Below are 72,089 nucleotides of genomic sequence, written 5' to 3'. Positions count from 1 at the left end.
AATAAAAGTGAACCAAACTCAACAAAATTGATAGCAACTACTCCTACATGTGCCTAGAGCATATATCATGCATTAGAACTACTTGGAACCATATAAATTTGACATGCAAGCTCAAGAACATGGTCACCTAGGCAGCACAAATTTGCAATGAATAAAGCACTAGAACAAAAACTAATTGGACCAATGGAGGAGTCACATACCAAGGAACAATCTCCCCAAGCAGTTTTGCAGAGGTGCTTTGAGCAAGGAGATCGAAAATCACAGCAAAATGAGCTAGAACTCGTGCTTGAGCTGGATGGTGATTTTTTTGGGAGGAAGAAGAAGTGTGTGGGTGCAGGAATAAGTGGAGGGGAGCCACCATGGGCCCACAAGGCAGGGGGTAGGGCGCGCCCTCCACCCTCGTTGCCAGGTGCTTGCCCCTCCTGCTGTGTTCTCAGTGCCAGATATTCTCAAATATTCCAGAAAAAATCATATTTCATTTTTAGGGCATTTGGAGAACTTTTATTTTTGGGGTATTTTTATATTGCACAGATAAATCAGAAGACAGACAGGAAAATACTATTTTTTCTTTATTTCAACTAAATAACAGAAAGTAGAGAGAGGGTACAAAAGGTTGTGCCTTCTAGTTTCATCCATCTCATGCTCATCAAAAGGAATCCACTAACAAGGTTGATCAGGTCTTGTTAACAAACTCATTCCGACTAACATGGAACCGAAGAAATTTCGAATAACACTATGTTACCTCAACGGGGATATGCACATCCCCAATAATAAGAATATCATATTTCTTCTTGACAGTAGGAAGAGGAAATTCAAAACCTCCAAAAATAATCGATGGAATTTTTCCAATAGAATTGATACTATGGACTTGAGGTTGTTTCCTCGGAAAGTGTACCGTATGCTCATTACCATTAACATGAAAAGTGACATTGCCTTTGTTGCAATCAATAACAGCCCCTGCAGTATTCAAAAAAGGTCTTCCAAGAATAATAGACATACTACCGTCCTTGGGAATATCAAGAATAACAAAGTCCGTTAAAATAGTAATGTTTGCAACCACAACAGGCACATCCTCACAAATACCGACAGGTATAGCAGTTGATTTATCAGCCATTTGCAAAGATATTTCAGTAGGTGTCAACTTATTCAAATCAAGTCTACGATATAAAGAGAGAGGCATAACACTAACACCGGCTCCAAGATCACATAAAGCAGTTTTAACATAGTTTCTTTTAATGGAGCATGGTATAGTTGGTACCCCTGGATCTCCTAGTTTCTTTGGTATTCCACCCTTAAAAGTATAATTAGCAAGCATGGTGGAAATTTCAGCTTCCGGTATCTTTCTTTTATTAGTAACAATATCTTTCATGTACTTAGCATAAGGATTCATTTTGAGCATATCAGTTAATCGCATACGCAAAAAGATAGGTCTAATCATTTCAGCAAAGTGCTGAAAATCCTCATCATCCTTTTTCTTGGATGGTTTGGGAGGAAAAGGCATGGGTTTCTGAACCCATGGCTCCCTTTATTTACCATGTTTCCTAGCAACAAAGTCTCTCTTATCATAACATTGATTCTTTGATTGTGGGTTATCAAGATCAACAGGAGGTTCAATTTCTACAACATTATCATTGCTAGGTTGAGCATCATCATGAACATCATCATTAACATTTTCACTAGGTTCATGTTCATTACCAGATTGTGTTTCAGCATCAGAAATAGAAATATCATTTGGATTCTCAGGTGGTTCAGCAATAGGTTCACTAGAAGCATGCAAAGTCCTATCATTTTTCTTTTTCTTCTTTTTAGAAGGACTAGGTGCATCTATATTATTCTCTGAGAATCTTGCTCAATTCTCTTAGGATGGCCTTCAGGATACAAAGGTTCCTGAGTCATTTTACCAGTTCTAGTAGCCACTCTAACAGCATAATCATTATTCTTACTATTCAATTCATTGAGCAAATCATTTTGAGCTTTAAGTACTTGTTCTACTTGAGTGGTAACCATAGAAGCATGTTTAGTAATGAGTTTAAGTTCACCTTTAACTCTAGACATATAATCACCCAAGTGTTCAATCATATAAGCATTTTGTTTTAATTGTCTACCAAAATAAGCATTGAAATCTTCTTGCTTAACCATAAAGTTATCAAACTCATCCAAGCATTGGCTAGCAATTTTAGTAGGAGGGATTTCAGCTTTATCATATCTATAGAGAGAATTTACCTTTACTACCTGTGTCGGGTTATCAAGACCATGAGTTTCTTCAATAGGTGAGGATTAAGATCATATGTTTCTTCAACAGGCGGTAAATTAAGACCATGTATTTCTTCAATAGGAGGTAAATTCTTAACATCTTCAGCTTTAATACCCTTTTCTTTCATAGATTTCTTTGCCTCTTGCATATCTTCAGGACTGAGAAATAGAACACCTCTCTTCTTCGGAGTTGGTTTAGGAATAGGCTCAGGAATTGGCTCAGGAAGTGTCCAATTATTTTCATTTGTCAACATATTATTCAATAGAATTTCAGCTTCATCCGGTGTTCTTTCCCTGAAAACAGAACCAGCACAACTATCCAGGTAATCTCTGGAAGCATCGGTTAGTCCATTATAAAAGATATCAAGTATTTCATTTTTCTTAAGAGGATGATCAGGCAAAGCATTAAGTAATGGAGAAGCCTCCCCCAAGCTTGTGGGAGACTCTCTTCTTCAATTTGCACAAAATTATATATTTCCCTTAAAGCAGCTTGTTTCTTATGAGCAGGGAAATATTTAGCAGAGAAGTAATAAATCATATCCTGGGGACTACGCACACAACCAGGATCAAGAGAATTAAACCATATCTTAGCATCACCCTTCAATGAGAACGGAAATATTTTAGGGATATAAATGTAGCGAGATTTCTCATCATTAGTGAACAGGGTGGCTATATCATTTAATTTAGTAAGATGTGCCACAACAGTTTCAGATTCATAGCCATGAAAAGGATCAGATTCAACCAAAGTAATTATATCAGGATCAACAGAGAATTCATAATCCTTATCAGTAACACAGATAGGTGAAGTAGCAAAAGCAGGGTCAGGTTTCATTCTAGCATTAAGAGATTGCTGCTTCTATTTAGCTAATAACCTCTTGAGCTCGTATCTATCTTTGCAAGCTAAAATAGCTAAGTCAGCTTCTTTTCAAAACATAACCCTCAGGAACAACAGGCGATTCATATTTATTAGGGGGAGAGTCTTCATCATCACTTTCATCAATATTATCAGTTTCAATAATTTCATTCTCTCTAACCCTAGCAAGTTGTTCATCAAGAAATTCACCAAGTGGCACAGTAGTATCAAGCATAGAAGTAGTTTCATCATAAGTATCATGCATAGCAGAAGTGGCATCAACAATAACATGCGACATATCAGAATGAATAGCAGAAGCAGGTTTAGGTGTCGCAAGCTTACTCAAAACAGAAGGCGAATCAAGTGCAGAGCTAGATGGCAATTCCTTACCTCCCCTCGTAGTTGAGGGATAAATTGTTGTCTTAGCGTCTTTCAAGTTCTTCATAGTGACCAGCAGATATAAATCCCAAGTGACTCAAAGAATAGAGCTATGCTCCCCGGCAACGGCGCCAGAAAATAGTCTTGATAACCCACAAGTATAGGGGATCGCAACAGTTTTCGAGGGTAGAGTATTCAACCCAAATTTATTGATTCGACACAAGGGGAGCCAAAGAATATTCTCAAGTATTAGCAGCTGAGTTGTCAATTCAACCACACCTGGATAACTTAGTATCTGCAGCAAAGTATTTAGTAGCAAAGTAATATGATAGTAGTGGTAACGGTAACAAAGGTAACAGTAGCAAAAGTAATATTTTTGGTGTTTTGTAGTGATTGTAACAGTAGCAACGGAAAAGTAAATAAGCGAAGAACAATATGTGAAAAGCTCGTAGGCATTGGATCGGTGATGGAGAATTATGCCGGATGCGGTTCATCATGTAACAGTCATAACATAGGGTGACACAGAACTAGCTCCAATTCATCAATGTAATGTAGGCATGTATTCCGAATATAGTCATACGTGCTTATGGAAAAGAACTTGCATGACATCTTTTGTCCTACCCTCCCGTGGCAGCGGGGTCCTAATGGAAACTAAGGGATATTAAGGCCTCCTTTTAATAGAGTACCGGAACAAAGCATTAACACATAGTGAATACATGAACTCCTCAAACTATGGTCATCACCGGGAGTGGTCCCGATTATTGTCACTTCGGGGTTGCCGGATCATAACACATAGTAGGTGACTATAGACTTGCAAGATAGGATCAAGAACTCACATATATTCATGAAAACATAATAGGTTCAGATCTGAAATCATGGCACTCGGGCCCTAGTGACAAGCATTAAGCATAGCAAAGTCATAGCAACATCAATCTCAGAACATAGTGGATACTAGGGATCAAACCCTAACAAAACTAACTCGATTACATGATAGATCTCATCCAACCCATCACCGTCCAGCAAGCCTACGATGGAATTACTCACGCACGGCGGTGAGCATCATGAAATTGGTGATGGAGGATGGTTGATGATGACGACGGCGACGGATTCCCCTCTCCGGAGCCCCGAACGGACTCCAGATCAGCCCTCCCGAGAGGTTTTAGGGCTTGGCGGCGGCTCCGTATCGTAAAACGCGATGAATCCTTCTCTCTGGGTTTTTTCTCCTCGAAAGTGAATATATGGAGTTGGAGTTGAGGTCGGTGGAGCGTCAAGGGGCCCACGAGGTAGGGGGCAGGCGCGCCCCCCACCCTCGTGGACAAGGTGTGGGCCCCCTGACGTGGATTTTTCTTCCAGTATTTTTCTTATTTTCCAAATAGATGTTTCGTGGAGTTTCAGGTCATTCCGAGAACTTTTGTTTCTGCACATAAATAACACCATGGAAAGTCTGCTGAAAACTGCGTCAGTCCGGGTTAGTTCCATTCAAATCATGCAAGTTAGAGTCCAAAACAAGGGCAAAAGTGTTTGGAAAAGTAGATACGACGGAGACGTATCAAAACTCATGCAATATGATATAAACCCATCTTGTTATCCTCGATGGCAACAATACAATATGTGCCTTGCTGCCCCTACTATCACTGGGAAAGGACACCGCACGATTGAACCCGAAGCTAAGCACTTCTCCCATTGCAAGAAAGATCAATCTAGTAGGCCAAACCAAACTGATATTTCGAAGAGACTTGCAAAGATAACCAATCATACATAAAATAATTTAGAGAAGATTCAAATATTGTTCATAGATAAACTTGATCATAAACCCACAATTCATCGGTCTCAACAAACACACCGCAAAAGAAGATTACATCGAATAGATCTCCACGAGAGAGGGGGAGAACATTGTATTGAGATCCAAAAAGAGAGAATAAGCCATCTAGCTAATAACTATGGACCCGAAGGTCTGAGGTAAACTACTCACACATCATCGGAGAGGCTATGGTGTTGATGAAGAAGCCCTCCGTGATCGATGCCCCTTCCGGCGGAGCTCCGGAACAGGCCCCAAGATGGGATCTCACGGGTACAGAAGGTTGCGGCGGTGGAATTAGGTTTTTGGCTCCGTCTCTGGTAGTTTGGGGGTACGTAGGTATATATAGGAGGAAGGAGTACGTCGGTGGAGCAACAGGGGGCCCACGAGGGTGGAGGGCGCGCCTGGGGGGTAGGCGCGCCCCCCTACCTCGTGCCCTCCTGGTTGATGTCTTGACGTAGGGTCCAAGTCCTCTGGATCACGTTCGTTCTGAAAATCACGTTCCCGAAGGTTTCATTCCGTTTGGACTCCGTTTGATATTCTTTTTCTGCGAAACTCTGAAATAGGCAAAAACAGCAATTCTGGGCTGGGCCTCCGGTTAATAGGTTAGTCCCAAAAACAATATAAAAGTGTATAATAAAGCCCAATAATGTCCAAAACAGAATATAATATAGCATGGAACAATCAAAAATTATAGATACATTGGAGACGTATCAGGCGGCCGCACTCTCGGCGCAGGCGGCGGCGCTTGGGGGGACGCGGCCATCGTACGGGCCTTCACGAAGCGTTTCCACGGCGTCATCTTTGCAAGAAGGGGGTGCGGGAATGGGGATCGGGATTCGTGGATTCGGGGGTTGCCGGCACTAGAGTAGACGAGCCGGCGAAGCTTAAGGAGGGAGACTTAAATAGACCCAGATATTTTTATCGCAAACGGTTCCTAGAAAACAACTGTGTGTGATGTTGTAGATATTTTTTATTAGCTGTGAAAGACAAATTTGGAATAAAGTGCCAACGGGTGGTGTTTTAAATGAATGAGAAATTTTGTAGTACTAATACAACTGTCATGTCAAATTTTGGAAAATTTCAGGGATCATTTGACCTTCTAAGACATTTAAGTGATTTTCTAGCCATTTAATGACCGTAATTGAAATTTGAACTACATGTACAAGCAACAGCTAACCATAAAGGTTTGAAAACTCATATTTTGTGTACTTGTGTGTGATTTAATTCCATGTGTAGTAAATTGGAAGGAATTTTCAAACATATTGGTCTAACGGCTATGACACAATTAAGCATGGAGTGACATGGCATTTTAATTTGAAAAATTTTAAAAAAATCAAAAACACATGAAACCTTGGTTGATTTAATGTCATGCCACCAAGATGATGTGGTAAAAAAATTGGCATGTTTGACCAAAGTTTGGAAACACACCCCTCACAAACCGGAGCGACTCACTAGAAGGCTCATGGTTCCGAGAGGGAACAATGCATGTTTGATGACGAACGGGAGATAGCTTCCTCTTACGGCCTTCAAAAAAATTCTACGTCTAACGTGCACTACTACAACTGTAATGTGAAATTTTTGAAAATTCTAGGGCTCATTTGACCTTTTAAAGACATTTAAGTAATTGTCTATCCATTTAATGACCGTAATTCAAATTTGAACTACATCTACATGCAACGCGTAATCGAAACGGTTGAAAAATCATATTTGTGTACTTGTGTGCGAGTTAATTCCATGTGCAGTAAACTAGAAGGAATTTTCAAACATATTTGTATCACGACATGGACACATATGCATGAATACGTATGCATGGAGTGGCATGGCATTTTAATTCCAAAAAAATTCAGAAACACATGAAACCTTGGTTGATGTAATGTCATGCCACCAAGATGATGTGGTAAAGAAATTGGCATGTTTGACGAAAGTTTGGACACACACCCCTCACAAACCGGAGCAACTCGCTAGAAGGTTCGTGGTTCCGAGAGGGAACAATGCATGTTTGATGACGAACGGGAGATAGCTTCCTCTTACGGCTTCAAATTGTTTCTACGTCTAACGTGCACTACTACAACTGTAATGTGAAATTTTGGAAAATTCTAGGGGTCATTTGACCTTTTAAAGACATTTCAGTGATTTTCTAACCATTTAATGACCGTAATTCAAATTTGAACTACATCTACATGCAACGCCTAACCAAAATGTTTTGAAAAATCATATATGTGTACTTGTGTGCGAGTTAATTCCATGTGCAATAAATTAGAAGGAATTTTCAAACATATTGGTCTCAGGACATGGACACATGCATACGTATGCATGGAGTGACATGGCATTTTAATTCAAAAAATAGAAAAATGACGAGAAACACATGAAACCTTGGTTGATGTAATGTCATGCCACCAAGATGATGTGGTAAAGAAATTGGCATGTGTGACGAATGTTTGGACATGCACCCCTCACAAACCGGAGCAACTCGCTAGAAGGTTCGTGGTTCCGAGAGGGAACAATGCATGTTTGATGACGAACTGGAGATAGCTTCCTCTTACGGCCTTCAAATTTTTTCCTACGTTTAATGTGCACTAATACAACTGTCATGTGAAAATCTGGTAAATTTAAGGGGTCATTTGACCTTTTAAAGACATTTAAGTGATTTTCTAACCATTTAATGACCGTAATTAAAAATTGAACTACATCTACATGCAACGCCTAACCAAAACGGTTTGAAAAATCATATTTTTGCGTACTTGTGTGCGAGTTAATTCCATGTGCACTAAATTCGAAGGAATTTTCAAACATATTGGTGTCAAGGCATGGGCACATGAATGGAGTGCATGCCATGGCATTTTAATTCCAAAAATTAAAAAAATGATCAGAAAAACATGAAACCTTGCTTGATTTAATGCCATGCCACCAAGATGATGTGGTAAAGAAATTGGCATGTTTGACGAAAGTTTGGACACACATCCCTCACAACCGGAGCAACTCGCTAGAAGGTTCGTGGTTCCGAGAGGGAACAATGCATGTTTGATGACGAACGGGAGATAGCTTCCTCTTACGGCCTTGAAATTTTTTCAACGTCTAACATGCACTACTACAACTGTAATGTGAAATTTTGGAAAATTCTAGGGGTCATTTGACCTTTCAAAGACATTTAAGTGATTTTCTAACCATTTAATGACCGTAATTCAAATTTCAACTACATCTACATGCAACGCCTAACCAAAATGGTTTGAAAAATCATATTTTTGTGTACTTGTGTGCGAGCTAAAAAATCATCAGACGATGTAAATATCTGGTGTTCAAAAAAGAAAATGTAAAGATCGGGCAAGACAACCGCCCCCCACACGATTGGCACTCTATCTCGTGGCTCGAGGTTTGGTAGGTGATTGGCGGGGATCATTAATCAGACACGGTTCTGTATTGGAAACCGTCAGCTATTATGTTCACACACGGATTTGTTGTGGGAATTGTGTGTAATTCAAACTACAGTACTCGTAAATTCCGGCGACCGGCGTGTGTACTGTCCCCGTCGATCTAGATTCCGGCCGCCAATAAATACTACCTTGCTCACCTCATCCCGCCTGCATTCTCATCTACATCCTCCCCTCGCTCGCCCTCTCTCTCTCTCTCTCTCTCTCTCAAATCTCTGCCATGGCGCCGCTGGTCTGCCCACGTGCCGACGAGGAGTCGCCGCCACCGAGGATGCTCACTCGATTAGCAGCGACGAGGACCCATATGCGCCGCCTGACGAGGTTGCGCCAGACCCCCCCAACCTTGAATTGGTTTTGGGGCCAGTACAATCTTTTTCTGTGGAAGTCGTTGCCGCCGGCTGAGAAAGCCAGACAAGTGGCGTTCAAGAAGGAGATGGCGGAGGAGGAAGCCAGGTACCAGGCGGCCTGTGAAGCCCGTGATGCCGCCTGGAAAAAGGAGGCGGCGGAGCTTTGGGAGCGGGCGTGTCGTCGTGCCGAGGAGGTGTACGAAGACGGGTACTTCGCGAGGAAGGTCATAGGCGCTGGGCGCCTCGTCGCTGCATGGCACGCTCCACTCCTCCTCACCTTATCTCTCATCTTTCATTTTTTCGATGACATACTCGAGATACCAGTTTTCCGATAAAATTCTCGAAATATCATTAGTTTTTACACATGGGATTACTCCTGCATGGGTAAATCACAACATGTGTTTTGTAAAAAATGCATATTGATGTTCCGTGCAATGCATGAGCATCTTGCTTGTAATTATATAACGCAAATCACGAGTAGGAAGTGACATTTTTTACACAACCACGTTAACATGGTCACGTAAATCACTAGCTAAAGTAAATACCATTATACTTATATCCCGATGCAAAAGGTTGAGTACATGTCCGAAGAGTAGAGTCGCACACACGCACTCTGTCTCTCAGAATCTCACACACACACACCAGTTACGTGACGCTCACTTAAGCAGACACGTATGTTACAATTTGTGCACCCGCGGGTACACGTGATGCTGCGCATTTATTTAAGCCAGACGGCGAGCCCAAACAGTAGCTACATTCATTCCCCTCCCGCCGCCTCTTGTCTGGTCGCCGTCTCCCGGTAGCCATGGCCCGACCGAAGGTAACAACATACGCCATACTCCCGCCGGAGCGGCTGTTTAATCTGGAAATTTTAGTGGTCATGCATGCATCTTTTTCTGCTAGCACTCCTATATAAGGGTTGACCGGTCGCTTCCCGCAGACATGCGCGGGCGGTGGAAGAGGAAGGAGAAGGGAAGCGGGCTGTGGAGTAACGTTTTTACCACAATTTCTTGGAAAACTGAGTGCAATAGTTGAGTAGTTTTGCAAACTACCAGTACTACACATGAAACGGTTCAAAACCTATACTCCCTTGCTAGCGCGCGCTTCCCGCGTGAAACGGTCAGCGTCGCCCTGGAGCATCAGTGCCGCATTAATGCCCGGCCAGAGCGGAGGCGACCTCTCACTGGCGTCGGCTTTGAAGCGGCGCGACGGCCGAGAGAGTGCCGCTTCCCGGTGCACCGACTGCTCCGCGTCGAGGCTGGCCATCGACCGGGGTGATGCCCCCCTTCCGTTCCGCACTCTAATCTGGTGCATGACATGTATTACGTCGACCCGGATGCTGCTGGCTGTCCCACATGTCGGCGAAGTAGTACGTAGTAGTAAGAAGAAGCAAAGAATCATGCGGTATACTAGAGATTCCAACAAGTGACTAGACTACACCGCGTGCAGTATCTCAAATCTCCCTTCCGGTTTATAGGGCTCAAATCTCAAATCTCATCAACCAAGGCATTTTGCGACTGGAGGAATGTATCTCATACTTTACAAAACTACCCTAATTAAACTCATGCATTAATTACATAGTTTTCTCGTTTTCCTCTCCGCCTTGGTCGCGGTGCACAATATTGACCACTCCTATATGACTAGCTGCTCTATCTACATGCAGGACATCAAAGCATCCGGGCCCGTGTGCCATCCACCAAATCACAGCGGGGTGCTACAGTTGAAACTCACTGGTCACCCCGGTGTGGCCGTCATGACCCGTCATATCACAAAACCCACACCTTTACCAGCATTGGTAAAGTGGCCTCGAAGTTGGACTGGACGAAGCAACCATCATTTCACTAGAACGCTCGTTGAAGCCCTTTCTCCCTTTCTTGAAGAAAACCTCACTCCAGGCTACTCACTTCTGCCATTTTTCTTCTGTACCGACGAAGGAAAGGTGGGCGAATCAGTGATGCTGCTATATTTTCATTCCAAGAATCTTCTTTTTGCGAAGCACTGACCGATTCTCACAGCCTATTCTTTTTCCGTTTTCATTGCGATTGTGGTTTCCTTTCGATTGCTTTTTTTTTGTCAGTTCATTGATGGATCCTGGAGCACTAGGCAAAGAGTTGCCGGCGGACAACCCACTGGAGACAGCGATCTCCAGGAAGCGAGCACCGACCAACGAGTTGACCATGTTGGCGGGCCAACCCATGGAGACGAAGAACTCCAAGAAACAAGCACTGGCCAAAGAGTTGACGACGTTGGCGGACGAACTCCTCAAAGAAAGTTGGAAGAACAGCAAGGGCCCCACCGTGCCTACCCCAGAAACTCTGATGGCCACCTTTGCACGGCTCAAGGCCGAGTTTGAGGAGATAGTCGCCGTTGAGAAGCAGTATTCCCCTGGCAAGGTGATGGCCCCCATCGAGGACGAGGAGATGGCCCCCGGAGGGATGGGATCCCCCGGTGAGCTGCACAAGGTAAAAAAATGAAAGTTGTGGTTTTTGATTATTTGCAATGTGCTTGCTAATATGTTAGGGTTGTGCAGGTGCCGGTGGACGTCCTTGATGATTCCGATGTCGCGGCCCGTCCTGTGGACAACGCCCCAGAGATCGTTTTCGATGTCGCGGTCCGTCCTGTTGGCATCGCCCCGGAGATCGATTCCGATGCTGCTGTCCATCATGTGGACATCGCCCCAGAGATCGATTCCGATGTCGCGGTCAGTCCTGTGGACATCGCCCCAGAGATCGATTCCCATGCCGCTGTCCGTGCTGCGGTCATTGCCCGAGAGATCGATGACAAGAAATAGTTGGTCGCGCTAATCCTTCAGGGTAGTTTGCATTGCCCTGTGTTTAATTACCAGAACGATGCGTGTTATCAAACCATCTTAGGGCTAGTGCACTGTCTTGTGTGAGCGGTACTTGCTAGTACTTTTGTTTGATAGTGAATCATGTGAACCCTCTCTGAGTTATGGAAACAGATGTATCCTCACCAGCTTTTGATGTAATATATGGCATGCTTAGATGTAAGTTTGAACTGTTTATCATATCAGCAGGGCTTATTTGATGATTCTTGGTGTTAGTAGGCTAGCTACTGTGCGAGCTATAGTACTTGCAAAACACTCACCGAAGAGAAATGTTGGGGCTGATGAGCTCGTGGTACGCTTATACTGATCCATCGTCGATCGGCCAATAGCCCAAGCTCCTAAAATTGTAGGCTTAGCGATCGATCAGACAATAGTCGACACGGATACATTCAGGCCTCATTTGGTTCATAGGTTAGGAAAATCGTAGCAAAAGTACAGAGACGTACAACACAAAATCATAGCAGTACAGAGACGTCCCTCCGTTTCAAAATAGATGAGTCAACTTTGTACTACTAACTTTGAAACGGAGGGAGTACAGATCCTAGGCGGGCTAGTTTGGCCTAGTGGGTTTTAGTGATATGACGTGGTACAGTGTCGTCCAGTCTTCGCGTGTGGTAGCAGTACTGCGGGTAGAGTAAGTTTTCTTGAAGAAGCGGAATTCAACGAAGTCATGATGGTTCCTTCGTCCGACTAACTTACAGTGGGAAAGGTTGAGCCTGCGCTACGACCGGGGTGGACCAGGATAATTTTGTGCATGGCAGGTAGACCAGGATGGTCGACGTCCCACATGTTACGATGGAGGAGTGTGAAACACGGCAGCCCAGTGAACTTGGCATGTGCACCACTCCCTCCTTCCTCATGTAATACTACCATAGTGTTGACTATAAGGTTACAACTTTTTCTCACTTTCTCTCTATCTATTTCCTCTCAAATGTTTTTTACCTTTATTTTTTAGACACAATTGTTTTTATGCCTCTTTTTTTAGAATTAGCTTTTTTATACCTAGGAGAACGTGTAGAGACGAGCTCCTGCATATCCCACTCCTTGACTTTGTCAATGCCTCTCTCTCCTCCACATAAGCGGGCTTGTCGAGAAGACAAGAGATGATCTCTTAGCACAATATGTTTCACCATGTTTTTAGGAATAACTAGTTATTGAAGATAAGGCTAAGTGATGATCCATTGTACACATGTTTTTTTGTCATCTCTAAATTACATGCAAGACTTATGATAAGACTATCTTATCAACCATTGTACATGCCCTTTATAGCCCAGAATTTTACTGGTAGTACTTGCTATGAATGCGGGCAGCTGGCCTCTGAGGGGGGAGCGCGCGGGGGAGGTGGTGGGGTGGGGGAGGGGTTCTGGTGGGCCAGGGCGGTAAGAAGCGGGCTTGGAAGCGGTGCGGACTCCCGCATGGCCCACCACATATTTCTTGGAGTCCGTGCACGGCGGGCGGGCGATCTCTTCTCCCTCCCCCATCTCTCTCCTCTCAGCCGACGCCCGCCGAGCGATTAGATTTCGGCTATCGACGGTTTATTCAATTGCAGTCCCACATGTCAGTGAAAATGCAAGACAACGCGTGTCCCCTCTGGTGAGCGGCGTGCGAGCCGGACTGTCGGGGGTGCGACGTGAACGCGACGCGTACGAGTTGTAAGTGTGCCGCCTTTTCCTTTTGAACTTGCAAAGCGTAACATTTTCGTGCGATCGATTGATAGAAATCCAGAACAAAATGACGAGGGCGGTGCTTTCCCGCGCGTTAGGCGGGCTAGTTTGAGTGATATGACGTGCTACAGTGCCGTCCACTTGCTCCATTTTTATGTAAGCAAGAGTCTACACTCTTACGTGGGAGGAGTGCGAAACACGGCTGATCTGATTTTGATCGAGGGATAACTGTTCCCTGCGAAATAATGGAGCACTGTTAGCGATTATAGCATGATAGTTAGGGCATCTCCAGCGCTGGCCCTCAAATTTACACCGGCATCTGTCCGAGGACACTGGTGGATGCCATCCAATGCTGCCCGCATACCTTTCGACAACTATATGAACTAACCGGACGAAATTCGTGCAAACAAAGCAAATTTCAAATTGACCGGATGAAATTCATTACATTTCGAGAACTTTTCCTATAAACTGGACGAAATTCATTACATATTTCGCACAAACCGTACTAAAACCTACTGTAAACCTAATCTAAACGATCGCCGGGCCCCGACCACCATGTCCGGCCCTGAACCCGAGAAAGCCGGCCATTGCCTTTGCCTCCTCCTTATCCGCCTCGATAACCTCCTCCTCCGGAGCACAAGGTTATGTAGATTTCCGCCTCCACGTCGCCGTCAAGCGGCTAATCGGCCGCCGATTTTTATCCCACCAAGCTTGGCGTCGACTGAGTGGAGGAGCGGTGGCCTTCCTGGGACCAGAGCGGTGGCGACCTACCGTGTACTACTCTTCCTCGCTGCCGGCTGCGCCCGCGCACGCGCGCCGGCTTCGTGGTCGTGGCGGCGGAGGGCGGCCGGGGGGAGCCGGCGATCTCCTTCGTCTGCTCCTGCGAGAGTACGTCCAAGAGAGCTTTGGAGCGCGCCCGGAGCGGAGCCACCGATGTCCTTCGTCTGCTCCTGCGACAGTACGTCCAAGAGAGCTTTGGAGTGCCCGGAGGCCATGGTTGGAGTGGTGCCAACAGAAGGAAGGGACCGGAGGAGAATGAGTGTGGGTCTTTGGCTATGGCTGGGAGCTGGGGCTCAAGTTAATATAGCGGGCGAATGGCAATGAGCCGCGGCAGACGGATGGACGGCTGGCACCGGAGTAGGTTCGTCGGTAGCCGTGGTGTAACGCGGAGCAATCGCTTGCACCGGGATGCCGCGCGGGTGGCGCTCTCTCGGCCGTCGCGCTGCTGCAATGCCGGCGCCAGTGAGAGGTCGCGTCGGGCGTGAATGCGGACGCTGCTTCAGTGACTTAACCGCAGGTGCTTTGTCTCACTGACATGTGGGCCCAACGGGCATCAGGCCCGCATGTCAGTGACACACCAACTGCACCTGCAGTTAAGGCCGGTGAATGCGGCATTGACGTTCTGGAGAGACGGTGATCGTTTCAGGCGGGAAGCGCGCGCTAGCGATGGAAGGGGTTTCGGTAGGCCAGGGCGGTCAGACGCTGGCGTGGTGGTAAAATGTGAACTCATGGATGACGAGCCTTTGAAGCGTATGCGGCACGTATTGACAACCAGGCGTCCATGCAACCGCTCTTGTCGCCAGCTAGCATTCGACGACCACCATTAGACACCACACAACCATACATAACTTACGAATAATGGACGAATCGATCAGACACACACTCGTGTGCAGTGGCACTATGATCGGTTGCTCACGATAGTACATACTCCGCACCATAGTACCCTCTCTAGCTAGGCTGTTTTATAGATTGTCGTTGTGATGGACGATATACATGAGCAAGGCGCCGAGTCACGAGTATGACCGTTGGTGTTGATCCAGGTGAATACATGCTCGGTGTTCGCGGAGGCCTCCAGCAAACGTCTAAACAGTAATGTCACATACGCATAATTTTGGTTTTTATTTCTTTCTCCACTGACAGGTAGGCCCGCATAGATAGATAGATAAAGAACACGAGCTGATGAGGCGCATGCGGACTGTTTGACTGGTCAACCAGACAAATACGGAGCTATACGCTGAGCCAGTGACCGTATAATCACCATATCTCGTATACAATGATCAAAGTGAGCTATCAAGACAAGTTCAATGACCGCCAATGCATTTTACTCGGTAATAAATGACCAGGATTGAAGGGGAATCCAAATTTCCTTCGTCTTCTGTCCTTGAGCTCTTGACAAACCAATGCACTTTACGGTTGTCCGGCCACTCCACCCCAGAGCTGTCACCAAGCGTCGTTCATGCCACCGCGCCGCACACTAACCGGTAAGGAAGCGATGGCATCCCGCCGCGCCGAGTTCCTCGCCGCCCACGACCGCACACAGAATGGTAGGCAAGCGGTGGCATCCCGCCGTGCCGAGTTCATCGCCGCTCGCGACCTCACACCTATGTGGGCGGAATTTGAAGCTGCCAAGGCCGAATGGGCGGTAGAGCAAGAGGCGGCCAAAGCCGCACAGAGGGAGCGGAAAAGTCAGAAAGCACTCAAGAAAAGAGAGGCCCGCCGCCGCAAGAAAGAAGAGGACGCACGCGCTGCTGCGGAGAGGTCGGCGGAGATCCAAGCACGGTGGGGTGTCGCCGACAAAGCCGGGAAGGAGAACGACGGCGTCTGGCCAGCATGTGAGAAGTAGTAGTACTAGTAGTTAGTGTGTGTGTCTGTGTCGCCCGTACGTTTGTTTAATTAATTACGAGCATGTAACAGTACTACTAGTTACTACTGTAGTTTTTAGAGCAAATTACCAGTACATTAGCCTAGACTCAATGGAAAAATTCCTATCCTATGCATCAAATGGCATATCTTTCTCTATAGGAATTGAGATGCATGTCATCTCACTTCCTATGATTTTCATATTCCTATAAAATTCCTATCCTATGAACCAAAGGAGGCCTCTGCTGGAGTAACTACTGTAGCTAGCAGTACTGCTGGTACAGTAGTTTTCTTCAAGAAGCGGAATTCAAAGTCATGATGGTTCCTTCGTCCGAGCAACTTCACAGTGGGTAAGGTTGGGCCTGTGATTTGACGGCTCATTAGTAATTACTGCGGCGCGACGACCGGGGTGAGTCTCCCTTGGAGTTCTGCGGGCATGGCAAGTGGACCAGGATGGTCGACGTCCCACATGTCGGCGAGCGGAAGTATTCTTTCCGATATCGAGGAGCAAGGAAACCGCGTGGTATAGTATCACTGGTGATTTATATTTATTTTTTATTTCTAATGAATGCTAGCGTTTCAACTCTTACGACGAAGGAGTGCCAAACACACGGCACGTGCTGGATGTCGCACACGTCAGCGAAAGGAGTGGGACATGAACAGCGTGGTAGAGCGTCTCCACTTCTGGGTCGGAGACCACACGTAGTAGTACTACTGTACTAGTGGTATGAACGATACAAAGTGCGACCCGGAGAGAAAGACACGTCTAGTTGGAAGGTCTCGGGGCATACACGTAAACAAATATAAAACCTAATATGTGCCTCCAATTAATATAGTAGTAGTAGAGTACTTAGTCACGTACTCCATAACATCACCGGGCATTGCACGTACAACATTTAGTGGTAGTAAGAGACAAATGCCTATATGCCACGCATGTTCATACTATTTGTGCCTTTCTACTTCACTTACTGCGCTACGTTACACAGGTTCGCACGTCCACTCCTGGGTACATGTCCGTCTCGTAGTTCCAGTCCCACGTGTTCTTCATATAGATGGAACGATCCTTGCATGACACGTGCACCTTGATGCTAGATGTGTCGCGTGTTGGCAAAAGGATGAACAAAGCTCACGTAAAAAAATAGAGTGGAAGAACATAGATTCCCGACGACCGAGAAGGAGCAAGGAACCTCGGGGTGGAGCGTCTGCACTCATAATATTTTATATTATTCAGCGATATAAAATCAACCAATCATCTCCACAGTGGACTGGAAGAGTACGAAACACGGCAGCCCAGTGTAGTTACATCATACTAGTACATGGCTAACCCACGCTATCACCATATTTCTTGGCTTCCGTGCGACACCTATCTCTAGTAATCCAGCAGCCCGTATCGCTTCTCCCTCCTCGTCTCTCTCAAAGGCCCTGTTTGGATACTCTAACTCAGTTAAAGGTTAGAGTTAGATTCTAATCCTGAACTAACCCTGAAGTAACTCTAGCGAAAGAGGTGTTTGGATGACAGGGTTAGATGGAGCGCGGATACGGCGAGGTGCCTTCATGGGCGGTGCGAGAGGGAGGGAGGGAGGGAGAGGACGAGAAGCTTCGAGGAAGTGGGGAGGGATCTGCTGCGGGGAGAGCGAGAGAAAAATGTGTTTTTTAGTGTCCCGAGAAGAACTAACCCAAATAAGCACCTCTTGGGTGGGTTAGATTTTTTTGGGTTAGTTGAGTTCAAACTAACCCAAACTAACTCTAACACGTGGATCCAAACAGTAACCCAAACTAACCCTCCTGTTTGGATATTTTTGGGTTAGTTGAGTTCAAACTAACCCAAACTAACCCTCCTGTTTGGATATTTTTGGGTTAGTTGAGTTCAAATCGCACAGCCCGACCTTTCCAGCAGTAAGTAAGTTGAATCCGCTACTCCCTCACCCTCCTCGCCTCTCTGTCAAACCGCCTACGCGAAAACTGCCGCGCGTACTGCCCGGGAAAAGCCCCGCCCTCAACTTTTAACTACGCGAAAATAGTTCGAGCTTGTTCGTTCTATATAAATACTAGTACTGTATGTTTATTCACCCGTGGGGTTGTTCAATGAATGGAGGGCCGGGGAGCACAAGTGAACAATACTACTACTAGTAGTAGTAAGTAGGAGTCGTACAGGTAGTCACCTTAAATAGAGAGTTTCTTTTCTTTAATGCCACGTACACAAATTGAAACGCTTGTTGTGGAGAGAAAAAGATAATCACTCCACTATATATGTACGCAGGGGCCTGAGCGCTTGCTTTACTAGGGTTGCTCTCTTCATTCTCTCATCCTCTCCAGATATAAACAAGACAGCGGTAGCGACATTTTCTCTCTGCTCACCGCTGGTCACAGATCCGGCCGGATCCCTTCGGCTGGTGTGTGTAGAGGACTAGGTGCATCGTTCACGCGGTCATCGCCGGCGAGGGAGGAAACCCACAGCTGCCGGACGGGCCCGATCCTCTGCCCGTGCCGTTCTCTCCGACACAGCGCCGGCTCGGGAGGTCCTCCGACCCTTCTTCCTCCCTGCCGTATTGTCCGCAGATCCGACCTGCCGCCGCCGACATCCCGACGACCCTCAGGTATAAGTTCTTCGAAAGCGGCCTTGCTCTACTGCCCCAGCTCCCCACGTGTCTGCATGTGCATCTTTTTCTACTCCCATCAGCTCTTCCAAAGCCACCTAAATTTTTAGTATTATTAGAGGTAAAGCTACTTCATGCATTCGAATCTAGGGCTTTGTTCAAACAACGAAGAAAGGGGGGAAAGTTGTAGCATGAATCTAGGACTTGATTCAAAGAGGAAATAATATGGTGAAAGTAGTAGAGACCGGATACCCAACCGGTCTCTTGGTTGAAAAGGGAAATAATGGGAAAACGCAGTACAAACTGGATAAGGAACAGATCTATTATTGGTTGAAAAAAGGATAGAAAGTGGCGGCTGGTGGACAAGTCAACAGAGTATGTCCAGGATTAGATTTGTTGCCCTCACATAGTAAAAGGTCTCCAGGATTAGAATTGCTGCCCTCACATAGTAAAAGGTCTCAGGATTAGATTTGCTGCCCTCACATAGTAAAAGGTCTCCAGGATTAGATTTGCTGCCCTCACATAGTAAAAGGTCTCCAGGATTAGATTTGCTGCCCTCACATAGTACAAGGTCTCCAGGATTAGGTTTGCTGCCCTCACATAGTAAAAGGTCTCCAGGATTAGATTTGCTGCCCTCACATAGCATGAACAAACTCTGCATCACCACTTTATGCCTCCTTGTAGGTACATTGTGCTGATGCGTCCACTGTCGCATGTCCTTATACCAACCTTTTGCTGTTGTTAATGTAAGGGCGCATGTAAAATGAAGCGATCACACTGTTACCTTAGGGACATGTCTAACCAGTGTTATTGTTAATCTAATGCCTCCAGTGATAAGATGCAATTAAACTGTGTTACAAATGGCACTCCTGCTGTTTTCCCCAGTATGATAAGTAAGTTGCTCCTTTACGCTGCTCAGTGTCCTGGTGTCCCCACGGTCCCATGCCCTTAAACCAACTCTTTAGCTGCTGTTGATTTACTGTATCTGGTAAACAAGCAATGCCACCATTAAAGTAATCCCATATTTGAGGAATCTCATTGTTGATCGTAATGCTTCTGGTAACATGAAGCATTGCTGACGTTTTAAAATTTCTACTGTCCTTGCGTGATTGCCATGAACATAATTAAGATGCTTCTTTTCATTTCGTATATGTTTCGTATATTCTTATTGACCAGCAACTGTTTACTTTCTATCTTTTTGTGCAGATAGGGATATCCATTTCACCTTGTTGCTATTGTGACCTTTTGGTGAACTGCACAAAACACTTTTTTTGGAATGAGTGTCTTGTGCAGTTCAACTAAAATGTCACGTGGGCAACATCTCTCAATTTTGGTGGAACTGCACAAAATGGTGATTGGAGTTTCCAAAATCTCCGTCAAGTTCTGCTGGTAATCTCGTGCAACATTTTATTAGCCTTTGCAAGATGAGCCGTCACTGTCACCACAATGGCACTTTATTTTAGTGGAACTGCACAAAAGGATAAGAAAATTATAGTTGCACCTTACATGAGCCGGACAGCCAACCTTAATGTTCCTCAATTTTAGTGCAACTACTAAAGAAGAACCTGCCAGCTCACGAGAGCAAGTACTTCTTGCTAGCTGAATGATGCAATCTTTGCTTCATTTCAGGTGAACTGCAGAAAAAGGCGCATGAATTGAATCATGGAACTCCAGGCAGGCCTCATCCTAGTGGAGCTGCAGGTTGAGTAAAGGAGGCCACTATTAAAGTGAAATCATGCTCTCCTGGTTTGTGGTGTGCAAACAGGAATACTCAACTACAGATGTTGTGACGGTCAAGAGCATTCGCCAAGTTCTTCGATTGTATGACATGGCTAGCCAAGATGGATTTAATCCCGATATTCACTTTATCAAAAGGCTCTAATGGGTTGGTTCTGAATCTTGCAAGCTGGGAATCAATGAGATGTGTAGGCATCTTTGTTGTACTTATTATTTGAATCTTATTTGTTGGTTCTGAATCTTGCAAGCTGGGAATCAATGAGATGTGTAGGCATCTTTGTTGTACTTATTATTTGGATCTTATTTGTTGGTTCTGAATCTTGCAAGCTGGGAATCAATGAGATGTGTAGGCATCTTTGTTGTACTTATTATTTGGATCTTATTTGTTGGTTCTGAATCTTGCAAGCTGGGAAACACGGCATGATGATGCAGAGGACAACAACCATAACAAACAGTTCAAACTTGGTAGTATTATCTTTGTGAAAGTGCGACAAATGTGCTGATCGTGTGCGTCCTGAGAATAATAATTCTAATTGTTGTGCATGTTGATCCTGTGGCACTGATAGAACGAGCCAATGCATTGCTTGTTTTAAGTATAAATTTCTATTAAAGCTAATTAAATTTAAGTAAAGTGACCACTAACTCCTGTTATTACAGGACCAATACAGACCCGCTCGTGAACCGACGTGTGGCCGGAGTAGGTTTCTTAATGGAGGCGTTTGAATGCGCCGAGGGTGCATCTTCTGCCGGGCGTGCAGCGGACGAGGGAGGGGTAGTAACTGTTGTCGCCTGTACACACTCAGTTTACTGTTGAATCCAGTTCCCCAAGAGCTGAAAAACGAACTGCTGCCGCCGCCTACACACTCGTTCACTTGAAGAGACTCCAATGGCGATCCGAGGGGTGAGCCTGCTGGATATGGACTTCAGCAAGGAGTTCCCCTTTGAGTTCGCCGTTCAGTCCTATGGCTGCACCAAGTTGAATGTGATGTACACCAACGATCCGGACTCGGTGAAGCTCTGCCTCGCCGAGTTCAAGCAGTACCTACAGGACGAGAAAGCACAAGGTTGCAGGACTAGACCTTGTGCCCATCCATTCGTCTCCTGACAGGACGAGGTTCTCATCTACCACTTCTGTAGGGCCATCAGAGGTTCTGGAGCATTCGCCCGTTTCATCGGCAGCGCCGACTGCACCTTCGCTACGGTGGAGAGAAGGAAGAACGCGACGATTCGGCCATCTGGTGCAACAAGCTTGTCGACATCCAGAAGCAATACAAGATCATCAGCAACGGGCAGGAGAAGGACTCCGTGGTTGACCTCGCCGAGACCATCATCGACCCCTGATACGCCAACATGAAAGAAGACAACGATACCAAGGACCTGAACACGTGGGAGGTACCTCTGAATCTAGCCTACATAACCTACGCGGCCAAGGACGCATACGCATGCTACGACATGTACAGGCAGATCTTGGACATGAGGGCGTGTCTGCTTCCCGTAACCGACGAGTACACGGACAGCCGCAGCGTCATGATCAAGCGTGCCAGGAAGGTCTAGATGTTGTACTTTATCTGTTTATAAGCACCTTTATCATCTGAGTGTTTCATGCATTAGCCTAAGTGTCGTAATTATCTGTTTTGTCCGAAATTTTCTTTTAAGAACCCATTAACCTGTTTGCTTTTTTAGTGGCTATTTGCTTATGTATGTAACTAGTTCACTTGTCCGTTAAAAAAACTAGTTCACTCGGCTGCCGTGCTTTGAATCTCCTTCCTCCCAACATATTCCCCTCCTCAGGTGGACCCAGCAGGTCTCGTACACAGACATATGGGACCAACCACCTATCCATTTGTATTTCTTTATTTTGTTCAATCTTTCGTCCTCTTCCTATACAGCTCAGTTCTATTTTTCGTTTTCATTAATCCTATATCTGAATTTTCTCCCACTTTCTTTTTCGATGTAAACTGAGTTTTCTCCCAGTACTTTTCCCTAGAACCAACTCAACTGTCCCACGTCTAGCCTAAAAAATAATAATACCCCACGTACTATTAACTCATCAAATTTAAATGATATTTTATTTCGTAAGTTGAAAGTTCTTACAAAATAATAATAATAATTGTTTATATATAACTTGGCAAGTTAACTCCTAGTGATTGCGTACATAAGCTTGCAAAGATTTTACTGACCAATGCAGTAATAGACGTGCAATCATGTGTTTATGTTTTTATAACATTTCTCCGTCTAGCCCAACATGATATTTTCACCCAGCCCAGCAAGTCCGCGGATTTCGAGAAAAATGCAAATGGGCTTTAAATTCTACCATACATATAAACGGGCTGCATAGATGCTACATCATTGTTTCACCCAGCCCACCAAATGGACTAAAAAACAAATGGACTGGCTGACATGTGGGCCAGTAGGTCGAAGCCTAAGAAGGCGTTGGATTACATCCAATGGCCGGCATTCTTCTTCAATCTCTCGTCTTCTTCCCCCAGCGCTGCCGGGACCGCCTGCTCCAGCCTCCGGCGTCCAGCGGCGTTGTTTTGCGCTCCTCAGTGAAACGCTACCCCGCCGACGGCCAGGCCATCCCTCCACTCCGCACCTCCTGTTATTCTCTGCCGAGTGTAGGCCCACCCCGCACCCGAACCAGTCAAGTTTCCCACTCCTCTCCGTCTACGACTCCACTGCCGCGTCTTCCCCATCTCCGGGTCGTTCCCGTCTGGGGCCTCGCCGTCGTCCACCGCCTCGGTGCGCTCGGCGCGGCGTGGTCAACATATGAGAGTCATCGGAAGAGGACTGTACGTGGAGAGCCTGACGGCTGGGACCCACGAGGTCCATGGTCGCACGCAAGGAAAGTTCCTCCTCATTACGCACTGTACGTGGACTGTACGTGGGAAGGGCTTCTGTATTTCGCGAAAAAAACGTTCCCCCCGCTGACAGGTCGGACCCACCAGCTATATCTTCGCACGCAAGGAAGTGCCTCCTTATTACGCACAAAAAATGAATACCCCCTGCTAGCTGGGACCCACCATAGTGGGTGGCTGACTTGTGGGCCTACTAAGTTGACGGGGACGGAGGGCTTTGTCAACTTAGTCAATATGAATGATTCTAGCTCCAGTGACCGTACGATGTCCATCCAACGGCCATAGTGCTTCTTCAACCTCTGGTCTTCTTGCTCCAGCCGCCCAAAGCAGCGCCGGTCGTGCCGCGTGCTCCTGCCACCCGTGGCCGGCTGTGATGCCGCGGAGGCCTCACCGCCCCTACTACTCCCACCGCTGGCCAGGGCATCCCTCTACTCACCCACACCCCCTGTTATTCTGCGGCGACGGCAGCCTCACGCTGCAGCCGAACCAGTGAACCCTCGTACTCCTCTCCGCGTGGGCATCCACTGCCGCGTCTTCCCCGGCTCCGCGTCGTCCCCTTCCTAGGCCTCGCCATCGTCCACCGCCTTGGTGCTCTCAGCGCAGCATGGTCAATGTGGTCAACGACCGACTTCCATCGGAAGAGTACTGTACGTGGAGAGGCTGACAGCTGGGTCCACGCCGCAGCTGGGTCCATGGCCACAGCCCAGTTTTTTTGTGATTTGCCAAGTAAGTCACTCTGTCAGGCCTGTTGGGCTGCAAATCTTTCAAGACAAGGAGAGCTTCATTCGGCTGGCCGAGAAAATGGCCTATCAGTAATGAGAAATGGGTTGTACATTTTTAAAACACATCAAACCAGCATTTAGTTTCAAATTTCTTTTTTTCACTTCGAGATTTTAAATTGCATTGATTTTTGGAACAATTGTATCCTTTGCCCCTATTGGGTCACGCTGACTGATTGCCCCTATTAATAATTGCGGTTTTGCCCAGCTCACTTCACTTGCCTTGTTTTTTGCCCTTCTGGGGCGGTTCTGACCAATCACGGTTCGCCACGTGGCGACTGCTCACTGGTCGGAACCGCCCCAGAAGGGCAAAAAACACAAGGCAAGTGAAGTGAGCTGGGCAAAACCGCAATTATTGAAAAAATAGGGGCAAATCAGTCGAGTGTGACCCAACTAGGGGCACGAATGCAAATATCCCTTGATTTTTATGCGTGGACAATTTGTTGGATTTTATATTGATATACATTTATTTTTAAAATCAGTTTGAATGTGACTCGAAATTTCAGGATTAAAAACAGTTCGAACCGCACCAAAATATGCAAAATTTCGTATAATTTTTTAACTGTGGCCACAATATGGGTTGTAATGCTAACAAAAAGAATACGGGCTCCAAAAAAACCTTAAGAATTAGCAAATGGGCTATAAATTATTAGAAATAATGGCAGATGGGTTGTATGTTGTTTTCCACATATTTGAGGCTTTCCTAAAAAAAAGGTTGACGCACAAGCAGTGACTGTTGGATTTCCATCCAACGGCCGTCGTGCTTCTTCAATCTCTGCTCTTCCTTCTCCAGCCGCTCAAACAAGCGCCGGCAGGAGTGCCTGCTCCCTCCTCCCCGCGGCCAGCTGTGCTGCCGCGCAGGCCTCACCGCCCCACCGTACTCCCATCGCTGGCCTAGCCATCCCTCTACTCACCCACACCTGCTGTTATTTTCCGGCGACGGCAGACGAACTAGTAAACCTACAGTCGTACTCCCCTCCGCGTGGGAAACAACTGCCGAGTCTTCCCTGCCTTCGCGTCGTTCCCTTCCTAGGCCTCGCCGTCGTCCACCGCCCTGGTGCTCTCGGCACGGCCTGGTCAACGTGGTCAACGACCGACATGCATCTGAAGTGGACTGTACGTGGAGAGGCTGGCAGCTGGGTCCATGGCTGCACGCAAGGAAATGCCTCCTTATTACGCGCAAAATAATGATTCCTCCACCTGACATGTGGGACCCACCGAAAGGGCCTCTGTATTTCGCCAAAAAAACGTTACCGCCGCTGACAGCTTGGACCCACCAGCTATATCTTCGCACGCAAGGAAGTGCCTCCTTATTACGCACAAAATAATGAATACTCCCCCTGCTAGCTGGGACCCAGTATAGTGGCAGGCTGACTTGTGGGCCTACTAAGTTGATGGGGACGGAGGGCTTTGTCAACTTAGTCAATATGCACGATTCTAGCTCCAGTGACCGTACGATGTCCATCCAACGGCCGTAGTGCTTCTTCAACCTCTGGTCTTCTTGCTCCAGCCGCCCAAACCAGCGTCGGTCGTGCCTCGTGCTCCTGCCTCCCGTGGTCGGCTGCGATGCGGCGGAGGCCTCACCGCCCCCTACTACTCCCACCGCTGGCCATGCCATCCCTCTACTCACCCACAGCCCCTGTTATTATGCGGCGACGGCAGCCTCACACCGCAGCGAACCAGTGAACCCTCATACTCCTCTACACGTGGGCATCCACTGTCGCGTCTTCCCCGACTCCGCGTCGTCCCCTTCCTAGGCCTCGCCATCATCCACCGCCCTGGTGCTCTCGGCACGGCGTGGTCAACGTGGTCAAGGAACGGCTTCCATCAGACATGGACTGTACGTGGAGAGGCTGACAGCTGGGTCCATGGCCGCAGCAAGGAAGTGCCTCCTTATTACGTGCAAAATAATTATTCCTCCACCTGACAGCGGGGACCCACCAGACGGGCCACCGTATTTCACAAAAAAAACGTTTCCCCCTGACTGTTGGGACCCACTAGCTACATCTTCGCATGCAAGGAAGTGCGTCCGGGCAAAAAAACGATTCGCCCCCTGACTGCTGGGACCCACCAGCTACATCTTCGCAGGCAAGGAAGTGCCTGACAGTCGGGACCCACCTGGTCGAAGCGTACGTAGCGTTGTCATTCTGGTCGCGAACGTGTATGTACATACTGGTCGTTGTAGAGGCGCGCACGAGCATGTACACGTACGTACAGCGGCCAGGCGTGCCAGAAAGAAAATACGGCCAGCGTACGTACATAACGGGCAGGGTCTCGAACGGCCCTACTGCGCCATACGTATGGCCAGGACTCAGTACTGGCGGGTCGGAACAGAGAAAAACTGCTCATCGTCATGTTCATTGGGAGCCAACCGGCTGGGTCGCGAACGGAATGCTCGCTCGTGGTTCATCGGGGGTGTTAGACGGAACAAGCCGATGGAAACGAGGCCTGTGCGCTACGCAAGAACGGAAGGAAAACGCCTGTGTTCGGAACGAACCACGGTTCGAAACGGGATCCTGTTTCCTCGGGAGGACTGGCGTACTGCAAAAACGGAGAACAGACCTCCTTACGGGTCCGAACGGGGTCCTGTGATCGGAGGGTGTGGCGTTACCGCAAAAACGGACGGAAACGGACTTGTGTTTGGACGAGCTACGGTCGAAACAGGGGTCCTTTTCATCGAGAGGGGTGTGGCGTACCGCAAAACGGACTCCACGGGATAAACTGTCATCTCCACCGTCGACCCCCTTCCACCTCCACGGGCCACTGTTCATCCACCGTCAACCTCCTCCAGCATCCACCTGCGACTGTTCATTCACGGGCTCCTGTTCATCCAGCCTCCACCGCGCGCTACTCCACCGGCTACTGTTCAACCAGCCCTCTCCACGGGCTCTTGTTCAACCACCCCTCCATGGGCTACTGTTCATCCTGACCTCCACCGTCTACTGTTCATCCTGCCCTCCATGGGGTGGTCCTGTTCATCCTGCCCTCCACGGGGTCCTGTTCATCCAGCCCCAACCGACTCGAACGATCGAGGTCCTGTTCATCCACCCCCACCGGGAACTGTTCATCCAAACCCCCCAGCAACGCTCACTGTTCATCCAGAGGCAACGCCACCGGGTCCTGTTCATCCACCCCCACCGGGAACTGTTCATCCAAACCCCCCCCAGCAATGCTCACTGTTCATCCAGAGGCAGCATCGATCGGCTTCAGTTAGAAGCAGTAGCAAAGGAATTACTCAATCGGGTTCAGTTAACAGCCATCGATCGATCGCTCGGGTTCAGTAACGCGCAGCCTGTAGTGCAATCGCTTGGGTTCAGTTAGAGCCCAACGCCTCGCTCGGGTTCAGTTAGAACCCAATGCCTCGCACACACGCACGTACGTACGAGAGAAACGCGCATCGCTCGGGCCCCGACCACCCACCGTAACCGGGGACTCCCCGATATTTTCCGCGCCCTCGCTTCTACCATGGTTTTTTCCGTCATGGACGGCCCAAAGAATGTCATGCAGCTGTGTCTCCGGCCCGCCCAGGATGAAAAGCACATTTTCTGTCATGATTTTTTTGTCATAGAAGTAGGACCCCACGGCATCTATGATGATACCGGGTTTTGTCACAATTATCGTCATAGAAGTGTCATAAGTATGACAGAAAATATTTTCGTTCGGCCCAAAATGTCACGTATGTGTCTTTTTTTTTGTAGTGTCGATTTTCCTTTGGTGATGAAGAAGGAGGTGGTGGTGATTAAGTAGAAGGTTTGTCTTTATTCCTTAGCTTACGCTTGAGGATGGAATTTTCCTCTTTCAATTCACCGATCTCCTGCTCGAGCTCCAATATCTTTTTGCATAATTCTTGCTTGTTTTCCTGCAAGAGACGAAAGGGGATAAACTGGATCTTAGGTTTCTTGCTTTGTTGGGGAGGCTTGTCTTCTTGAATTCCACGTGCATGTCCCTGGGTTTGAGGTAATGGAACTTCCTCCTCGTCTGAGCTCGTCTCCTCCTCCCCTTTAGGATCATAGTCTTCTTCTTCCTCTGAAGTCCAGCTATATTGCTCCACATCCCCATGAACTTTGGGGTTTGCGATATAATAAACAACATAGCTTTCACCCTCCGAATCTTGGGATGACATAACTTCAGATCTGTTGGAAAACAACAAGAAAAGCAAACAGAAGATTTCTCCGCGATACGGTGGTCAATAGGTTCGAGGGGTATATAAAGATTTTTTATCTTGGGAAACTAGCAAACGGAAGAAAAATGGAGTCCGGAAGGTACCCGAGGTGGGCACAACTGTCTTGTGCCCACTAGGGCTGCCTTCCTGGTAGTTTCTTATTTTCCTAATTTTTATTATATTCCAAAACTGACAGAAAATATTTTTGCGGATTTTTCGGAGTCCATTTACTTACCGTATCACATACCTCCTCTTTTTTCACGATTCTGGAGTGTTCTGGAAGGTTTCCTTTATGTGTTCTTGCGGTGTCATAGTTTGGATAATATTGCTTTCAACATTAATGGGCGTACCTGAGATATAATGTTTTATTCTTTGCCCATTGACAACCTTCGGGTTAGTACCCTCGGAATTATTTATTTTGATAGCTCCAGATCGATAGACCTCCTCGATAACATCCTGCCCATTTGAAGAGGAGTTTTCCTGCAAAGAATCTGAAACAAGAGTTGTACAAAAGAACATATTCTCCAACTTTGAACTCACGCTTTTGGATTCTTTTATCATGCCATCTTTTAACTTTTTCTTTAAATAAATTGGCATTTTCATAAGCTTGGGTTCTCCATTCATCTAGTGACCTAATATCAAATAACCTCTTTTCACCGGCAAGTTTGAAATCATAGTTGAGTTCTTTAATTGCCCGATATGCTTTATGTTCTAACTCAAGAGGCAAATGACAAGCCTTTCCATAAACCATTTTATAAGGAGACATGCCCATAGGATTTTTATATGTTGTTCTATAAGCCCAAAGTGCATCATCTAATTTCTTAGACCAATTCTTTCGGGACCTATTTGACAGTCTTTTGTAATATTAACTTTCTCTATTGCTAAGTTCAACTTGACCCCTAGAATGAGGATGATATGGTGATGCAATTCTATGGTTAACATAATACTTAGCAAGCATTTTACGGAAAACACCATGAATAAAGTATGAACCACCATCATTCACTAAATATCTAGGGACTCCAAACCTTGGGAAAATAACTTCCTTAAGCATTTTAATAGAGGTGTTGTGATCAGCACTAATAGTTGGAATAGCTTCTGCCCACTTAGTAACATAATCAACAGCAACCAAAATATGTGTATACCCATTAGAGGAAGGAAAAGGTCCCATATAATCAAAACCCCAAACATCAAATGGTTCAATAGAAAGAGAATAATTCATAGGCATTTCCTGACGCTTACCAATATTACCAATTCTTTTACATTCATCACAAGATGAAACAAAGTTACGGGCATCCTTGAAGAGAGTAGGCCAATAAAAACCAGATTGCAATACCTTGTGAGCAGTTCTGTCTCCCGCATGATGCCCTCCATAAGCTTCAGAGTGACATTTCCGTAGGATTTGTCCCTATTCATGCTCAGATACACAACGTCTAATAATACCATCTACTCCTTCTTTATAAAGACTAGACCATGATGGCGCGCGTTGCCGCGCCCATATATTACCCATATAATAAGGGTTGAAAGAGTACAAATTCATAATAACTCTAAATAATTTTGTTTTCTGTAAATATAAAATGGAAAAATAAGAAAATATGAAAATTAAATACAAACTAAGATCATCTTTTGTCTTTGAAGCACAATAACGAACTAAGCTTTTTGGATTAACAAAACATTGCACCGGTACTTGTTCTTCAAAGAATAATACTTAACTCAAGTCAGCTAATTGTCGAGGAAAATAAATTAACACAAATTACTTTAGCAAACTCACGATTAAAGGGCGCTACATGATATGTAATGTTCAGATCGCTGAATAATATTTTTGCAGCTTCGTATGGTCGTTTAAGGTTACATGTATCCTGATATTTAAAATATATGATCCAAATCCACAAATTTAATTCTTCATGAGAATTACCTTACACCAGCAAGCGTTCTACCTCCATGTCATCGGAGTTAATAGCAAGAAAGGTCTAGCAGTAAGCCATGTCTCAGGTCATGACCTTACACAATCTGAGCATCCTGGACATAATCTAGTTTCACATTTGAAGCAGCTATACAAGAAACCTTTAACATCTCGCATGATTGCTCTAGCATAATTCTAGAAATGATTTCATCAAAACAGGCATATATATTGAGCTCAGCAAACACAGGTGAGGGCACCCTCCACCCAATCCTTTTAAGTTTTTGTTGTATATGCAGAACCTTGGGAAAATTTAGACACCAAGGCGTTTATGGTCATCACTGTCCATCTCGGGAATGAACTAAAACGTACATCAAACTTACACCTAGGCATTTATACATACACGCAGTAGGGAGAAATTCCTACTATTTCCATGAAAACAAATTGGCTGAAACCTCTGCATATTTTTTATTCTATTATACATGGCATCAGGTATCTGATTACCTCCAGAACATGCTGTAAAATAGTGATTGAAGATGCATACTTGCTACCACTTACATTATTTTAAGAACATGCTTGGCTTTTTTTATCTTTGCTTTGCCGAGCCAATTTATCTTATCTCCTTCAGTTTCCTAAAAACAATATGGCACACTAATCATGTCCCAGTAAGTGGTCAGAGATGAAACATCATGCATAGTCCCTCCATTCCCTTATACAAGGCCACAAACTCAAAATACAGGTACCAAAGCAAAATTTAATGACTGCTTTGCAAGTCAACTTTTCTTCTCATTAACCGGGATTATTAATATGCCGACATGCATGCAAGGGAGAAATGAGAAGGAAGTAGCATAATGTCATTATGACTACATGCATGCAAGTTTAAACAAGTTGCTACTACGAGAAAACATCATTAAATGTTGCCTCGATTACTGTTAGTGGCCTTGTATAGATGCAAAATGTATTTTTCATAGTGTCCTTGTATAAGGGAACGGAGGGAGTATTAAGAAAGGGCATTACCCTATGAAGAGCACAAAGTGCTTACAGTGTTGAGCTTCACAACCATTTGAAAACGCTAAGTGCTATATGTGTGCCCACACACACCGCACAGACTTCCTTTTAACATCACCTTGATGACGACGCGAAAGTTTAGAGGGAAGGGAGCGCCTATTGCCACAACAATACATGATCAGACCAAAATCTCGGACCAAATCAGTGTTCCTTTTTCAAGTACTCTTCATTCAACAAAAAATATTTACCAAGCTTTTGAGAGAATATTGGTTCATGCCCAAGCTGGGTATGGATCCAATGGGAATGTATCCGGTGCACCAAGGCAATTGGTGCTACCGGTGCACCGGACCCCATTGGACATCCAAAAATGTTCAAAAAATCCAAAAATAATTTTGTGTATCGACACAACATCAATGTATGTTGTCACAAAAATTCAAATCAAAATTCAAAACAATGATCAAGATACAAAAATGACAAATTTGACGTCAATGTGCTAATGGGCCAAAACTGAAGCCCAACTTGTGTCATGTACTATTCCATGTCAAATTTGTTATTTTTGTATCTCGAACAATGTTTCGAATATTGATTTAAAATTTTGTGACAATGTACATTGATGTCGTGTCAATGCACTAATTTTTTCCGGATTTTCCAAACATTTTTTAATGGGCAACGGACGACCGGTGCACCGATAGCACAAATTGCCCCGGTGCACCAGATAGATCCCCTGGATCCAATCCATGAGTACTTGACTTTATTGTGGCATGTATGCCTCATATATGCTTGTATGTATTTACCTGATTCAATACTTATTCAAATTCAATATGCAATGCTAAAATTCACCGTGCATGCCATATAATGAAAGGGATACATTCAGTTAGAGGATTTGGAAGAATGTCAATTCGTTGTCCAAAAATATAAACAGAAGAAGTTGCTCCATATGCCATCGTTATACGAAGCTATGCCTCCCTCGGATTCCAGAACTGCCCCCTTGACAGAATAATCCATCAAGATACAAAAAATCCCAAACAGAATAAAGATTAAGAACCCAATGGTAGTGATGGATTAAGACAATACCGTCTAACTGTAGACACCTTGTGCAGTAGGATGAGCACACATAGTAACATGGCACGGATAATAACCTGACAGTTAGCCATTAGAGCGGCAAGGAACAACCCAGCCCATCGGAAACGACCTCGAATCTGTCAACTCTGAGCACCTTCAATTCAGTTGGGATTAAAGAAAACATCATCAATAAAAGAAAATCTAAAATTTGATGGAGGAAGAATTGGGGGAAGAGAGAACAGAGAAGATGATATTCGCAAAAGAAGAAGAAGAAAGAAACAGAGAAGATGAGGTATCAACCTGCCGAAGTAAGGAGGAGGTGGGGAGGAACAAGAGGATTGTCGAGACTATATGGATGCCAGTGGGGTATTGTAAGAGCAGGGATCAAATGGTAACTGACCTGGGCACATCGATTGCCATTAAGTTAGTAGAAACGGACGCCGACAAGTGGGTAAATCAATTGCATTAAGGTCCGCATCAATGATGATTTCTATCGCCGATGACTGAATCGCCAGGCGACGTTTCGCTGTCCCGTCACTACTCCACGGCATCGCATCGGAAGAACCAGACATGGCCTCTCCCGCCCGGCCAGGCATAGGTCGCTCGCCTCGTAAAGATCAGTTCGCCCGCCCACGAGATCGACGACTACGAACAACCTTTTTTTCCCCTTGCGAAGAGCCGTTGCCGAACACACAGGACGGGAGGCTGTGTTTTGATTTTTTCTATTTTTCTGAGGAACCTGTGTTCTGATTTTATTTTGAGGCGCACCTGTGTTCTGATATATTTTATGTTTCATCGACCGCCTGGTCGGCCCGCGCGAAACCGTTCGCCAACATGCGAGCGACGTGCGGCACCTAAGGCCCAGCAGGCCCAAATAATGGCAGACCGTCCATTTTGTTACGGGAGCAGCGGCCCAGCCCGTATGGTGATCTGTGGTTATCAGCAAACACTCACGAGTTTTTGCAAATCGATCCAACGGCCTAAAATTCCAAAACTCGTAGATCTGATGGCCAGAAGCCTTGATGGCTTGAGAGGGCTCGGAGGATGCACAGTTTTAATGTTTCTAAATGTGGGTCATCCCAAAAGTAATGTCTTAAATCATAAAAGAATTTTTTTTCTTTTGTTGGTATGTGAAGCTAGGTGGTATAAATTTAGTGATAACGTAACTTGCATAGTCAGCATACCAAGGAGTGTTATGAGAAACATTTATTGCAGCTAATTACTCATCAGGAAAGCTATCATTAATAGGTTATGGGTCATCAAGAATATTTTCTAGCCTAGACAAGTTATCAGCCACGGGGTTCTCAGCTCCCTTTCTATCAGTGATATGTAAGTCAAATTCTTGTAGCAAAAGAACCCACCTAATGAGTCTAGGTTTAGCATCTTTCTTTTCCATAAGATATTTTATAGTAGCATGATCGGTGTGAACAATTACTTTAGAATCAACAATGTAAGATCTGAATTTATCACAAGCAAACACCACTGCAAAGAATTCTTTTTCAGTAGTAGCATAATTGCGTTGGGCACTGTCTAGAGTTTTACTAGCATAATGAATGACATTTAATTTCTTATCAACTCTTTGTCCTAGAACAGCACCAACAGCATAATCACTAGCATCACACATAATTTCAAAAGGCAAGTTCCAATCAGGTGGTTGAACAACAGGTGCAGAAATTAAGGCTTTCTTAAGTGTTTCAAAGGCTTCCACACAATCATCATCAAAAACAAATGGAACATCCTTTTGTAAAAGATTTGTAAGAGGCCTAGAAATTTTAGAGAAGTCTTTAATAAACCTCCTATAGAAACCAGCATGACCAAGGAAACAACGAATACATTTGATATCTTTAGGACATGGCATTTTCTCAATTGCATCAACTTTAGCTTTATCCACCTCAATACCTCGTTCAGAAATTTGATGTCCCAATACAATACCTTCATTGACCATAAAGTGGCACTTCTCCCAATTTAAGACAAGATTAGTTTGCTCGCATCTCTGCAAAACTCGGTCAAGATTGCTTAAACAATCATCAAAAGAAGTTCCGTAAACGGAAAAATCATCCATGAAAACCTCAACAATCTTTTCACATAAATCAGAGAATATAGCAGTCATACATCTTTGAAAGGTAGCAGGTGCATTGCATAAACCAAAAGGCATACGTCTATAAGCATAAGTTCCAAAAGGGCAAGTAAAGGTGGTTTTCTCTTGATCTGATTGTGAGACAGGTATTTGAGAAAAACCAGAATATCCATCAAGGAAACAAAAGTGTGTGTGCTTTGACAATCTTTCTAGCACTTGATCAATAAAAGGCAGAGGGTAATGATCTTTTCTAGTAGCTTTATGCCAGTGACAATTCTTTGCGGAATGAGTTCATTCTTATCATTAGGAACAATAGTAATACCTCCCTTCTTAGGGACATAATGAACAAGACTTACCCATCTACTATCAGCTATAGGATAAATTATACATGCTTCCAAAAGCTTTACTATTTCAGTTCTTACCACTTCTTTCATTTTGGGATTTAAACGTCATTGGTGATCAACAACGGGTTTAGCATCAGGTTCCATATTAATTTTGTGCTAACAGAGAGTGGGACTAATGCCCTTTAGATCATCAAGAGTATATCCAATAGTAGCTCGGTGCTTCTTCAGAACCTTCAATAGTCTTTCTTCTTCATGTTCTGAAAGGTTAGCACTAATAATAACAAGATATATCTTTTTCTCATCAAGATAAGCATATCAAAGTGTCTGGCAATTGTTTTAATTCAAACACAGGACCACCTTTAGGTGGAGGAGGACCTCCTAGAGTTTCAATAGGCAAACTGTGTTTAAGCAGATGACATTGTTCAAAGAAAAATTTATCTATTTCATTTCTATCATGCATATGCATATCAATTTCATGGTCTAGAAAATATTGTTCTAGTGGATCAGTAGGAGTCACGGCAATAGAAGCAAGACCAATTATTTCATCCTTACTAGGCAATTCTTTCTTATTATGCTTTCTACTAAACTTAGAAAAATTAAACTCATGAGACTCATCACCAAAACTTACACCGATGGTTTGTTTCTTACAATCTATTTGGGCATTAACGGTGTTCATGAAAGGTCTACCAAAGATAATGGGACAAAAGTCATCTTGTGGGGAACCAAGAACTAGAAAATCAGTAGGATATTTTATTTTCCCACGCAAGACTTTAACATCTCTAACAATCCCAAGTGGTGTGATGGTGTCTCTATTGGCAAGTTTAATAGTAACATCTATGTCTTCTATTTCAGCGGGTGCTATATCATTCATAATTTCTTGATATAAGGTAAAAGGAATAGCACTCACGCTAGCACCTAAATCACATAAGCCATGATAACAGTGATCTCCTATTTTGACTGAGACAACAGGCATGCCAACAACAGGTCTATGTTTATCTTTTTTATCGGGTTTGGCAATTCTAGCAGCTTCATCACAGAAGTAAATAACATGCCCATCTATATTTTCTTCCAAGAGATATTTAACCAAAGCAACACTAGGTTCTACCTTGATTTGTTCAGCCGACTTAGGTGTTCTAATATAACTTTTATTGACCACAGTTGAAACTTTAGCATGTTCCTTTATCCTAACAGGGAAAGGTGTTTTTTCAATGTAAGCAGTAGGAACAACTGGATCAACATTATAGAGAATAGTTTCATCTTTAGCTATTTTAATTTCTTCTTTAATAGGTGGATGGTATTTAAACAACTTCTCCTTAGGGAGATCAACATGAGTAGCAAAAGATTCACAAAAGGAAGCTACTATCTCAGAGTCAAGTCCATATTTAGTGCTAAACTTTTGAAAAGCATCGATATTCATAAAAGATTTAACACAACTCATACTTAAGCTTAATACCCGACTCTTTACCTTCGTCGAGTTTCCAATCTCCAGAGTTGCATTTAATTCTTTCTAAAAGATCCCACCTGAATTCAATAGTCTTCTTCATAAAGGAACCAGTACAAGAAGTATCAAGCATGGATTGATCATCACGAGAAAGCCGAGCATAAAAATTCTGAATGATAATTTCTCTTGAGAGCTCATGATTGGGGCATGAATATAACATTGACTTAAGCCTCCCCCAAGCTAGAGCGATACTTTCTCCTTCATGAGGCCAAAAATTATATATGTAATTCCGATCACGATGAACTAGATTCATAGGATAATTTTTTTGTGAAACTCCAATTTCAATCGATTCCAATTCCAAGATCCAATATCATCGCATAGCCTATACCATGCCAATGTTTTTCCCTTCAAAGATAAAGGGAAAACCTTCTTCTTAGCTTCATCTCCGGGTAAACCTGCAAGCTTAAATAATCCAGAAATTTCATCCACATGTATCAAGTGCATACCATGATGTTCGGTTCCATCTCCTGCATAAGGATTAGCTAGCAGTTGTTCTGTCATACCGAAGGAATTTCATAACCGGTATTTTTAGTAGGTGCGGTAGGTTGAGGGGTAACTAATTGTGGTTCCAGTCGAGGTGAAGATACCCCGAACAAACCCCTCAAAGGATTGTTCTCCATAGTAACAAGTGACAATAAATTTCAGCACGTAGTAATAATTTTTCCTTACCAATTTCCACTAACCAAGAGCGCTTAACTCCTCGACAACGGCGCCAAAAAAGAGCCTTGATGACCCACAAGTATATGGGATCAATCTTAGTCCTTTCAATAAGTAAGAGTGTCGAACCCAATGAGGAGCAGAACGAAATGACAAGTAGTTTTCAGCAAGGTATTCTCTGCAAGCACTGAAATTATAAGTAACGAGTAGTTTGATAGCAAGATAATTTGTAACGAGCAAGTAACGGTAATGGTAATGAAAGTGCAGCAAGGTAGCCCAATCCTTTTAAGGCAAAGGACATGCCAAAACGGTCTCTTATGATAAGCAAAGCATTCTTGAGGGTACACGGGAATTTCATCTAGTCACTTTCATCATGTTGGTTTGATTTGTGTTCGCTACTTTGATGATTTGATATGTGGGTGGACCGGTTCTTAGGTGTTGTTCTTACTTGAGCAAACCTCCTACTTATATTACCCCCCTCGCAAGCATCCGCAACTACGAGAAAAGTATTAAGAATAAATCTAACCATGCATTAAACTTTTGGATCCAAATCAGCCCCTTACGGAATAGCGCATAAACTAGGTGACAATGTCTTGGACTAGGGGGTACTGACCACATCGTCTCCCGACTAGGTGGATCGGGCCGAGGACCCCCGTGGCGGTTCACTCATGGGCCACTTCGGACAACCTGTGCCGCATACAAGGAGTATTCCACAAGACTTGGCGATCAAGACAAGGACTCCTCTCCACCAACGTATTCGGCTAGGACTCTTGTTATCCTATGCCTCCGGTATGTTATATAAGCCGAGCCTAGGCTAGTCGATAGAGGATTATAACATTACTCATCATAACCTTAGGTCTTAGACCACAACATATGATCTCGAGGTCGATCAACTCTTGTAACCCTATATTCATCAAGATCAATCAAGCAGGAAGTAGGGTATTACCTCGATAGAGAGGGCCCGAACCTGGGTAAACATCGTGTCTCCTGTCTCCTGTTACCCATCGATCCATGACACACAGCTTGGGACCCCCTACCGGAGATCTGCCGGTTTTTACACCGACAATGGTGCTTTCATTGAGAGTTCCGCTGTGTGGTCGGCAAAAGGATCAATGGCTCGCCTGCAGGTCAACTGCGACGTCGACGTCTTCGTCGCCGCCTCGACTGGTCACCTTGTCTTGACCAAGGAATGTGCCCTGCCTCCGATCGTCATGTTCGGACGAGGCCTTAATCAAACATCAACTCCGATCTCTACCATGATCATGGAGGAATCATCCTTGGAACTCGGGGGCTCAACGTCAACATTGCCCTTGAGCGACCTTGCTGTTTTTCAGGACAGCAAACTTGTATCCACTGCCACCACCTCCTCGAGCATCGCTTTGACGATTCCTTCGGTGGAATTGTGCGGAAATAAGTCTACAACAACCATGCAAAATTTCGCCGAGTTCCGATGGAGGAATCTCCGGCAATCCACGATATACCGGAGCCCTGTCAGATCTAGACGGGAATCCGGACGAGTTTAGGGCGTGGTCTCCAGATCCCGGCTCGAAGGTCCTTTGGAAGATCCAACCGTTCATCTGCTGCGGAATTCCCATATCTACCACTCCTCCAAATTTCAGCTCGATCCGACGGTTCAAACTCTGGGAAGCTTCCGATGAGTGGACCAATTTTCTGATCTGTTTTCTGCGCGAATACGGATCCGACCCGAATTCATGTTTCTTTATGAACGTGATTTTGTACAACCTTTTTAAAGGAATTTTCTTCTAGGGTATTGTGCGTTGTTCTTAACACGTGCCCATAAAATTTTAAGCCTTCTTTGAGGTACTCTTCACCATCACGCAGGTGTCAAACCAGTCCTGTAACATTGCTCCACGGCTGCCGACCTGCTAGACACGTCGTCGCTTTGTGGAGCCGAGCTCATCTTCTTTGGATCATCATCTCAGCGAGCCGAAAAAGAGTTTGACATCGCAAAGGATAAATCATCACCAACAACGCCGCCCCACGGATTACACGGAACGGGCACACTGGCATCGCTGTTCGTCACTTCATCAATCCGGCTTTGACCGCGTCACAAGTTATGAGCAGCGTCGGCATGACTGCACTGTTGCGTCTTCAAGCCGATGTCCATCACGCCGAACTGCTTCAACACCTCGGCTGACATGGCAGCTGCAACGTCCCCTTACCGACCCGCTCCGTCATCTCGGCTAGACGGGGGACTTTGTTATTTCTTCGTCAACCTACTCCGGTGACCTCGGCGTCACCAGCCGACCTGCTTCGACTCATCGGCTGACATGGAGGCTTCGACACCTCTGCTGGACCGGCGTCACCAGTCGACCAACTTCGTCACGTTAGCTGGACCGGGGGCTTTGCCTCGGCGAGCCCACCTTTGCCGGCATTGCCACGCCGTCGCTTTATCACCCATCAGGCAATGGGTGTGCGGATCGAGTCCCAATTTTGGGAGTAACCTTTCTTCGGACTGCTACAACAAATAAACCAGGTACTATTAATCCTAGCAATTTTTGCTCGTTTGGGTTTATTTTTTCCAAGTAATTATTACTCTGGTTTGTTCCATCATCTGTACACAGGTCTATCAAATGGTGGCCGCATTAACGACGGTCGCGTGGTTGTTCGGTCAGTTTCCGTACATAGTTCGGCGAACGCCGCATCCGGAACTCAGACCGACCTATGAATTCGGGCTTTGCCACGCCTTTACCTCATCACGCCGACGCCCTGCATCAACATTACTTCGCCGCCAGGCCACATCTCTTTAAATAAATTATTTTTGGGAAAAGCAATTATGCAAGGATTTTATATATATTTATATTATTCTTTTTGGACCGCACTACTTTATGTGTGTAGGTGATCGACTTCGACTGCGTCACGCGGTCACTTCGGCAAGCCAACGTCGTCGTCTCAATTGGCATAAATCGTCTCGCATGATCACCTTGTTGCTCGAGTTGCCATACCGACGTGTTCGGTTGCCTCGGGACTTTGGCATCGCTCATAGAGCTCTACCACATCGAGTGTTCGGCGCACAGGCCATATTTCTTTTATTATTCGCTTTGCATAAATTATTAATTATGCAACAATTTATTATTATCCTATTATCTCCGTCTTGCACTATTTTCTGTGCACAGGTAAATAATACGGGTCGGGCAGCGCTGTCACCTCGGCGTACCGACGTGCCATGTCACCTCGGCTGGACCGGGGGCTTCGTCATCACTTTATTAACCCACGCCGGGGACTTCGGCATCACACTGTAGGCTTGCATTGGCCGTGCTATGTCGCCACTTCGGAGTGCCAAGCTCTTCGCTCCGCCACCTTGGGACCGGCTTGGGGGCTGGGACATTGTCCCGCCGCAAGCTCGGGCCACGCGTCAACACCGAGCACATTAACCAGCTAAATCGCTTTCATGCTCAAAAACTTTCAGTTTTAAATTTTGTTCGGTTCGACCAAGCATTATACTTTTTTGGCAAAAGTTGTATGTGAAAAACTTCCTTGTCAAAACTTTGTTTGTGACTCTTTTCTGACGCCGTTGCCGAGGAGCAATAGCGTGGGGTTGATATTCTCGTGTGTGCTTATTTGCTTTCTTCACTTAAGTAGATTTTGTTTTTCCTTTTTGTTTCTGTTTAGTTGTGGGTGAAACATACAAAAAATTAAAAGAATGATAATACAAAAAAAAATATTACTTGCCTCTCATGCCTAAAAAGTTTTTCAAAAAGAGAAGTGATTGGAAAGTTATGCATTGAAGAAGTGAGGGTCGACCTTGAGCACTTGTGTTCATGCTCACGGAAACAATGTAGAATTTTTCATGGAAGTTTCTCTGTAAATAATTATCCCCTTTTGTATATCCATTGCATTATAAAAATAATGTGCCAAGCTTTGTTTTTAGGATGATTAGATTGCTTGTTTACTATGTGCAGAACAAAAACAGAAACTTTGGCTGTAGCGCGTGATTTTACATTTTTTACTAGAAAGTCAAATGGGTCTGAAACTTTTTGCACATTACTTCTGTACAAATTTTTCAAATTGTCAAATTTAGTTCATAATGCTTTAATGCTATGGTTGGGTTTTACCTTAATGATCTTTAGTAGTTGCGGATGCTTGCTAGAGTTCCAATCATAAGTGCATATGATCCAAGTAGAGAAAGTATGTTAGCTTATGCCTCTCCCTCATATGAAATTGCAATGACGACTATCGGTCTTGTTAACAATTGCCTAGGACAATTCCGCACACCGATCCATCATTATCCCACACTCGCTATTTATAATATTTAGTAATATATTCTAACTTTATGATAACAGCACCTACTTTTATATTTTAGCTCTCCGATACCATGCAAAGTTATCCTCTTCATACCCACAACGTAGTTTTATTTTTCGTTTCTAGTTGGAAGCAAACGTTCGGCGTACGTAGAGTCGTCAGTGGCAGATAGGGCTTGAGAGAATATTGATCTTACCTTTAGCTCCTTGTGGGTTCGACACTCCATACTTATCACTTCCACCTTTGGAAATTGCTACGATGATTCCCTTCATTTGGGGTTATCAGTGACATACAAATTCAAATACCCCGTCTACTTGGGGGCTTCCTTTATGAAGTTTTTCATTTTGCATATGATTATACTTGTATGGCTTCGTTCCTTGTTCGTGTATTACGCCACAATATGCACCATGTTGACTTAAGTGTTCCGCAAGCTGGGTTGCCTTGCTCCTGTGTTTACCCCTACGTTCCCGATTGTTCGGCTAGGGAGTAAAGGGAGCACCTCTGTGATTGTCACGATCAGGTCATCCGAGCTCGGACCTCAGACTGGGTGAAGACGAAAGCTAGCGCTCTTATTGTTTTCAATCATGGTTGGCACACAACGGAACTCATGAGTACAAAAAATCTATTGCACAAGTCTCATAGTAACAATGAGCAACCGAAGAAAGGTATCGGTGGGGGTACTATTTTCTTCGAAGATGCTTCTTACACTTCGTCAGTAATATAGCATAAGTTCCCTGAGCGCGCTTTGTCTGTTACAGCCTTATGGCCTGATTGCCTGGTTATCGGAAACACCGTCGATATTCTCGACAGGTGGAGTACATAACACTTTTCGGCCCTTGACCGAAGAGGGAGAAGCCGACGGTCGGTTAAGACGCGTTTAAAGTTTGGGTGAACACAGATATGATATAAGTACTTCGGTACATACAATCATAAAATTCTTTTACCCAAGTCACTTGGGGGCTCTTAAAATTATGTGAGCTATTTTATAATAAGTGTTCTTCTTCTTAGTCGTTGCAAAGTCTTTTTCTATCACTCCTTTTTTCGACGTGAGTGTGTGGTCAATAGCCGGGGAGCCTAATTTCTCTCTCAAAGCCGCTAGAGTTTAGTTTGCTAAACTGGCCTAACGAGAAGTACTCCGCCTTCGGGATAGGAGGTTGAAGCCGTGGGCTGACCCGCTTTAAGTCCTGTAATAGGATGTGTCATGTTAAAGCACGATAGAAGCACATTTTTTTTCTCTAAGACCAATTTTCGGATTGGCACCGAACACTTGATCTAGTTCGAACGTCAAGTTTTTACTGAAGTTTTTGGTTTTCCAAGCCTATGGCACTTTTAAACTATTTGTGTGTTTCCAGCATAAGTCTCGCAGTGCAGCGCCGGACACCTTTAGAGGTTCGGCAAAAACATTCTCGGATATTGCTATATATGCATCGGTTTCGAATTGTGTCTTTGGTCAATAGTTGGGTTGCCCGACTCCTGTGCTTGCCTCCTACGTTCCGCTTTGTTCGGCTAGGTGTGCAAAGGGAGAACCACTGCGGTTGTGCTTCCAGCTCGCATGGTTAAGCACCTTAGTGGAGAAAGCCGAAAACTGACTGTCATAATAAGCGTAAACTGGTCAGCAATCCGATGACTATGTTAAATGGCGGGCCGTTCATAACATTGGCCGAAGTGTTTACGGCTTGACCTCGGCTGTCGCCGAACACTAACCGGGGGCTCGTAGCTAGCTTCCCCAGTTTAAAGCTCCTATGACTAAGTGACAGTTATAAAGCCCGCATATCTGATTGCCTCGTTTCCGCTAACACAACCGCCTTCGGGCACCGAGACGTCGGCTAAGGATTGTTTTGTTACTGCGAAAACACCCTGCATAGCATCTACAAGTGGGCGGAAGCCGGCGATGGGCCACTTTCAACTGATAAACGGTCGCAACGGAGTCAAAATAAACATATCATCGGCATTTCTATTTAATATACGAGGGCCTCCTTCCGCAATCATCATTATAAAGCCATACATATGCATCAATTTGACTTAAGATTTTGGCCAAGCTGGGTTGCCTAGCTCCTGTGCTTACCCCTACGTTCCCGATTGTTCGGCTAGGTGGTAAAGGGAGCACCTCTGTGATTGTTACTACCGGGTCATCCGGGTTAGTACCTCAGACTGGGTGAAGCCGAAAGCTAGCAATCTTAAAGGATCACATTGGTCGGCAACGACGGAAGTGAAAATTTTGGTTCATTAATACCATAGAGTTCGGGAACTTTCCCCGAACTAAATCCTCAATATGGTGAAGTGTCACTCTCGCAACCCATGATCTAATAACTACTCCGTGATGCATTCTCTTAGGCCCAAATATGGTGAAGTGTCATGTAGTCGACGTTCACATGACACCACTAAGGGAATCACAACATACATACCATAAAAATATCGAACACATATCAAGTTCACATGATTACTTGCAACAAGATTTCCCCCGTGACCTCAAGAACAAAAGTAACTACTCAGAAATGATAATCATGCTCAAGATCAGAGGGGTATTAAATAGCATAATGGATCTGAACATATAATCTTCCACCGAATCAACCATATAGTAGTCAACTACAAGATGTAATCAACACTACTAGTCACCCACAAGCACCAATCTATAGTTTTGATACAAAGATTGAACACAAGAGATGAACTAGGGTTTGAGAGGAGATGGTGTTGTTGAAGATGTTGATGGAGATTGCCCTCCCCAAGATGGGAGAGTTGTTGGTGATGATCATGGCGATGATTTCCCCCTCTGGGAGGGAAGTTCCCCCAGCGGAATTGCTCCGCCGGAGGGTAAAAGTGCTCCTGCCCAAGTTCCGCCTCGAGACGGCGGTGCTTCCTCCCGAAAGTCATCTCCTTATTTTTTTTATAGGTCAAAATGACTTATATACCAAAAGAGAGGCACCAGAGGTGGGCCGAGGAGGGCACAACCCACCTGGGCACGCCTGGGCTCCCAGGCGCGCCCATGTGGGTTGTGCCCACCTGGTGGGCCCCATCTGGTACTTATTTGCTCCAATAATTCATATATATTCCATTAAAAATCCCCATGAAGTTTCAACTCATTTGGAGTTGTGCAGAATAGGTGGCCTGACATAGCTTTTTCAGGTCCAGAATTCCAGCTGCCGGTATTCTCCCTCCTTGTGTGAACCTTGCATATTATGAGAGAAAAGGCATTAGAATTACTCCAAAAAACATTATTATGCATATAAACAATATAAATAACTGTAGGAAAACATGATGCAAAATGGACGTATCAGACTATCATTTGAAGCACAAGAGCAGGGAGTTCATCATCAACACACCGTCTATTACCTTCTGGAGAGTGGTGTCTCCTAGATCGGTTAGGTGTTGCTTGGGAGCCTCCGTCGTGATGTGGAGTTGAACCAAGAAGTTTGTAAGGGCAAGGAGATCGCCTACTTCGTGAAGATCTACCTGAGTGAGGAAAGTCCTTCGTGGGCGATGGCCATGGTGGGATAGGCAAGGTTGCTTCTTCGTTGACCCTTCGTGGGTGGAGCCCTGGACTCGCGCAACCGTTACCCTTCATGGGTTGAAGTCTCCATCAACGTGGACATACGATAGCACCACCTATCGGAACCACGCCAAAAATCTCCGTGTCTCCATTATGTTTGCCTTCTCCAAACCCTTCCCTTTACCTTCATATGCAATGTTTTAATTTCCGCTACTATACTCTTAGAATTGCATGTGTGGGTTGATTGCTTGACTTGTGCTGATTGCTAAAATCTGCCTACAACTAAAATTGGGAAAATGATAGATTTTTATTTGGTCAAGTAGTCTAATCACCCCCCTCTAGACATAATTTCAATCCTATAGGGTCACCGCGGCAGAGGAGGTCAGCGTCGGGGTTGAGGGGGTCGGCGTCAGGGTCAGGTTGAGGAGGCCGATCGGCGTCGGTGTCGGGGTTAAGGGCGGGTCAGCGTCGGGGTTGGCGGTGGCGATCGGTGGTGCGGTGACGGGAGGTGAGGGCGCAAAGGAGCGAGAGGGATCGGCGATGGCGTGCACTGGGGAGAGAGAGGGATCGAGAGTGAGAGAGGAGTGGGGAATGGCCGGAGAGGCTCGAAGGGGACTTAACTATAGCCAACTTAGCTATAGCGATGGTTAGGAATACACGCTATAGCGTGCTATATCTAAGTTAGTTATAGTGCGTTTTAGGCAAACACGCGCTACTACAACATTTATTTTCAATTCTTTCGTTTTATTTTTTTAGTTGTGTAGCCAGGTTAGTTGTAGCCTTGTCTAGATAAAAAGCACTACTCCTATCTTTTTTTTTCTTTTCCTTTTCCTTTTCGTTTTCTCTTTCTTTTTCATTTTTCTTTTTCACTTTTCTTTTTCATTTTTCTTTCTCCTTTTTCTTTTTCTTTTCATTTTTCTTTTTAAATTTCCTTTTTCTCTTCTTTTGCATTTTTCTTTTTTCCTTTTCCTTTTCCTTTTTTCCTTTCCTTGTTCTATGTTGTAGCAGGGGTTAGGGTTAGGGTTGTTTATGGAGTAATAGCACCCCTCGTATGATCGAGCACCTCCGGATGACACCTCGGAGTCTACGGGAATGTCTCCTCCCACTATGAGCACCTCCGGATAATAATTAGTGCCTAATATATATCACATCATTTGACCTATAACGGTGTTAAGTACGTATAAAAAATAGATACGCACAATTTATGATAGTTTGCTAATGTGGGCGACGACGCTTCAGACTATTCTTCTTCTGTCCTCTTTTGTTCATTGTCAGATAATTGAGCCCCTCGTCGTGACTTTTCCTTTTCCAGGGAGTACGATCTTCCTTAGGTAATGTAGTCTTCCTTCTTCTTTTGACGTATGGTCATCGTCGTCATCATCTTCCCTCATCGGGCCACCGTACTAGTCGTACTCTTCCTCGTTGGCGACTCCATCCATTCAGACGATGCTCCTTTTGCCTCTCCTCACGACAACACGGCTAGGATTGCTCGGGTCGGTTATGAAGAAGCATTGTGTCATGTGCTTAGCATGTACCCATGGCTCATTTTGGGCTGTGGCGTTCATGGTAGCGCCATTGGCGTCGGGTATACAAATGGTAGTGAAATGTCGGTTTTCTCTAAGTACGTTCTTAGTCCATCTGACATGGAACATCGTCGCGCTACGCACTCCAGAGTAGTCAAGCTCCCAGATCTCTTCGACCCTTCCGTAGTATCTTTCAGTTACATCGCTGGTCATGGCTTCCATCGTCACCCCTGAGTTATGGTTGTCACTGTTTATATCTTTGGCCTCCATGTAGAACGTGTATTCGTTGATATTGTATGCCTGATAAGTCACGAGGTTGACCGACGGGCCATGTGCTAAGGCGTATATGAACATCCATCCAGACAACCCTCTTCCGGGGGATTAGCCAGAACTCGCTCTTTGAACCAACGCAAGAAAGTGGAGTTGTGCTCTCCTGTGTAGCCCACAATCACGGTAGTTCTTTGCGATGGTCTCTGTGTGCGGTGTCATGAAATATTCTAGCACACCTAGGTGTTGTAGCACTACTAAGTTTGCTATGTCAAAGCCGTTGTGTCGACCCGAGCGGTCCACATTCAATTCCCTTTAGACTTTGATGTGACCTTCTCCTTTGAGCCTTCCACAATGCTTGTTGACGGGCAAACCAACAAAAGGGTCTCTGACACCTAGATAATTCTCACAGAAGGAGATGTACTCTTGGGTCAGATAGCCCTGGGCGATGCTTCCATCCGGACGGGACATGTTATGAACAAATCCTTTGATGAACCCATTCATCCTCTCGAACGACATCATGCTCTGTAGGAATGTCGGCCGTAGGTTGATGATATCATCCACAATGTGGACACACATATGCACCATGACGTCAAAGAATGCGGGCGGGAAGTACATCTCTAGCTCATTTAGTATGATAATGATCTCTCCCTGTAGCCTTTGGAGTTGCTTCACACTAATCGACTTTCGAGATATAGCGTCGAAAAAGTGGCATAGGTGAGTAAGCGTATCACGGTCATGTGTGTCCATAATCCCTCTAAGTGCAACTAGGAGTAACCGCGCCATCATCATGTGACAGTCGTAAGACTTCATCCCACTGAACCTTTTTTCTTAGTGTCCAAATATCTGCTTATTTTCCCATAGTATCCGGAACTAACTTTGATTCTGGCAAAGCACTTGAACAATTGATCAACCTCCTTCGGATCTAAGGTGCAGTAAGAAGGGGGGCAATACTGTTCTTCCTTCTTGATTACTTTTTGCCCCTATCTTTCGTCTCCGTCTCCTCCGATGACTTTTTACCAGGCATTTGCAGATCTTTCCTGATACCCAAAAATTCCAAGTCTTTTCTTGCCTTCGGCCCATCCTTGGTCTTCTCCGGCATGTTCATCAATGTTCCAATCAAACTCTCGAGGATATTCTTCGTGATATGCATTTGATCAAGCCTATGAGGCATGTCGAGTAAGGGTCAGTAATCCAAGTCCCAAAAAATAGACCTTGTTTTCCATACCTTCAGCAGCGGCTCCGGCGCCTTTTTCTTCGTCTTTCCCGACAAGGGGCACTCTTCCTAGTTCTTCAACAACTCATTGATTTTGATGCCGCTCCGCTTATGTGGAGGTCCTTGATGCTCAGCCTTACCATTGAATATATCTCCATGCTTTCTCCATGGATCATCCTTCTCGAGCCATCTTCGATGCCCCATGTACACGGTTTTCGAAGACTCGCCATCTTTCGGTAGCTGCTTAGAAGTTGTATCATCCATGCACCTGGTGCATCCACGGTATTCGTGGCACACCTGGCCAGAGACATATTTGTAACTGAGATAGTCATGCACCGTCGTGATCAGCGCGACTCTCATGTCGAAATACTCTCCTGTGCTGGCGTCCCATGTCTTGGCCGACGTTGTCCATAACGTGTGTAGCTCCTCTTTCAGTAACCCGAGATACAGATTAATATCATTTCCGGGTTGTCTCGGCCCTTGAATAAGCATAGTCATGTGTATGTATTTTTCCTTCATGCACTTCCAGGGGGGAGGTTGTACATCCATACAAACACGGGCCATCTGCTATGATTGGTGTTCTAGTTGCCAAACGGATTCATGCCACGGTACTAGCTCCAAGCATGATGTTCCTTGCATCATCTGTGAAATATTTACATTTAGTGTTTTATGCTCTCCACTGGCTAGCATTTGCGAGGTGTCTCAGCTTCGGATCATCTCCATCGTCCGGCTTCACCCTCTCTGCGTGCCAACGCATGAGCTTTGCTTCCTTAGGATCTACAAAATACTGCTGCAGACGGGGAGTGATCGGAAGCAGCTCTGTCGCTAGTCGTCTTCTTGCGAAGCATGTCTCGAACATACGGGTCCCACATGGCTGAGGGATGAAGACTGCGGCGTGTCCACGTCTTCTCTGTCATGTCCAGCCACTTCTCCGCCTGGTCCGACCTCTTCTCCGCCATGTCCGGCCTCTTCGCATTGCCATTTCCGAGGCCCTCTTCTTCGGGCCCATTATCGGTCATCTCTTCGTCTTGCCCCCATGTCGTTATTGCCCGCCCCGTCGACGTCCTCATCATCATCTTCACTTATCCATCGAGTATGGCCATCCATGAAACCATGCATGAGCAGGTGCGCCTGGAATCGGCCACCCTTAAAGGGGTCGAGCCAGACTCCTCCTTTGCATCTTCGACATGGACATAAAACCTCCTTCCATTTTTTTCATACATGTCGTCCACCGTGGATTGCCAGTATCTTTCCACCATCCTTCCATTGACCTTCATAATCGTCTGCGCGGATGATACGTCTCCAACGTATCTATAATTTTTGATTGTTCCATGCTATATTATATTCTATTTTGGACATTAATGGGCTTTATTATACACTTTTATATTATTTTTGGGACTAACCTATTAACCGGAGGCCCAACCCAGATTTGCTTTTTTTTTTGCCTATTTCAGAGTTTCGTAGAAAAAGAATATCAAACAGAGTCCAAACGGAATGAAACCTTCGGGAACGTGATTTTCGGAACGAACGTGATCCAAAGGACTTGGACCCTACGTCAAGACATCAACCAGGAAGGCACGAGGTAGGGGGCGCACCTACCCCCCCAGGCGCGCCCTCCACCCTCGTGAGCCTCCTACTGGATTGATACCTTGGTTCTAAAAAACTGAAGGAAATACTTACGCTGCTTGACTGCATCACCCTTTCCTCTTCAAGGGGAAACCAACGCAGTGCTCAAAAGGTAGCAGCGGAGCAAAAGAATTATAATCACGTACGCATGCATGCATGCATCAAATTCATACAAAAATTCGACATGGCCTTCCCTAAACATAGGATATATCGAGTTTTCCCGAAATTCGCCGATACGGAAATGAATCGACATTTCGGCAAAACATAGGCAACTCATGTCACACACATTTCAACAAATACACAATATAGGCAACTCACATGCCACACACAATTGTATCATATCGCGCTAGTGGCTCACGTTCCTCCTAGAAACCATGCACAAACACACACACACACACCCCACACACACACACACACACACTTCCATTCTTGCACAACTCTTCTTTTTGCTCACCTATGTCGAGAGAGATCGAGCACATGGTGAAGATATTCAATTCTCCTTCTTAATTAGCTAGTATATCTAGCTAGTGAGGTACCTAGATAGCTTTGACTAGGGAGAGAACTAGCTAGTGGAGATGGGTAGATGGGCAAACAAATTAATTAAAGAGAGGGAGAAGGTAATGGAGGTGGTGGAGGGGCAAAGAAAGAGAGAGGGAGGGCATTAATGGAGGTGGTGGAGGGGCCAAGAAGAGAGAGGTAGGAGGGGAGCATTGAAGGAAGAAGCCACAAGGAAGTGGAAGAGAGGAAAGGGGGGAGAAGGGGGAAAAGGTGGTATATATAGATATTATGGCTAGCGACCATAGCAGTCGCGCTGGGCAAAGAAAAGCGCTACTGCTAGTTGCCTAGCTGTAGCGCTAGTATGGAAAAGGCGCTGCTAGTAACTGGGGCCCACCAGCTTACCCGTAGAAGAATAGCGGTAGCGCTTGCTCCTGACAAGGCGCTACAGCTATGATCTTAGTTGTAGCGCTGGGTAATAGCAAAGCGCTGCTAGTATCTCCTGACTTGGGGATGTGCTGTGGCCCACTTAACAGTAGCGCTGTGTGGCCTACCCAGCGTTGCTGCTAAGTAGTACCAGTAGCGCTTGTTCTGCCCAGCGCTACTGGTACTTAACAGTAGCGTCGTGGCCTTAACCAGCGCTACTAATAATATTCTACCTATAAGCTATTTCCCAGTAGTGCGAGCGTTTCGGAGGTCGAGCTTTCAGATCTCTGGAGGGCTCCTTGCCTTCATGTCGGTTTTCAGGCCGCAACTTGGGGAGCTCGGCCTTTCGAAGATTCTATTTTGGCCTACTTCTTACGAGGGCTCCGAAAAGCATTTGATGCAAGGGATAGCTCATGAACAACCACAACCGTACATGTTAGATCTTACGTCTGACCTCTCGTGAGCCAAAGTGCCATCGGCGTGCCTCGTGTGGTCTTGTCAAGCTAGGTCAGTGGATTGTCCTCCCGCACATGATGTCCTCGTGTGGTCTTGCGAGCGCTGCACCTCAGAGGATAGGGTGTAACAACAATAGCAGGCTCATCTTCGGTCCCCACGAGATGTGGAGTAGACGAGAGCAACATCGGAGAGAACCACACCTCAATCCCCGACACCAACAAATGATGATGTAGACGCATGCGACATGGAAGACTTGCTCGCAACTCCCCTCCTAGCGTAGTAGGTGAAGCGAACTGTCCACGCAGCTCAGCCAACCCTGCCACATGACCAGCTAGAACCAAGGGGGGAAGGTCATGCTCCTGGGTCGTGCCGAGAGACAATGTTAAGAAACCCAAGTCCACGCCGCCCATTGCATATCTCGTGGTTGAGCAACTTATTTTCAAATTTCCTTGTTTACCTCAAATCAGTCGTTGTCGCCCACCACCGCCGCCTATGCATGAGCGGTTGATTATTTCCTTTGTTCTTTTTTGTTCCTACACCTGCGACGCCTCTTTTTTTCTTGGGTGTATCCCACCGATAAGAGAACATGACACTGCATTTTTTAGCGGGCCCACATGTAAGGAGGAGCGGAATGGTCCACAAATGCCTAAGTCACGGTCAAACGCCTTTGATTGGATGAAAGGGAGGAGATGTGTATTTCCATAAGAGCACACAATAGATTGAGGCAAAACTGATCATAGATGAAAACTAAGGGTGGAACCATCGGCGAAGAACCAACTGAGTAGAAGGATCCTAAAAACCCGAGTAAAGAAAAATCTATGAATAGGAAAGATGTATAAGAATCCAATGTCATGACAGTTCCAATCCTATAGAAATAGACATTGAAAACACATGAAATGGTAGTAGTATTTGTTTGGTTGGCCATATGATTTTTTACCAATAAAATATTAAGTACTATATGTTATAATTTCCAATGAAATAAAGAAGATTTCCACAAGGTTGCATTATATGGATTTTATTCCTTTAAACATACATACAAAATAGACCGCATGAAACAATAATTTATTTCCAGTCACACAAAATCAAAATTTTAAGAAATTAATAACTCCTCCAATATTGCCAGGAGAATGTTCAAACCAAATTGACCCTAAACTCAAGAAAAAAAAGCCCCTTCTACTTGAATTTTATCACCTCTAGACTGGAGGGAGCATTGTTGTTTGAGCAAAAGAAGAAAAGACTAGAGGGAGCAAAGATTCAAAGCCAAGGGTCAACCGGCAGCTCCCAAAAGGCTCCCAGCAGGGCCCACCGCCCGCCCGCCCACAGATCGTAGCATATCCATCCATCCAGTCCAACCGTCCCGTCGTCCTGCAAGGCTGCAACCAGGCCGCGCAACTGACCACCAGCAGCAGCACCGCGACGGACCCCTCAATTTCCACGACGCTTCCTTCCCTTCCCCCCTCCGGGTGCGGAACGACGCGACGCGACCGGCCTCTCACCTCATCAAAGCCTCCCTCCCTTCCTCCATCTCCGCTCCCCTCCTCCCAAATCTCCCTCCCCCAAATTCCTTTCCCACCCAAACCAAACCCTCGGCGCCTCAAAACCCTCGCCTCCGCCGGCGCCCCCTCCCCCATGGCCTCCGCCGCCGCCCCCGCCTCGGAGGCCGTCAAGGTAGGCCCCACCGCCAGCCCTCTCCCTCCGCCCCGCCCCGCCCCCGTGCTCCCGCCGCCGGGGGCGCTCGTGGGGATCTCCGCGGCCCGTATTTCCCCCCTTCCTGTTTCTGGGATTTCGGCGCCTGATTCGGTCCGTCCGGTTGGTGCCGGTGTTCGCTTTGTGCGCAGGCGGCGAAGGTTCTGATGGTCGGGGCTGGAGGCATCGGGTGCGAGCTCCTCAAGACCCTCGCGCTCTCGGGCTTCAGCGACATCCACGTCGTAAGTTTGTTATCTGCTATACATGGCCCCTTGCTTCCGCGCCCTCTGTTGACACCATGCCTAGGTTTAGTTCGAATCTAGCTTGCACATTAGCTGTTGTCGGCAGCACCGCGGTGGATGGCCGGTGCGTCTCTTTGCCGGTAGCGGGATCTGTGATGGTGTTAGCGTTGACTTGAAGCTGAAAAATAGATGCATAAACTGCTTCGGCTGCTAATCTATCCAAGGTTTTCCTCTAGGCTGCGCTTACTTGCATCTGCGCTGGCGTGATTGTATTGATTTTATGGCGCTGGTACTGCCTTCTTAGATTGTGCATTAGGAATTTGACAACACACCTTTGTTTGGCTTTTGATAAAATGACACACACTTGTTGTCACTTACATATAGTCAATGGCACAAAGTGTGTCATTTGTATCAAAGTTACGGACAAAGTGTATTGTTTTGTCAAAAATTTCATTGTGCATAGGGCGAGCCCAGTTGGCTCGTGTTTTATGCACTGTCACGAAAGCTGATATCTTCACGGTAGTTCCTTGAGGTTGATGTACCTTGTATGCAAAATAGTTTTAAAACAGGCAGGGAGTAATCCTTGTTCAGGCAACCAGAGCTACACAAATCAATTTGCTTGACACACTTATGAAATGGTTCATCTTGCTGCTTTTATTATGCAGATTGACTTGGACACAATTGAGGTCAGCAATCTGAACAGACAGTTTTTGTTTCGGAAGAGTCATGTGGGACAGTCAAAAGCCCATGTAAGTATATTTTCTACATGAACATATGATGGGTATAGTTATCTTGGGGTCTTCTTCATAATTGATGCCTGCTTATGATGTTTTCACCGTTGATTTTGTCAGGTTGCCCGTGATGCTATTCTGAAATTTAGGCCAAATATCAATATAGAATCACACCATGCAAATGTTAAGGATGCCCAGTTCAACGTTGACTTTTTCAAGCAGTTTAATGTAGTTTTGAATGGCCTTGATAACTTGGATGCTAGACGACATGTGAATCGCCTCTGCCTTGCTGCTGAAGTTCCTTTGGTTGAGAGTGGGACCACTGGGTTTCTCGGACAGGTCAGTTGATCAAATATCATGGTTTTTGTCTCTTTATCTTTGCATCTCCCTTGTCACTAATGCCTGTGGGTATTGTTATGTTTGTCTTTTGTATTTTGCTCGTAGTACTCCTGCTACAAGGTATTCCATGATATTTGATTGTTGGCCAGTGTGCTAACCGTTGGTGGTCCCTTTTCATTTTCTTAGTAAGATAGCAGTAATATTTACCCTAGGTGTACAACCTTCCACTTGAGATGGCCTTTGTGTACTGATAACATGGCTAAATGTTTGGTCTGGGCCTTTGCGCAATTACGTAAGGACACATGCGGAAATGTATTGTCATTTTGAAACTGGACCTTCTGGGTGTATATAAGCTCACATGTATAACAGAAAGTAGGCATCTGCCCACTCTCTTCCACAAGAGCTGCTTATGCATGCTTTAAAAAATGACGAATTTAGAAATCCTGTATACAACCTGCAGCATGTCGTGCTGGTATTTATGCTATATTTTGTGTACGCTCTGCATATGGTTGACATTTGTTTGATAGTCGTGTACATATCATTGCATTTTCTAGTTGACTTGAAGCTGAAAAATAAGAGCCGAATGAGTGACATAATCTGGAAACTTGTACATCAAATAGTTGTGCCACGAGCATGCAATATGAGTCAACATTTGATTCATTTACATCAATTGTCAAAACCCAAGTGTTATTTTGATATAAATGCATGCCACTTAGTGGCCAGGCCTAAACTGCTTGGTATAAAACAAGTTTTTCTGTACCTCACTGTTGTTTTAACCATACTCGTAATTTATAGCGCATCTGTCAACTGTGAAACCATGTTTCACGGTCACTGAACTAATCAAGGAGTCTGGCTCTCTGCTGAATAGGTCAAGTTAATGCTTTACTAAAAACAATTGTCATTCTATTTTGCAGGTTACCGTTCATGTCAAGGGTAAAACAGAATGCTATGAATGCCAACCTAAGCCTATCCCAAAATCATATCCAGTCTGCACAATTACAAGCACTCCATCAAAGGTTCCTCTTTTTGCCTCTGCATGTTGATTATTTTCTTGTCTGCTTTTTCTTATTGTGATATTAGTTAAGTTCTGCTATTTCTTCCGAGGCTAAGTATCATGTTGGTTTGTATGTTCTTAATATGCATAGTTAGTTTTGTTTAATGTGGGAAGGAATATTTCTTACATAGTTAGTATTTTCTCGTATTAAATTATTAATGGCTTCATACCCCTGTAACCCTGTTTATATCTAGAAATAAGCTTATTTATTCGGCCTTTGTTTCTTGGATTAGTTCTGATGGAACCTTGCAGGAAAAGTCATTTAAACTGGATGCTGTTCGACCTAGTTGCCTAATATTGTACTCCCTCCATCCAGAATTACTTGTCGCTCAAACAGATGTATCTAGCATTGAAATACATCTAGATACATCCATTTCAACGACAACTAATTCCGGACGGAGGTAGTATCATTTATGAATGCTGCATATCGTGGAATCCTCAAAATGCGAGTTTAATGCACAGAAGATACATTCTAACAAACATTCGTTTGCTTGCTTTTGGTAATCACAGTTCTCATGTAATTAGTATTTGAAGTATCAATATTTTTTACAAGGTAAAATTTGTAATATTTTTCAAAACACAGGACGAGCTTTAATGGCATTATTTAATTTCCTTTTTGCAGTTTGTCCATTGCATTGTTTGGGCAAAGGAGCTTCTTTTTGCTAAGCTATTTGGTGATAAGAACCAAGATAATGACCTTAATGTGCATTCAAAAGATGGCAGCAGTTCAAAGTTAGATGTATTTGAAAGGGATGTTGACGAAGATCTTGATCAGTATGCTCAGAGGATTTATGATCATGTATTTGGTTATAATATCGAAGTTGCCTTAGAGAATGAAGAAACCTGGAAGAATCGGAGAAGACCAAATCCAGTATACATTAGAGACACATTACCTGAAGCAGTAAAGCAAAATGGTAGCTCGTGGGATTGCAGTAATGATCATGAAGAGCCTTCTGCTATGGCATCTTTAGGTCTTACAAATCCTCAAGAGATATGGACTCTGGCTGAAAATTCAAGAGTGCTTTTGGAGGCTTTTAAATTGTTTTTTGAGAAAAGAGAGAAGGTCTGTATGTGTTAAGTTCAAGTTCTGTAAACTTTTAAGAAATGATTTTTTTTGTATATGATTCGTTTTTTCCGATCTCAGGAAATAGGGAACTTGGTTTTTGACAAGGATGACCAGTTAGCAGTTGAGTTTGTTACTGCTGCGGCTAATATCAGAGCTCACTCTTTTGGTATACCACTACATAGCCTATTTGAAGCTAAAGGTGTTGCTGGAAACATAGTTCATGCTGTGGCAACAACAAATGCTATAATAGCTGGTCTCATTGTTATCGAAGCAATCAAAGTTCTCCAGGATGATTACAAGAACTACAGGTGACTATACTTAATTTGTTATATCACATTGTTTTTGCCTATGTTTCTTCCTGATGTTGTTACAGTTCAGTTTACCTGTTTTCTGGATATGGTAGTTTGAAAAGAGTGCTGCTGTTGCCACTTTTCTGGCACCCATTTTTACATGGTATCATATGTTATTCATCAGTTCTTGCCTATCTCACCGGCAATACAGTAAATACTGTAACTTCATTTTTTGACATGGTTACAGAATGACATATTGTCTTGAACATCCTACAAAGAAGTTGCTCCTGATGCCTGTAGAACCTTTTGAACCTAATCCATCATGCTATGTCTGCTCTGAGGTATTTTGCACTGTCTAAGATGTCTCGGTTCTTATATGTTATTCCCATCTTTTGTGTCTGACATGAAACTAAAACTGAATGCATCAGACCCCTCTTCTGCTGGATGTTAACACTAAGGTCACAAAGCTTAAGGAGGTTATCGACAAGATTATAAAAAGCAAACTTGGAATGAACCTACCGTTGGTAATGATTGGCTCTACACTTGTTTTTGAGGATGGCGATGGCTTAGAGGAAGACGAGGCTGCAAACTATGCTTTAAACCTTGAGAAGGTACTATCCTCGTGTACTCATAATGTTTCCTGTTCAAGGCAAGGGCCAATGGAACAATGCACTCCCATGTCATTTGTCCCCTTTCTACTCTGTGGCCCTTGTGTTTCCATATTTTCGATTACAATATATTTATTGCCAGCTTAGTGTTGATCAACTATTACAGGTCTTGGCCGAACTGCCAGCTCCAGTTATTAATGGTACAAAGCTTACCGTTGAGGATTTCCAGCAGGAGCTGTCATGCAGCATTAACATCAAGCACAGGTTCATATCTGTATTTTCCTTGTATTAATGCCAGTTATGTCTTCTAAAACTATACCTAGCTGGATGTTTGCATTTGTATATAAAATTATTGGGTTCCCCTTGCCTTCCAAGTTCCAACAGCCTTTATAAAATACGACTATTAGGTATGACGACTCTTGTGCAATAAAAACTGGCCGTAGATTATACAATATACATAGAACACCTTCATACAATTTTGCTAATTAAAGTTAGCTGATGATTTCCCACTGTCCCATAGTGGTAGCATCATGGTAAAACTGACGTTGTTTTACAAAATGTTTTCACATACAAATTGGTTTTATCATGTAATGTTCTTCACACATTCCATGCTTAATATCATACCTCAAGTACATGGATAGATTGCTCTGCTGTAGAGGCAAATGTGACCTGAATACTGTTTCTGTCATATGCATACTTTTTCACTTCAGTACCTCTGTGAACGACTAGAGCTTAATTTCTTCTGTGATCAATGCAGGGAAGAGTTTGACGAGGAGAAAGAGCCTGACGGAATGGTTTTATCTGGATGGTCAGCTCCGGTGGAGAAACAGATTAATAGTAATGGGGAGAACAAATCGGCAGCCTCTTCATCCAGTGCGCGTGCCACTGATGACACTGTTGAGGATCCATCTAAACCTGGGATGAAGCGCAAGCTGGATGAACTGTTGGAAACAAAGGAAAACTGTGATGCATCCAGTAGTGCTCAGGTTGTTGAAGACGACGATGATTGTACGATGCTCGACGGGAACCCAGCGTTAATCAAGAAAAAGAGATTGCAATAGCAGTCGTTCCGGTCTTACTCGTCTAGAGATAATAGCTGTTGACCCCTGCTGTCATGGCTAACTCATTGTTCCAACGTAGCATCTTTGGTAACTTATCTATGTGGTGATGTTAGGCTAATGAGGATATTGAGCTATCAGTGACTACCCCTGGGACATATTTTTGGCTTTAGATACCGCGCCGTAGGAATGTAATTTGTAGTTGAGTTTGTAGGCACAGGAGCGACTAATGCCCCGCTGACAGTCAGCTGTAAGGGTAAAATTGTGTTTCTCTGCGAAGGAGAATGGATGATAATTTTTGCTCTTCGTTCTGTATCGTATTGGTAATGTTTTATCGGGTGAACGTCAGTTGGGAGGGGAATGGCAAGCGAATGCTTTTTCTTGGTTGTTGCTCGTGAGCTCAAACGCTTTTGGCTGGCTGTTTTAGTTGCTCGTGAGATTTTGCTGGCTGTAAGTTGTCATTTTGTTTGAAATGCCACCGGCCCACCTCCTCCCAGCGAACGTTCGCCAACTAAGAGGGTCCTATTTCTGTTATCTGGTAAAAAATCAAACAATCTGCATCCAAATTGCCAAGATCTAGAGTTGATTCTAAGAAAAACCTCCAAACTATGAGAGCACGTCCGCTAATTTGCGGCAGCAAATAACAGAACTACCAATTCAGCAACCTAACACACATATCCAATGCAACAAGTGAACAAGTTCGCTCGTTGATGCTTCCATCTCAGCCAGCAAAACCAGACGAACAAGATGCTCCAAATCAACAGTCCAGTTCATCAGGACGCCAACAGAATGCCTTCCAGTAGAGAACAGCAGCCGCAACAGAATCACATCAACAGTTCAGGAACACGATCCATCCGCACAAGGAAACCTACAATTCCGACGCCGTTTCGGGCAAATGCATCCTCAAGAAATCGAATAGGGAAACAAAATCAATCACCGCAGGAGAATCCGCGCTAATTTCCGGCCGCCGCCCGTCTTCCGGAGGCCTTCCAGGAACGCCGCCCCTCTGAAATGCGACGCCAGCGCGCAGAACGCGATCCCGAGCAGCAGCGCCGCGAGCCTCCGGAGCCCGCTCGCCCTCTTCCTCCTCCTCGCTCGCCCCCACACCGCCGCCCAGATGCCGAGCGCCTGGCCCAGGCCCGACGCGCGCCAGGCCTCAGCGAGGACGGCGAGCCTGTCGCCCAGGGCCAGAGAGAGGACGAGCAGCACCACGTCCTCGGCGGGCGCCTTCCGCCTCCCCCTTGGCCCGAGCCATCCGCCGCGGAGGGGGCGCGGGCGCGGGAGGAGGCGGCGGAGGGAGGAGGAGACCAGGCGGCGGAGCGGCGGGGGCGGGAACACGATGGGCTTGGGCTTCGCGCGGCGGCGGCGGCGGGAGCGGCCGCTGGCGGAGCCACCGCTGCAGCTGATGGCGAAGGAGGCGGTGACGGCAAGGGCGAGCGGGAGGTGCCCGGCGGGTCCGGGGAGTTGCGGCGGGAGCATAGTGATCCGCGCAGTCGAGCGGAGGGGAGGGTGCTTGCCTCCTCGGATGTTCCCTTTTGATTTTGGAGGCTCCAAATAGGCGGAGGCGCAACGGCACAAGGATGACGTCTACCCGCATGACACGTGTGTTCTCTCTGCAAGTTTTAGAGGTACTTGCTCTGCTTGATCATAGATAAAGATGAACTAATGTGCATACCTAAAAATAAAAGATGAACCAATGCGCAAAGTATAAGCTCGAAATCGTGTTATCCAGAAATCAACAGTGCACATAATGCTCAGAGGGGTGGTCACAGGCAGAATCAATTGTTCTCCAACATTCCATCAGCAAATCCAATTATCCACACGTCCATAGCTCTCCAAAAATTTGATCTACAATTTGTGTTACACTTTCCTGTGATCTATCATCAACAATGTTGTTTACAGCATGAACAACAAATCAACACCTTGTAAAATTGAATAAACAGCAACTTCAAAATCTATATCAGAAATGCTATTACAACACACAACAGGATCAATGGGGCAATGTTTTTATTTGACGGATGGCGTGGAGGCGCAGCACGCTCTTTGACCTTTGTGCAACCCACATCTCTTCCTCCCTGCGATTGGCTGATTCTTGCAAGGTGAACCATCGGATGCTCGAGCTCCACAGATAGATGGCCATCCCAACCTTCCGGAACATGGTGCCGATGAAGCACCAGTGACCTCAATTCCTCTGTGCTCCTCGCATCTTTCCCTTCCTGTCACTGGTGCCAGTTTGCAGTACCCATTATCTGTCACTACTCCACATATGGCTGATGCGTCGTCATTTGCTTCTCTTGTCTGACATCCTTGGCCTCTCGATGATGGTGCGCTGGCTGATTTCTGTGCTTTGAGCAGCTCAAACCACTTTCTTCCAACAGGCTCATCTTGGTGGAACTGAGATTCTGCATGGGAGGCTCCATATGCTTCATCTTCTGCAGGAGCTTCTCCGATTTTCATCTCCTTTGCTTCGAAGCCGTTCCTTTGACGTGATGGCTCCTTTGCATTTGTCGACAGATTTTTGGACTGGTCTGCACTGGTTTGCCATGCTTGATCTGGTTTGCTTGGATTAGCAGTTTGTTGAGGTATGGATTCAACAGTTGGAATAGCAACTTGGCAAGTGGAGCTAGAAGAGGATACTTTGCGACCGTATGCGACTCTGACTCTTCTACCTTTGTGCAACTCACACCTCTTTCTTCCTTCCAATGGATCTTCCAAACAAGAAGAACCATCTTCTAGCGTTACTCCACAAACAGCTTCGGCTTCTCGTATCGGCGCAGTTCGTCGTTTAATAACATCGATCTTTTTCACCTTGTATCCTTCAGACCTTCTATGTGCTTGTTTATTACCAGCAGTATTGGCCTGAGATGTGCATTTCCGGTGAATATCAGTTGCCTCGTTTAAATCGCCACCAGAGTTAACTAAATGAGGTCTGAAGCCGACAAACGCACGGACTCTTGGAAGCATATTTTTCATACTGCCAGATGAAATCTCAACAGACCCACTGCTGTTAATCTTTATACCTGCTTTCTCTCCAAACACCCTCTGTTTTAAGTGCCGAACTCTGCCAAGCAAAGATAATCTATGGCTTCCCTGTTCTAACTTGAGCAGTATTTCTTCGCGACGACACACACCATTCTGAAGTTTGTTCCATGCATAATCAAATACTCCCAGTAGCTGAGCTTCAGTCTTCTCAGCTGCTTTTTTGGAACACATCTGTTTTTGCCCACAGTAACGGAGACATTAGGCACAATGGCAAGTATATTTTCAACATAATCACAATACAAACGGCTAGAGATAAAAATGATCCGTTCTGTTTCTGTATAAGCTACTAAGAAGCATTGTTATGAATCTCCCTTCATACATCACTTTCGACGGAAGATTTGACATACTCACTTTAAACTACTACTTACGAAATATGGCTAGGTAAATGCGTACAAATCAATTTCCATCAACAGTGTGCATGATTTAATTAGGCCCAAGAGCAACCACATAATACATGCATATTGCCAGGTATCAACTACAGTCCATTTGGTGCTGAAAGCAATATTGTGGAAACAGTTAAGACAAGACTACTCATGGATTAATAGAGTATATGTAGTATTGTCTGCACCAAACAGCCAACATGTAAACTTTATAACTAAAAACATTAGCAACGGTTCAAACTTCAAAGGAAAGGACATATTAACACGACACTCTTATATGCGCATTTGAACAGCATGAGCATGAGAATTTGCAGAAACTTCAAAAGGAAGTCTTCGACACGATATCAACACAGAACAAGACCAAGTAACTACTTTGCATGAGGCTATGATGCTGTTCTTAAACCTAAAGGGCACGAGAACTTGCAGCCATGATTCTCATACACAATAGATGCGTGCACTTGTATATCATCAAACTATGAGACATCATTGGTGTGTTAGTGCACACTTGTGTATGGCAGTTCAACAAACCACTTCTCATCTTAAGAAGTGGAAAATAAGCATGAAAACACTTACCAGCGCACATCGAAACATCACGGAGTAACCTCTGGAGAAGACTTCCCTGAACAATCCAGGTCCTGCCGTGAGGGCGTTCATCTCAGCTTTACCGACAGCAGCCAATGGATTCCCGGTGTCCAGGTGTGACCCTGTCCGTCCGTACTGCTGGAGCCTCGCCCTGACATTATCGGCCTGCCCGAGGTACACCACCACGACGACAGCTGATCGATTCCTGCGAGCCCTGACACCATCATAGGAAGGCCTTGCAACGCCCAGCTCGTAGAGGCCAGGGAAGTTGTCCGGGAGGTTGCGTGTGTGATACCTCTGGACCCCCTCCTTGCCGGCGGAGTGGTCCTCCCAGTCCGACGGCCCGACAAGAACCTGCGAAGAGAATTCAGGAGCAAATCAAGCTAGAATCAAGAACCCAAGATTTTACAATCCGACCCTAGAATTTGAATTTGATGCGCGGGGTGGAAATCTCGTAGCAGTGCGGATGGACACCACGGGCCGGATCTCGTCAACTACGTTGCAATCAGGAAAGCTCGCGGCGGCTGCCGCCAGTAGCAGATGGCAAGCAGGAGAGGGGGAGCACGCACGCACCTTCCACGGGGAGAAGAGGGAGTCGTGTTTGGTGCGGGGGCAGTCCTCCCGCTTCAGTCTGGCGGCGGCGACCGCAGGCATCGCTAGGCCGCCCCTGCCTAGCGTACTCTCTGGTAGTGTCTGGGAGGTAGGCTCAGCGCCGCCGCCGGTCGCATCACCGCCGGGAGAGGGGCTGTCGTCTTTCGAAAATCCCGGCCTGATTTGGAATTTTGGACTAGGCAGGCATCGGCGCGTTCCGACCCTAGCCGGGCTTTATCCCTCGGTCGGGATCGGTCCAACCGTTCACACAGATGCGGCTCACAGCAGCTCCAAAGCTCGCAGACCCAAACGGATCATGCGTTTTGTCCCCTTTTTCGTCCGTTTAAATCAGATTGTCTGCTCACTTCTGTACTGTACTTGTGTCGCCATGCGCCCAAACCCGCAGGCACACATTTTCGTCCTCGCGACCGGCTTACGGCCAGTTTTTAGCTCTTTTTACAACATATCAAAAAATAACCCTAGTGAACATAACTCAAACAAAACACAAATATCTCATAGTTTGACAACCAAATAAATATCTCATAGTTTACAGGCCAAACAAAAATTAAATTGTTTCAAATACATTTGACAGAAAAAATAGCCGATACATCTATTGGTTGCCCGCGAGAACCCATATATGCTCAACCAAATCATTTTGCAGTCGCATTTAATGATGGAATTTGGTGAACTGTGCAAATATTGCCGCTCCTCCGTGCTCAGACACAACATTTTCACCCTGAAACTGAAACCCTTGGTCGTAGATATCATCCGGAGGCTCATCCTCTACGATCATATTGTATAAGATCACACAATCAGTCATCGCCTCCCACAACTTCTTGGTGCTTCAAGTTCTAGCAGGATACCGACGATGCCACATTGAGATTGAAGAACACCAAAGATACGCTCCACATCCTTCCTAGCACTCTCCTGCTCTTGGGCAAATCTCTTCCTCTTCTCTTCAACAGGGTTGGGGATTGTCTTCACAAGAGTAGTCCACTAAGGATAGATACCGTCAGCTAGGTAGTATCCTTTGTTCTAGTGGTGGCCATTGATCTCAACATTGACATCCGAGCAGTTGCCTTCTGCAAGTCTTGCAAACACGGGAGAGCGATGAAGCATATTGATATTTGATGTCTACTACACAACTTGTTTTTGTAGACTCGTGTTGGGCCTCCAAGCGCAGAATTTTGGAGGACAATAGCAAATTTCCCTCAAGTGGATGACCTAAGGTTTATCAATCAGTGGGAGGCGTAGCACTACTGCAGGATACTGCTAACGCGACACTACGATCAGAGACCCTTTGACGAAACTGTGTGCGATGCACTAATCGCAAACGATGGTGTAAAAAACCCGTCAAAAAAGGTGCAAAACATTTGCGATGGCGGAGCCATCAAATACGGTTCAAATTTTAGTTGCGTGTGAGATGCAGGGCACACGGTTAATCCATTCGAACTGTTTGCGATGAGGCAGAACAACAGAAACAGACACCATATCAAAGTGTGTGCGATAAACGGCATACGGTTCACTCGGACGAACTGTTTTTGATTAGGGAACACAACAAAAACGGTTCAACTTAATAAGATGTGTGTGATATGCGGCATACAGTTTAGATGGATGAATTGTTTGCGATGAACCAAAAGAACACAAACGAGTCACGTAAACAAGATGTGCGTGATACGTGGCAAACAGCCGACTCGGATGAACTGTTTGCGATGAGAAATTACAACACAGACGGTTAATATAGTTAGTTCATGTCTGATTCTGTGTGTACAAAAAACTTTGAAAAATGCAAAGTTGTTGCTTGCGGTGGCTAGGAGTATCGCATACGATGCGTCTACGAGTACTCGTGTGTGATGATTAGTAAGTTACACATACGTTTCCTTATGTTAACATGTGTGTGAATTTGCAATATGGTCGTTAATATGCAAATGCCTTCTGGACATCGGGCACACGCTTAAACTCAATGAACTGTGTACGATACTAATACATTCTATGAAAATTTAAGAACTTGGGTAACAACATCTGAGTAACATATATATAGTGGTTACACTGTTCGACAAAAGGAGGATCTTCATAACACGGTTTTGACAACCATATGGTCCATATCTATATACTTAACATAGTAACAACTATCACAATTTAAGAGGCTAAGGGCTAACAACCATATGGTCCATATCTACATACTTAACATAGTAACAACCATCCTGTGCCTTGGTAGAGTATGAGTAGAACAATGTCTCCAATTTTCCAATATGGATGCATTGCCACGACAAGCAAGAACTTGTTAATTTGAATGGTTCCATTTCTGCGGGAATCACTTTGGCGTTATTAGCAGGCACAAGTGTAATTCGACCACGCCGGGAAATCGATCCAGGAACTGCTAGAACGGGCAATTTCTGTTGACATACAGAATAAAAACCAATTGTAACATATCATTGAAGATATACATAGTTATGAGCATCAACATTAAAATAACACTTTTTACCAGCATTTTGTGCACACAATTGGTCTTGTTCAACGTGTGCACCATATGTATAATTAATCCCATCCAAAATCCAGCGTTCATACGCTGGGCTATCTCTGTCAGATTATCAACAAAGTTTATGACATGCTTCAAGCCCTTCTAGTGAAATTTGGTACGTTTAGTAACATACAGATCGTTCACTATGCATCCATCATATTCTGCTTAAAATGTAGAAATGTATTATTTATTGAGAACATGGTAGAAGTATATATAGTGCGCATAAATTGGTAAATAGAATTTGTTACTGCCTAGGAATGGAGTCAGAAAATGAAATCACAATTGGTTGCTTAAATAGTGATCAATTAGTCAGATCAAATACCCCAATTTTGCTAAGTAATATGACATCATGGAGAAAGTTGAAAGGACACTAACCTCGATCAGACTTTGATCGGCTGATGACGTTGGGGAAGTAAACATCCATGTTAATTAGACCAGGCTGTGGTGTACGCACTAGAATTTATTGCCAGCTTTCAGTTCATAACAGTTAGACATTTTTCTCCACAGGTCCGCATTAAAATAGGAGTGACCATCTTTATCAAGTTTTACGCTAACCGTCATTGTAAATCCATGTTGCGTTGTCAATATGACATCCTGAGAGTCATCAACAAAGTAAAGCCCAAGATTTCCTTCTACTCCTATTCTTGCAAAGCAAGGGATGTACTGCTTGAAATGGAAATTAAGATCGTAAATTAGATATATTGAAATAACAGAGCAAGATGCAAATATGGGAATAACTAATAGAACATATCAATATATAGATGAAAACAAAGTACAAAAATATAGAATTAAAAATAGATAGTGTAATAAAGATTTGATGCAAATATATAGATAATGTAGCAACAGACGGTATATGCTCACAAATTTAGGCCATGCCGACCGTGGTAGGTGAGATTGAACATACTGAGCGCTCCCTGAAGTAATCCGGAAAGGTGAGATAGAACTTCGTTTTTGACTGGCCGCGACCACACTTGCCCGATTTGTGCTCGCACTGTGGACACATGAATGAACACCCACGAATCAGCTAGAACAAAAATGATTACATGGCGCCGGTTGATTAACAATGACGGACGGACTGCAATAAGAGATGAGTGAATATTTCGCTAAGTTGATTACCTTCTCCATGAGAAAAATCACCGGCTCAATCACGCAGAAAACCCCAGTCGACCAGAGTCTAGAATGTTTGTGCAGATAGGCGGCGGAAAGCGGTAGGGGCGAAATCCCGTGCCGTTTGGAGCGCGACCTCCGCCCGCCGACAACAGCCGTCGAGCTTAGGGTGGTCGCCGCGATAGAATTTGATGAGGTGCAGAGTTGCGGAGGAGTCCGCGGCGAGTAGGTGGGGACGAATTGGGCGAGGGTTTTCTTTTTTACTTTTGCATGTGTGAGTGAACACACACGGTTCACAGAGGCGATGGAGATGAATCGTGTGCGATAGTAAATCACCGAGATTGAATGATAATCCAAATTTCCTTTGTCCTTCGTCCATGAGTTTTTTTCTACGATGAACATAAACCCTGCTAATCACCGTGTTCAAATTTGGCACTTTTCCGGGTTCATTTACAATATTTAGGGGATTATGTGCACTTTGTAGGCATTAATGCACATAATTCAAATTCAAACAATCGATGCTTGAAAAGGTTCACAAGAACAGTGTGGAAAAACCATACTCATGGTATTTAGTAAATTCTCAAGCCTTTTACAAGGAATGGGCAGAGATTTCAAGGGAATGCGTGGCAATAGTTAACCACAAATGCGTCATTTACTGGGTTATCAACTATAGAAAAATGAAATACGTGCTCGAAAAACATGACGCCTGGCATGGTGCCATGGTATGGCCTCATCGTGCCCTGGTTAAAAGCTGAGAAGGCTTGATTTATCTCGTCATGCACGCCCTTCATAAATCGAACCATCACCGAGGAAGTTCCATGCTTTCGAGAGGGAAATCACCAAGATTGAAGGGGAATCCAAATTTCCGTCCTAATTTGTCATTCAGTTATTTTCCAAAGATTAACATACCGCCTCAAATGCAACGAGTTGAAATTTGACTTTTTTTGGGCTCATTTACCATATTTAGGGGATTATGTGCATTTTTAGGCATTAATTATGCACATAATTCAAATTCGAACAATCGTTGCATGAAAAGGTGCACAAGAACGATCTGGAAAACCATGCTCATGCTATTTAGTATATTCTCGTGCCTTTTACAAGGAATGGGCAGATATTTTAAGGAAATGTGTGGCAATAGTCAACAATAAACGCGTCATTTACTAGGTTAACAACTATACAAAAATGAAATACATGCTTGGAAAACATGACGCCTGGTGTGGTGCCATGGTATGGCCTCACCGTGCCTTGATAAAAAATTGAAAATGTTTTCCTTATGTCGTCATGCACGCCTTTCATATATTGAACCATCACCGAAGAAGTTTCATGGTTTCGAGGGGGAAATCACCAAGATTGAAGGGGGATCCAAATTTCCTTTGTCCTTTGTCCATGAGTTTTTTTCTATGATGAACATACACCCTGCAAATCACCGTGTTCAAATTTGGCACTTTTCCGGGTTCATTTACCATATTTAGGGGATTATGTGCATTTCGTAGGCATTGATGCACATAATTCAAGTTCAAACAATCGGTGCATGAAACGGTGCACAAGAACGGCTCCAAATACCCCAATCGGTTGCTTAAATAGTGATTAATTAGTCGGAACAAATACCCCAATTTTGCTAAGTAATATGACAGCATGGAGAAAGTTGAAAGGACACTAACCTCGATCAGACTTTGATCGGCTGATGACGTTGGGGAAGTAAACATCCATGTTAATTAGACCAGGCTGTGGTGCACGCACTAGAATTTATTGCCAGCTTTCAGTTCATAACAGTTAGACATTTTTCTCCAAAGGTCCGCAATTAAATAGGAGTGACCATCTTTATCAAGTTTTACGCTAACCGTCATTGTAAATCCATGTTGCATTGTCAATATGACATCCTGGGAGTCATCAACAAAGTAAAGCCCAAGATTTCCTTCTACTCCTATTCTTGCAAAGCAAGGGATGTACTGCTTGAAATGCAAATTAAGATCGTAAATTAGATATATTGAAATAACAGAGCAAGATGCAAATGTGGGAATAACTAATAGAACATATCAATATATAGATGAAAACAAAGTACAAAAATATAGAATTAAAAATAGATAATGTAATAAAGATTTGATGCAAATATATAGATAATGTAGCAACAGACGGTATATGTTCACAAATTTAGGCCATGCCGACCGTGGTAGGTGAGATTGAACATACCGAGTGCTCCCTGAAGTAATCCGGAATGGTGAGATAGAACTTCGTTTTTGACTGGCCGCGACCACACTTGCCCGATTTGTGCTCGCACTGTGGAACCATGAATGAACACCCACGAATCAGCTAGAACAAAAATGATTACATGGCGATTTTTGCCCGTTGATTAACAATGACGGACGGACTGCAATAAGAGATGAGTGAATATTTCGCTAAGTTGATTACCTTCTCCATGAGAAAAATCACCGGCTCAATCACGCAGAAAACCCCAGTCGACCAGAGTCTAGAATGTTTGTGCAGATAGGCGGCGGAAAGCGGTAGGGGCGAAATCCCGTGCCGTTTGGAGCGCGACCTCCGCTCGCCGACAACAGCCGTCGAGCTTAGGGTGGTCGCCGCGATAGAATTTGATGAGGTGTAGAGTTGCGGAGGAGTCCGCGGCGAGTAGGTGGGGATGAATTGGGCGAGGGTTTTCTTTTTTACTTTTGCATGTGTGAGTGAACACACACGGTTCGCAGAGGCGGTGGAGATGAATCGTGTGCGATAGTAAATCACCGAGATTGAATGATAATCCAAATTTCCTTTGTCCTTCGTCCATGAGTTTTTTTCTACGATGAACATAAACCCTGCTAATCACCGTGTTCAAATTTGGCACTTTTCCGGGTTCATTTACAATATTTAGGGGATTATGTGCACTTTGTAGGCATTAATGCACATAATTCAAATTCAAACAATCGATGCTTGAAAAGGTGCACAAGAACAGTCTGGAAAAACCATACTCATGGTATTTAGTAAATTCTCAAGCCTTTTACAAGGAATGGGCAGAGATTTCAAGGGAATGCGTGGCAATAGTTAACCACAAATGCGTCATTTACTGGGTTATCAACTATAGAAAAATGAAATACGTGTTTGAAAAATATGACGCCTGGCATGGTGCCATGGTATGGCCTCATCGTGCCCTGGTTAAAAGCTGAGAAGGTTTGATTTATGTCGTCATGCACGCCCTTCATAAATTGAACTATCACCGAGGAAGTTCCATGCTTTCAAGAGGGAAATCACCAAGATTGAAGGGGAATCCAAATTTCCGTCCTAGTTTGTCATTCAGTTATTTTCCAAAGATCAACATACCGCCTCAAATGCAATGAGTTCAAATTTGACATTTTTTGGGCTCATTTACCATATTTAGGGGATTATGTGCATTTTCTAGGCATTAATTATGCACATAATTCAAATTTGAACAATCGTTGCATGAAAAGGTGCACAAGAACGATCTGGAAAACCATGCTCATGCTATTTAGCACATTCTCATGCCTTTTACAAGGAATGGGCAGATATTTCAAGGAAATGTGTGGCAATAGTCAACAGTAAACGCGTCGTTTACTAGGTTAACAACTATACAAAAATGAAATACATGCTTGGAAAACATGACGCCTGGTGTGGTGCCATGGTATGGCCTCACCGTGCCCTGGTAAAAAATTGAAAATGTTTTCCTTATGTCGTCATGCACGCCTTTCATATATTGAACCATCACCGAGGAAGTTTCATGGTTTCCAGGGGGAAATCACAAGATTGAAGGGGGATCCAAATTTCCTTTATCCTTTGTCCATGAGTTTTTTTCTATGATGAACATACACCCTGCAAATCATCGTGTTCAAATTTGGCACTTTTCCGGGTTCATTTACCATATTTAGGGGATTATGTGCATTTCGTAGGCATTAATGCACATAATTCAAGTTCAAACAATCGGTGCATGAAACGCTGCACAAGTACGGCCTGGAAAACCATGCTCGTGCCATTTAGTAAATTCTCATGCCTTTTACAAGGAATGGACAGATATTTCGATGAAATGTGTGGCAATAGTCAACCACAAACATTTGTTTATTGGGTTTTCAACTATAGAAAAAATGAAATAAATGCTTGAAAAACATGACGCCTCACATTGTGCCATGGTATGACCTCACCATGCCCTGGTAAAAATTTGAGAAGGTTTGGCTTATGTCGTCATGCACGCCCTTCATAAATCGAACCATCACCGAGGAAGTTCCATGCTTTCGAGAGGGAAATCACCAAGATTGAACCGTCCTAGTTTGTCATTCAGTTTTTTCCAACGATCAACATACCGCCTCAAATGCAACGTGTTCAAATTTGACATTTTCCCGATCTCATTTACCGTATTTAGGGGATTATGTGCATTTTCTAGGCATTAATGCACATAATTCAAATTCGGACAATCCGTGCATGAAAAGGTGCACAAGAACGGTATGGAAAATCATGCTCGTGCTATTTAGTACATTCTCATGCCTTTTACAAGAAATGGGCAGATATTTCAAGGAAATGTGTGGCAATAGTCAACCATAAACGCGTCGTTTACTGGGTTAACAACTATACAAAAAATGAAATACATGGTTAGAAAACATGACGCCTGACGTGGTGCAATGGTATGGCCTCACCGTGCCGTGGTAAAAATTGGAGAATGTTTTCCTTATGCCGTGATGCACACCTTTCATAAATTGAACCATCATCGAGGAAGTTTCATGGTTTCGATGGGGAAATCACCAAGACTGAAGGGGATCAAATTTCCTTTGTCCTTTGTCCATGAGTTTTTTTCTATGATGAACATACACCCTGCAAATCACCGTGTTCAAATTTGGCACTTTTCCAGGTTCATTTACTTCCTAGGCATTAATGCACATAATTCAAGTTCAAACAATCAGTGCATGAAACGGTGCACAAGAACGACCTGGAAAACCAAGCTCGTGCCATTTAGTAAATTCTCATGCCTTTTACAAGGAACGGACAGATATTTCGATGAAATGTGTGGCAATAGTAAACCACAAACGTTTGTTTATTGGGTTTTCAACTATAGAAAAAAATGAAATAAATGCTTGAAAAACATGACGCCTGGCATGGTGCCATGGTATGACCTCACCATGTCCTGGTAAAAATTTGAGAAGGTTTGGCTTATGTCATCATGCAAGCCCTTCATAAATTGAACCATCACCGAGGAAGTTCCATGCTTTCAAGAGGGAAATCACCAAGATTGAAGCGGAATCCAAATTTTCTCCATTCTTTGCCCTGGAGTTTTTTTCTATGATGAACATACACCCTGCAAATCACTGTGTTCGAATTTGGCATTTTTTCGGGCTCATTTACCATATTTAGGGGATTATGTGCATTTTCTAGGCATTTAGCGCATATAAATCCAATCCAGCTACAGCTGCACGGGTGTGATGTGAGGGACATGAATTGCCGTTCGATCATGGCGCATCCTACGGCGCACACGCGCGATCCGCGTGGCTGGGGTTTCGGCCAATCATAACACAACACACAATAGGCTCAGCGCACACTGTTTCCGGAAGCGACGGAGATGAACCGTGTGCGATAATGAACGAGCTAAATTGTAAGGGAAGCCGAATTTCTGTTGTCGTTTGTCGTTGAGTTTTTGAATACCACCGCACTGTACAACTGCCCGACCCCTCCGTCGCAGAGCTCTCTCCAAGCGTCGTTCATGGCACCGCGACGCGCAGTAACTGGTAAGGAAGCGATGGCATCCCACCGTGTTGCATTCCTTGCCGCGCGCGACCGCACACATGGTAAGGAAGCGATGGCATCTCGCCGCGCCGAGTTCATCGCCGGTGGCGGCCACACAGTTACGTGGGCAGACTTTGAGGCTGCCATGGCCGAATGGGCAGTGGATCTAGAGGCGGCCAAAGCCGCACAGAAGGAGCGGAAAAGGCAGAAAGCAGTCAAGAAAAGAGAGTCCCGCCGCTGCAAGAAAGAAGAGGCCACACGCCTAGTGAGGAGAGCTTGGCGGGGATCGAAGCACGGTGGGCTGCCGCCTACAAGGCCGGGAAGGAGAACGCCGGGGTCTGGCCAGCATGCCCGGATGGCAGCATGTGAGAAGCAGTTTAAGTTTGTAGTATTAGAGCAAATTACTAGTAGTACGTTAAGTTTGTAGTAT

General features: G+C 44.8%; 3 protein-coding genes across 3 annotated transcripts; 1 reads left to right on the top strand and 2 right to left on the bottom strand.

The window, feature by feature from the left end:
* The first annotated feature begins 52,053 nt into the window (after positions 1-52,053).
* On the top strand, positions 52,054-58,030 carry LOC123052248 (SUMO-activating enzyme subunit 2). The gene is made up of 11 exons (XM_044475371.1): positions 52,054-52,318; positions 52,489-52,578; positions 53,244-53,327; positions 53,430-53,648; positions 54,563-54,664; positions 55,325-55,765; positions 55,847-56,076; positions 56,306-56,399; positions 56,487-56,669; positions 56,833-56,930; positions 57,424-58,030. Exons 1-11 carry the CDS (start codon positions 52,280-52,282, stop codon positions 57,725-57,727), a joined length of 1,884 nt encoding a protein of 627 aa, XP_044331306.1. The 5' UTR covers positions 52,054-52,279; the 3' UTR covers positions 57,728-58,030.
* A 425-nt stretch (positions 58,031-58,455) lies between these two features.
* LOC123052250 (uncharacterized) lies at positions 58,456-59,395 on the bottom strand. The gene has a single exon (XM_044475372.1). It carries the CDS (start codon positions 59,201-59,203, stop codon positions 58,658-58,660), a length of 546 nt encoding a protein of 181 aa, XP_044331307.1. The 5' UTR covers positions 59,204-59,395; the 3' UTR covers positions 58,456-58,657.
* Positions 59,396-59,506: 111 nt separating this feature from the next.
* On the bottom strand, positions 59,507-62,599 carry LOC123052247 (protein EFFECTOR OF TRANSCRIPTION 2). Its single transcript, XM_044475370.1, has 3 exons — positions 62,302-62,599; positions 61,720-62,082; positions 59,507-60,937 (listed from the first exon to the last, which is right to left on the bottom strand). Exons 1-3 carry the CDS (start codon positions 62,380-62,382, stop codon positions 59,732-59,734), a joined length of 1,650 nt encoding a protein of 549 aa, XP_044331305.1. The 5' UTR covers positions 62,383-62,599; the 3' UTR covers positions 59,507-59,731.
* Positions 62,600-72,089: the final 9,490 nt, after the last annotated feature.

The sequence above is a fragment of the Triticum aestivum genome, chromosome 2D (assembly GCF_018294505.1).
Source record: "Triticum aestivum cultivar Chinese Spring chromosome 2D, IWGSC CS RefSeq v2.1, whole genome shotgun sequence".
Classification (NCBI taxonomy): domain Eukaryota; kingdom Viridiplantae; phylum Streptophyta; class Magnoliopsida; order Poales; family Poaceae; genus Triticum; species Triticum aestivum.
This window is presented reverse-complemented; position numbering and strand designations above follow the sequence as displayed.

Excerpts from the sequence above, each read along its gene's own strand:
- LOC123052247 (XM_044475370.1), bottom strand. The coding sequence starts at position 62,382 with ATGCCTGCGGTCGCCGCCGCCAGACTGAAGCGGGAGGACTGCCCCCGC. Across the intron at positions 62,083-62,301 it reads CCCTCTTCTCCCCGTGGAAG|GTTCTTGTCGGGCCGTCGGA; the intron begins GTGCGTGCGTGC and ends TTCTCTTCGCAG. Across the intron at positions 60,938-61,719 it reads TGATGTTTCGATGTGCGCTG|ATGTGTTCCAAAAAAGCAGC; the intron begins GTAAGTGTTTTC and ends GGGCAAAAACAG.
- LOC123052250 (XM_044475372.1), bottom strand. The coding sequence starts at position 59,203 with ATGCTCCCGCCGCAACTCCCCGGACCCGCCGGGCACCTCCCGCTCGCC.
- LOC123052248 (XM_044475371.1), top strand. The coding sequence starts at position 52,280 with ATGGCCTCCGCCGCCGCCCCCGCCTCGGAGGCCGTCAAG. Across the intron at positions 52,319-52,488 it reads CCGCCTCGGAGGCCGTCAAG|GCGGCGAAGGTTCTGATGGT; the intron begins GTAGGCCCCACC and ends CTTTGTGCGCAG. Across the intron at positions 56,931-57,423 it reads AGCATTAACATCAAGCACAG|GGAAGAGTTTGACGAGGAGA; the intron begins GTTCATATCTGT and ends TGATCAATGCAG.